At 46.4% G+C, this 72,089-nt stretch overlaps 1 protein-coding gene across 1 annotated transcript; it reads right to left on the reverse strand.

The window, feature by feature from the left end:
- Nucleotides 1-3,914: 3,914 nt before the first annotated feature.
- Nucleotides 3,915-45,723, reverse strand: tufm (Tu translation elongation factor, mitochondrial). Its single transcript, XM_084330625.1, has 10 exons — nt 45,651-45,723; nt 39,882-39,928; nt 27,951-28,089; nt 26,739-26,905; nt 25,617-25,886; nt 18,987-19,119; nt 16,769-16,873; nt 11,003-11,154; nt 6,557-6,676; nt 3,915-4,088 (listed from the first exon to the last, which is right to left on the reverse strand). Exons 1-10 carry the CDS (start codon nt 45,685-45,687, stop codon nt 3,918-3,920), a joined length of 1,341 nt encoding a protein of 446 aa, XP_084186751.1. The 5' UTR covers nt 45,688-45,723; the 3' UTR covers nt 3,915-3,917.
- Between the last annotated feature and the right edge of the window lie 26,366 nt (nt 45,724-72,089).

Below are 72,089 nucleotides of genomic sequence, written 5' to 3' on the forward strand. Positions count from 1 at the left end.
CCTAACCCAACCCCCTCCAATGTACAGTCATTTACCTAGTATGGTTTTGTCAATAGTCCAATGTACAATTTTGTTTGTTTGTACAGAGTCTCCCCCCCCTCAATGTACAGTTTTGCTTGTCTATACAGTGTGCCCCCCCCCCCCCCCCAACCACCTCCAATGTAAATTACCCAGTATGGTTGTCAATATCCCAGTGTACCCAACCCCCCCCACCCAACCTCCTCCAATGTACAGTTTCTACGTCAAATGTATATACTCCCTTTTCTTGACTCCTTCTGTATCACAAACAGTACTGTATTTGCAAATCTGGTATGTCATAAATGTATAGATGTAGCAGTACTGACTATCTGTATGTCATGTATGTCATATATGTCCTGATGAATTGAAAATGGGGGACCCTGGTGGAAACAAGACGAAAGTCTTTCTCTGGTCTGCATCCCCTTAACAATTGTGTGTATTGAGCTGTACTGTATTGTACCCATTCTGCAATCTGTTAATAAAGTTTTCAATCAATCAATCAATCAATGACCCCTGGTGGACAGAAACAGAGTTACAGATTCACATTCAGCATCATTTTCAAGACCTGAAGGAATCATTTCCCCCATTTACCGTATTCAATGTGTATGGGCCACACAGCGCCCCTATCTGGCCACACCCTAGAATGCACTCCGCCCAAAAGTATACTACTCACAACATGGTGCCTTGAATTCATAAAGATTTGTTTCCTTCTTCTCGCACATCTCCCAAGAATAATAATAATAGAACACTGCTGTGTTGTTTTTTTACTACCTGTACCCCCCCCCCCTTCCCCGATGCTCAGTGTATTTTTACTGCATTTATTTCTGTATATTTTATTTCATTTTTATTCTATTTTACTCTACTCTAAAAGTATTTCTATTCTATTCTATTCTAATAAAAAATAAAACTGTAGAAATACTTTTAATTTAACCGAGATTTGGTTTAACAGCAGCAAAACGACATCGAAACATCTCCAAACTCTGTCACAACGTGTGCAGTATAATCCAAGTCTCATTTACAGTAGGTGAAGGCAGCCCTTAACCGGAAATGTTGTCATTAGCAAGGACTTTAGCAAAAATGTACATGTTTGTGAAATACTAAGCATACGACTGGATAAATATTAAACAAGTCATATTAAATACAACTGGAGACTTAAAACCCTAATGGACAACTTTAAAATTCCATTTTCTAGAGGCTGGGTTCAGTACTAGTCAACATCATGCTAGATTATGTTTAAATAGAGTCTGGGTTCAGTTCTAGTCAACATGTTTAAATAGAGTCTGGGTTCAGTTCTAGTCAACATCATGTTTAAATAGAGTCTGGGTTCAGTATGGGTTCAGTACTAGTCAACATCATGTTTAAATAGAGTCTGGGTTCAGTACTAGTCAACATCATGTTTAAATAGAGTCTGGGTTCAGTTCTAGTCAACATCATGCTAGATCATGTTTAAATAGGGCCTGGGTTCAGCAATAATAATAATAATTCATTTATTTTGTATAGCGCTTTTCAAAGACCCAAAGTCACTGACAATAGGCAAAAAAGAAACAAAGAAACATAGAACCACAGGGGAACGGAGAAAAATAAGAATACACAGGAACATAAAACCACGAGTAACGGATAACAAATACGGGAGTGAGTAGGGGAGACAGTCGGGAAGAGAGTAAGGGAAACCCAAGGGGGGTGGGGGGGCAGGAGAGGAGAGAACGTGGGGCAGGGGAAAAGGGGGTGGGTTGGAGGAGGGTGGTTATGGGTAAGGAAGGTTGAATGCTAGGGAGAACAGGTAGGTTTTGAGTCTTTGAAGGTGGAGAGTGAGGGAGAGTCTCTGGTGGTCTGAGGGAGGGAGTTCCAGAGTCGGGGTGCAGCTAGTGAGAATGCCCGGTCACCAAAACTTTTGAGTTTGGATGACGGGACAGTGAGGGAAAGAGTGGAAGAGGACCGGAGGGAACGGGTGGGGCGGTAGGGGAGAAGGAGGTCAGTCAGGTAGGGGAGGGCCAGGCTATGGAGGGCTTTGAAGGTGAGGAGTAGTGTTTTGAAGTTGATGCGTTCCTTGATCGTGAGCCAGTGAACGGAGTGGAGGACAGGAGTGATGTGTTCGCAGGACCGGGTGTTAGTGAGGAGGCGGGCGGCTGAGTTCTGGACCATCTGCAGTTTATGAAGGGAGCGGGAGGTGATGCCAGTGAGGAGGGAGTTACAGTAGTCCAGGCGGGAGGAGATGAAGGCGTGTATGAGGGATTCAGTACTAGTCAACATCATGCTAGATAATGTTTAAATAGAGCCTGGGTTCAGTACTAGTCAACATGTTTAAATAGAGCCTGGGTTCAGTACTAGTCAACATAATGTTTAAATAGAGCTTGGGTTCAGTACTAGTCAACACCCAGGGGTTCTCAAACTTTTTCATACCGCGACCCCATTTTATTTTGGATTTTTTTTGGGGACCCCACACTTAATGTATCGCGTAATTTCAACATGGAATTAAGGAATATCAAAATAAAAGCACACGTTGTTGAAATTTAATTACAGCAGTTATCAATAAATTAAAAAAAATATTAATTTTTTATTTGCCGATGCGCCTACCCATGACCCCAATTTGGGTCGCGACCCGTAGTTTGAGAACCACTGTGCTAGATGTTTAAATATAGTCTGGGTTCAGTACTAGCCAACATCACAATGTGACTCTACATTGTGTTTCATGTGACTCGACACAGTGCAGTTTCCTGTAACGCTACATTGTGTTGTTTCATGCATCTCTACATTGTGCTACTGTATGTAATCAAGAGTAGAAATGGCATAGAACACATGGACACATTTAAACTGATTATACTGTGAGCTTGGTGTTTTGGTGAAACACTTTACTGATTGGATTAGATAGGAGGCTGGTGAGAGGAAGTCTCAACACTAAAGCGATCAGTTTTAGTTTCCTTGTTCATAGAAAGAGACAGCAAGGACAGTGGGTTTTATTATTAAATACATTTTTATTACACAGGCGCGACAAATATATGAGTCAGACTTCTTATGCAGATAGACAATGTTGAACATCTCCTTTAAAAGGTAGCCTGACAGGTCAGGCCCATGAGAACGCTACGCAAGCTAGCTCCCCACTGGGTCCGAACGCTACGCAAGCTAGCTCTCCACTGGAGCTGAACGCTACGCAAGCTAGCTCCCCACTGGGTCTGAACGCTACGCAAGCTAGCTCCCCACTGGGTCCGAACGCTACGCAAGCTAGCTCCCCACTGGGTCTGAACGCTACGCAAGCTAGCTCCCCACTGGGTCCGAACGCTACGCAAGCTAGCTCTCCACTGGAGCTGAACGCTACGCAAGCTAGCTCTCCACTGGGTCTGGACGCTACGCAAGCTAGCTCCCCACTGGTCCGAACGCTACGCAATCTAGCTCCCCACTGGGTCTGGACGCTACGCAAGCTAGCTCTCCACTGGGTCCGAACGCTACGCAAGCTAGCTCCCCACTGGGTCTGGACGCTACGCAAGCTAGCTCCCCACTGGGTCCGAACGCTACGCAATCTAGCTCTCCACTGGAGCTGAACGCTACGCAAGCTAGCTCTCCACTGGGTCTGGACGCTACGCAAGCTAGTTCTCCACTGGTAAACCATGTTGCCTTGGTAACACAAAGAGAAATGGAGAAACGGTCTCAACGAAGAGCTAGGTTGCTTAGCGCTCCGTGGGTCTGGCGCATCTGGCTACTTTAAAAAAAAAAGTATTTTGGTTGGAATTGCACGGTGCAGCAGCCATGCAGTCTCGTGAAGTCCTTCCTGTAGACAGTGTGTTTACAGTATGTATGTACTGTATGTATTTGTGTGTTTTCAGTGTATGTGTATGTATTTAACGTATTGACAAGAAAACGGACGCCCCCCCCCCCCCCCCCCCCCCCCCTGCAGTGTCTCCCCCTCAGCCCCACTTGTGTTGGTCTTCTTCTGTGAGGGTCATGATCTCCGTCACCAGGCCGGTGCCGATGGTCTTGTTGCCGTCCCGGAGGGTGAAGCGCTGCCCCTTCTCCAGCACCATGGGCTGCCGCAGCGTGAGGAACAGGGAGGTGTCTTCTCCCGGCATCGCCATCTCCTGGGGAAAACATCGAGACTTTAAACTCAGAGACTTTATTTCCTCTTGAGCCTTTCACTGCCACACTACAGAAGGTTAACCCTTTACTATCACACTACCGACGGTTACCAGTGAAAGGGTTAACCTTCTGTGTATTGTCGCAGTGAAAGGGTTAAGCAGATTCATTATAGAATCCAAGGTCTATGTCAGCGGTTCTCAAACTACGGGTCGTGGGTAGGTGACAGTGGGGTAATTTTTTTTTAATAAAATAACATAAAAAAAATCTAATAATTTTTTTGTTTGTTTGTTCTGGCAACATATTTTGGCTAAATATGCCTCGTTTTATAAATGTGTATCGATATAGTGCTGTAATACAATTTTCTAATAAATATGTGATTAAGTTCAACATGTGCTTTTATTTTGATATTCCTTAATTCCACGTTGAAATTATGCGATACATTAAATGTGGGGTCATCAAAAAAAATCCTAAATAAAATGGGGTCGTGGTATAAAAAAGTTTGAGAACCCCTGATCTATGTCATAACATAGGGTGAACAAACATCCCCATTTGTGCAACACATTATAATATATAAACAACCGTTAAAGTGAAATAGCAACAAAAAGGCAGATCTTTCTAGCCATGACCCCATTAATGTTAATGTTACTTAGTTATACAATGATATTATCCAACTATCCTGTTATGTAGGCCTAGTGTACCTTGTCTGCAGGTATAGTGACTAGGGCTGTCCCCAAAGCCTGTTTTTGGGATTCGAACTTCGTCATCAAACGGACGTTCAAACCTGTTTTTAATAATAATAAAAAATTCTATTTTTTTCTCCCAAAAAAGGTATTGAGGACTAAATCCTCAATTTGAATAAAGTGATTAAATTAGTCTTTTTTATTATTAAATCAACTTTCTTTAATGAATCAGTAAAACGAATCAGTTTTAATACTAGAATATTAGTGTAGCCTAATATTTATCTGCAACTGTAAAGAAAAGACACATAAAAAAAGATATATAAATTATATATATTTTTTATTAAAAATAAAAATTCTAATGTTGATTTAGAATTTGAATGCCAACGTAACAAACGAAGGTCTGAACGTTCGAACATTTGGGCTCAGCCCTACTAGTGACTTGTATGATAGCCTAGCGCACCTTGTCTGCAGGTATAGTGACTTGTATGATATCCTAGTGCACCTTGTCTGCAGGTATAGTGACTTGTATGATAGCCTAGTGCACCTTGTCTGCAGGTATAGTGACTTGTATGATAGCCTAGTGCACCTTGTCTGCAGGTATAGTGACTTGTATGATAGCCTAGTGCACCTTGTCTGCAGGTAGTGACTTGTATGATAGCCTAGTGCACCTTGTCTGCAGGTATAGTGACTTGTATGATAGCCTAGTGCACCTTGTCTGCAGGTATAGTGACTTGTATGATAGCCTAGCGCACCTTGTCTGCAGGTATAGTAACTTGTATGATAGCCTAGTGCAGGGGTTCCCAAACTTTTCAGGCCGCGACCCAAAAATAACGGTGTCAGAGAGCCGCGACCCCCACTATTATAGGAGGTAAAAAAAAATTAAAATAACAATTTTTATTTATTTTATTTATTTTTTAATAAATGGAAATGTATGGTTGAAACATGCACACGTTCAAACGCACACACACTAATAAGCATTGGAGGCTTAACCAGGGCCGGACTGGGGAAATCATAGTGCAAAATATAGCCCCAGTCAGGCCACTTTTTAAGCAGGGGGTCTGGGGGTCCCCCACCAGGGCATTTATTGTTACAAAGACTTCATTTCCTGCATTCTGGTGCAGGCATTTTTTTTTTGTACCCTTTAAATGCCAGTGTTTGTGATGGCATCACAAATTATTGTTAAAAAACAGGCTAGCATATGTATGATTAGCAACAACACTGATTTTGATGGATTTTCAGTTTTTTTGTAATGTCAGATTGAAAATAATACAATCTTTTATTAAACTTCAGCCCTGATCATAACACCACATATTAATTGTATAATTCTAACCCTTTAAATGCCAGTGTGTGTGATGGCATATATTTGCAATATATCAAATGCAAAGTAGATTTTTCTGGGGGGATTATTACAGGCTAGCATGTGTCAATGATTAGCAACAACAGTTTTTTGTAAGGGTCCCGCCTCCACCAATCACATGCGGCTCCTTTTGTGTGTGTGTGTGAGAGCAAGAGAGAGAGAGAGAGAGAGAGAGATAGTTCTCCAACTTGTGTGAGTTGCAGTGATCTCCTGGTTGTTTCGAAGCTTCGAATTAAAATCGAATCTCGGCCCTGAAGCTTCGAATTCCAAAACAAAATTCGAAGGTCAGCCCTACATCTTAGTGCACCTTGTCTGCAAGTATAGTGGCTTGTATGATATCTTAGTGTACCTTGTCTGCAGGCATAGTGACTTGTATGATATCTTAGTGTACCTTGTCTGCAAGTATAGTGGCTTGTATGATATCTTAGTGTACCTTGTCTGCAGGCATAGTGACTCGACAGGCCATGTCCCAAGTCAGAGAGAACATGACGGGCATGAAGTTGGTGCAGAACGGTTTGTTCCTGCCTCCCTCTTCTTTACTCAGGACGTACAGCTAGGACCAAGAGAGACACAAGAGAGAGACATAAGACATCACATACACTGCCTCCTTCTTTACTCAAGACGTACAGCTAGGACCAAGAGAGACACAAGAGAGAGACATAAGACATCACATACACTGCATCCCTCCTCTTTAGCCCTTCTGGCCGCCGTTATGACGTTCCACCAAGTAGGACCAACCGTTACGCCAAATCTTTTGTACCCTCGGCTATCAGACTTTTAAACACAGACAGTAGTCATTTTAAGTAGCATTTTACACTTAGTTGTCCGTTTTTACTTTTACTTTTACTGGATTGTGTATTGCATGGAATGTTGTTGTTGCCGTGCTGTCATTGAGATGTTTTTGTTGTTTGTTGTTTTTCGTGAAGCTACAAATATGAATTGCCCCACGCGGGATCAATGAAGTTGTCTGAATCTGAATCTTTACTCAAGACGTACAGCTAGGACCAAGAGAGAGACGAGATGTCACACAGCAACAAACACCCCCATTATCTCCTTACACCATAGTTTCTATATTTACTCCTAAAAGATCTGCGCAACCTCTTCTACCTAATATTTGCATTTTTATTTTATTTTTGCATCTTGTACATTTTAGTTTGTATATTTTGTATAGTGTTTGGTCTTTATTCTTTTAGTTTTTACTGTATGAAGCACAATCTCAGGAGGCTCATACAGAACGAAGCATTTCACTGTAATGTACCTGTACCTTATATGTGACAAATAAAACAAAAACTTGAAACTTTTTATGCTAATCTACTTTTAGATGTCCCAAGGTCTAGGCTAAAAACAAAAGGTGACCAAGCTTTTGCGGTGGCTGCCCCTAAATTGTGGAACAGTCTTCCACTGCAAATAGAGATTTTTAACTAAAGACTCACCTGTTCTCATTGGTGTTTTGAGGCTTGGTAAAGCCATACATCCCTGGTTGTGTCGCGATTGTTTTAATGTATTGTAGCTTTTGATTTAGTGTATTACTGTATTTTTTATTTTTAGTATTTCTCTATTTTTATATTGTAAAGCACTTTCGGTTGGTTTTAAATATAAATAAAGTTGACCTTGACCTTAATCCTTAAGATATTTAGCAGTAAGATATTAAAATGAGATCCTTCTCCAACTAGAATAAGTGTAATTTAGAGCCTACAGCCGTAACTGAAGAGTCTACAACATGTAAAAGAAATAAAAAAAATCTTTTAGACGGAGGCCAATATGAACACCAGCCAGCCTAAACTGTACACATGAACAAGAGCACCACCCGTTTTGAGAAGCCCATGTTTTGTTAAAACTGGGAGGAATCGCGGTAAGGTGGCGTAACGGAGATTGCGTTCGTCACCAACCCCGGAGCGGCTGGATTTGCCTGTTCGAATCCAGCTCACAGCTCCGGGGTTGTCACCAGCTTGGCTGGCCATTCACACTAATACAATTGGCAGTATTAGAGGGTGGGAGAAGCTGGCGCGGTGGGTCCGGGTCGTTGTAAACAGCGACTCCTACAGTTCGGTCGGGGCGCCTGCTAAGCGCGGATAGGATCTAAGTGGGGTAGTGTGATCCTTCCACACGCTACGCCCTCTCAGTGAGAATGGCTGGACGTGTGTCGGAGGAAGCACGTGGTAGCCTCCACTCTCCCAGACCGACTGTGGGGGGTAAGTGCGCAGCGACCAGGAAGGGGATTGGGAATTGGCATAACGACTAACATTGGGATGGGAGAAAATCGGAGGGGGAAAAAGATTTAAAAAAAAAAAAAAAAAAAAAAAAACTGGGAGGAATCTCAGTCCATCCAAAAACCACTTCCACCAGGGATTCCGTGGTACCGGTCCCAAAATGGCATCTGGTCATAAATCAATATTTTTCAGAGTGTTGCATAAAATTTGCGATTTTAATATCAAACGTTTTCAAGTATTAACATCACTAACACTTCACAAAAGCATGTAGAATGTATATTATCATCAATACGTTAGTTTAGCAATAGGTTAAAAGTTAGATAGATTTAACTTTTCGATTTGGTGAAGTCTAGTCGCGAGGGTGACCATTTTGGACATTTTGAACTGTGGGAATTGTAGCCTTTTTGCGGCCATTTTGTAGAGAGATTGCATAATTTTTCCGAACTACACTTCCTGGAAGATTATATGGGGTTTAAGGTTCAGAGCTCTGTATGAATTATTTCAATAACTGTTATTATTCGGGATAATAAGCCACAAAGGGTAACGTTTTTGACAAATTTTTAAACGCAGTTAGTTTCTCTTCCCTATTGTTAACATGCAGGAACAATTAGATCTGAAATTAGTTTCAAAACGGTTGCACTGTGGGGAAAATTAAAAAGCACAGTAGATTTCATTATCTGTTCTTATGCATGCCTGGTGATACTAAATCCAAATTGAACTCGGGCATTTGAAAGATAATATATGTATATATATATATATAAATGTGTGAATTGGCTATAATAAGGTAATTTATAAGCATCATATTCTATAATAATATTTCAAATTGCATTGGTCCGGATGGGAGAATTCAGTACTGTATCTACAGAACCTTCGGTTTAATAATCTTCCATTTATTAATTTCCTTAGATTTCTTTTTACACATGATCTCAAGAGGGTACTGAATGAGATCAGTGGCAGTTTTTAACACTTTAATCGCCATGGGTTAAATTCATAATTTACCATCCCTCGCCAGCTCTATTTGTCTATGGAGAAGTTCCACTTATTTGCAGGGCTATAACTTTTTAAATTCTATTGCTAAACTGCCATTATTATGGCCCATTCAATGTCCTATATGTATTGTTCAGGGTGTAGCAACGTTAAACTTTTTCATTCACATATTCATACTAAAATATGGTCTAAAGTATAAGTATGTTTTTATCGTTTTCTGCAGCTTTCTTCAGAACGTGATTTATAGCCCCAAATGCATTATATTGATGATCAAATACAGTTTGGTAGGAATCTGTGCGAGATAAAAAATGTCAACTGCACGTACTTCTAGAAGTTTCTACGCATCATCTGATGTTGACCGGATGGGCGGGGGATCGTTTATAATTCCATGGGCAACGTTAGATGATTCATCCAGAGTGGGTCATATGTTCATCAGATCAGTTAGTATAGAAAACGTTAGAAAATAACGCTGAATCTTACCGTGGCTTCCTCGCGCCGCTGGCAGATGAGCGTGTAACAGATTTTTTTCTATTATGGGATGTAGAAATGCCCGATCCATTTCCAGGTTGTATAATAGTATATACGTCCAAATAACGTTGTTTATTGAGTTAGGGCGAGCGATCTATTATCCAGTGTTTCAAGATGTAGTCGCGGGAGCTATAGCGAGTGGCCGGACCACATATGGATGATCACTACCGGTTCAAAGGTTAATATCCGGTTGGCGATCTGCCGATCGGCCACCAGATGGCGCTCTTGAACCGCTAGAGAGTTGAGAGGAGATCACACTTGTGTCTCAGGGTTCCGGAAAGGAAATATGATTTCGATGACAGATTTTTGAAATATTGACATCAAAGACGAGTTACGGCGTCTTCGGCAGAATGAGCATGGCTCGGAATGACGTCTTAACTCGTCCGCGGCGATCATAGTGTTAATGTTTGGTAATTTTTAGCATGGTGTTATTCACTGTCAAAGATGCAAAGAAAAATCATAATTCATATTCTCCTTTGTTTCATCAAAATTTAAGCAAGCCTAGTAATAGACACAATATTTCTGACACTGTGAATACATTGCCTGAGGTCCATAGATGTCCCTAGATACCAAGAATATGCAAATGGACTTGTAAAAGTGGAGCAATATTCCATTTACCTAGGTATATATTTTAGGCGAAAATATTCCATGGGTGAAACAGGTTAAGGCCTGCCTCTTATATAAGCCTCTCTCTAATAAAGGCCTGGTGCTCTTTGCAGCTGAGGTAAATACAAGACCCATCCAATATTAGAGGATTTACGATATTATAATACTGTAAATACATCAGATTAACATATTTACTCAGTAGCTTTGTTAATATATATTTAATTTAATCACTTGTTACACTGTATATTACACACCTGTCCTGTATATTGTTATGCACTTTACCGTTACATTTGCACTCTGGCTGGATGCCAACTTCCTTTCGTTGTACTGTACTTGTGCTGCATGACGACAACACATTTTAATCTAATCTCTGACCCGTTTTCAAATGTACATAAATTACCTTATGACCATGACTTTTCCCCAAATATGGGCATTTCGTAATTTTCCAAAACATGCTGCAGCCCAGAAAACATCAATTTAAAATCCCATAACTTATATTCATACATGTTCATGCCTGCTTGTGATCATATCAACACATGGTGTCCGACCTGCGCCTTGACCTTCTGGTGCGGCAGGATGGACCCAGGTTTGCTCATCACCATCCCCCTCCTGATGTCCTCCCTCTTCAGGCCTCGGACCAGAGCCCCCAGGTTGTCCCCCGCCTCCGCCCGGTCCAGGGACTGGTGGAACATCTCAACGCCTGAGCAGGAGGACAAGGACAACATGGTTAAGAGTAGGGCCGTCACTAACCATTATTTTGTTATTGATTCATCTGTTGATTAGTCGATTCATCTAAACCATTCGATTCATCTAAACCATTAATTTAACAGAAAAATCAACAATTGATTATATTTGCAATTGAATATTTAAAAATGTTTCTTTAGATAAAAGAAAATATATATATTTTTAAACTACCAGCCAGAGAGATTTTTACCGGCCATAAATGGCTTTTTAGTATATTTCCATGAATTATTATATGTATTGTGTGTTATCTCTCCACTCCACAGTATAGTAGTGCTTGTGCCAGCACAGGAGATACGATTGTATCTGTATGTACAGTATAATGTATTTTATATATATATATTAGGGCTGTCCCCGACTAAGGATTTGGATGGTCGACTATGATTGGCCAAAATCTGCCGTTAGTCGACTATTGGTCGACAAAAAAAAGAAAAAACGTATACCATTTGTAATATTATTATATATATTTTTTATCATTCCATTTGGGCTGTGGGGGGTGTTTAATGTCTGAAGGAGTCGACGGAAGGCTTCTTGTCCTCTGCAAAAGCATGAAATTGGTCCACTGATGGATACATCTTGATATTTGTCTAGTCTAGTGTGTTCATTAGATGGGTGAAATCCTCTTTCAGTGCCTCTGTGCTTGTTTTCGTAGGCAGTTAGCCTCTGGTATTCGTGCCATTAGCGTTAGCCACGCTTCTAGGCTTCTGGGCCTCTTTTCTTTTGGAAAGAATGATAAAAATTATAAATATTATATATATATTTTTTGTATTCGACTACAGCTCCTTTCGACCGATTAGTCGACTAATAGGGGTCAGCCCTAATATATATATATATATATTTAAATAAATACCTTCCTTTTGAATAAAATAGGCTCAGGAATCCGGATTTTTAAAGCCAATTAGCCTAATCCATGTCAAAAAGAGTAGCCTATAGTAAATGTATGCACACACACAAGAGAGAGAATAGCTTATAGCAGACTTCATGCTTTTTCAATCTTTTTGCTAATTAAGTGAAATATTTATCACCACCAACTATCAAGTTTGTTTTCATAATGTAACTTTTGGCTACTTCATTGATCATAATCATTGAAAGTACAGATAGAATAGGCGGTTAGGTGGTCGAGCGGAGATTGCGTTCGTCACCAGCCCCGGAGCTGTGAGCTTGGTTCGCCTGTTCGAATCCAGCTCACAGCTCCGGGGTTGTCACCAGCTTGGCTGGCCGTCTGCACTGATACAATTGGCTGTATCAGAGGGTGGGAGAAGCTGGCGGGGTGGGTCCGGGTCGTTGTAAACAGCGACTCCTACAGTTCGGTCGGGGCGCCTGCTAAGCGCGGATTGGACGTGAGGGGGATAGTGTGGTCCTCCCACACGCTACGCCCTCTCAATGAGAATCCGCGCTGCCAGGTGAAAAGAAGCGGTGATTGGCTGGACGTGTGTCGGAGGAAGCACGTGGTAGCCTCCACTCTCCCAAATGATCTGACTGTGGGGGGTAAAGCGCAGCGACCAGGAAGGGACTGGGAATTGGCATACAACTAACATTGGGATGGGAGAAAATCGGAGGAAAATGGAGGGGGAAAAAGACCCAAAAAAAAAAAAAAAAAAAAAAAAAAAAAAAAGATAGCAGTGTAATGCTTGATGAGAGCAGAGCGCTCTCTGTGTTCGCAGCACCTCTCAAGTGCCTGTAACACGCAGCGGGCCCCGCCTCCCTCCTCCTTGGAACAAACATTCCACCCAAAAACTGAATTTCAGTCCAGTTTCAATCTGAACTATTAACAGCGGAGCTGTTTTGTAATCTTCACAATCACTCGTCTGTCTCGCACACTGCAAGTAAATGATTTTTCCGGTTTGCACACACACATTATTAGGGGCAATACGAGGGAAATGCTCGCACTGTAGAGCATATATATAATTATATATATAATTAGTAAACTGTCTGGGGCTTTTTTTGCCCCCCTTAACTGATTTTCGAGGGCATTTGGTCAATTTTCAAGGGCATTTTGCCCCAAGCCCCCGTTAATTTCGAACCCTGCTCCCAAGACTCTCCCATATTCAAAAACTAGACTGATATGTCATAAAGTCTGAAGCTGCTCCATAGACGACTAGAAAGGAGCGCTCAGTAGAGTGCAAATCTCAAACAGGGAGCAGCCTCACCTTTCTCTCGCTCAGATCAAACAAACACACCTACAATATTTAACAAATGCAGACAACCATCTATACACACTATTACACTATGACACTATTAAACATCACACACTATTACTAGGGATGCGTATCAAGAACCAGTACTAATTGGTACCGGTTCCTGATTGGTCAGTAGATATTTCCGTCCCCGAATGATGACGAAGCTGCTAGTGTTCTGTGCTCTCTAGTCATGGCTGACGGGGCAAAACGTTAAAAAGGGTAAAGACTCAATTCACTAAATTGTATGAAAATGTAGCTGAAATATCGTGCAATATCTACAGAAGATTGCAGACCTTGAAATTAAAATATTTTGTTTGGAAAGCCAACACTAAACCGATGAACACTGCTAAGTAGGGGTGGACGGTATGGTCTAAAATTTATATCACGGTATAATTTGAAGCATAGACGGTAACGGTATATATCACGGTATCAGTATTTCCGTTAGAATATTTTTTTTTGCCTGATAGGCAGGCTATATAAAGAATGACATACTCAAGGCATGTAGATTTATAATATTTTAACTTAAAACTAGGCTACTTTTGCGTATAAAGTCATTATATTCCAAATAAAATAAGTCCCGAGTCCGTGCTGCTCCCATTGCAAACAGCCGGGCTGGATGCTGGATTTTGCTAGAAGCATATGTAGCTGCAGAGCCGCAGAGCCAGCGGCGCTTTCAGGTCTGGTCACAGCTTTCAGCCATTGGGTGGGGGGGGCGCTGTTGAGCGGACCTGACCTGAAAGCGCCGCTGGCTCTGCGGCTCTGCAGCTGCATGCTATTCGCAAATCCACTGCTGCAGCCGTCCTCCCGGCTCCCGCTGCAGCCGTCGTTATCATAACACTACAGGCATATCATAATGTTTACAGCAAACTGTAGTTGATCACCAGGTATGTTTTATTAACGTAGAATAATTCATATAAGAAAAACGATAGGGACATCTCTTACCTTTCTCCACTGGTTAAAAATGCCAGGAACTGAAATTGAAACTTGCTGTGCGCCGCGGTGATATGTGTTTATTATGAAATGACAATTGCGTGTTGACACGCCCACTGCGCGAAGCCTCCTAAATAACTTTTTCCAGTTTGCACATATCTATTATCTATGACTAATTCTATCTATTTTTAGGGGCAAATGCGATTGAAATAGTCGCGCTGTGGTTACATGACGTCATTGCTATTTTAGAGCTGCTCTACCGGTTACACGGTATAGTCAAAATCCATACCGTAGAGCAAATTAATACCGTTTATACCGTATACCGTTTATACCGTCCACCCCTACTGCTAAGCTAACACTAGTTCTGGATACTGCTACTGAAGGGCCAGTATCCAAGGCTGCCGCGGCTAACAAATAACAGCCATCATTGGTCACGACAGGGAAACGTAAGAGAGACGGAGTATTGGAATCTTTCTTTTGATGTTTTCTTTAGATTCTTCAGATGCTTCAAATAAACCTAATTTAATTCATGTTTTTTTTTGGAATGTGCGTCTTGAAGACACTAACCTGTTTTACCAACAAGAAGCCATTACATTAAAGTTTAAAGAAAAATCGACCATGGACGGAATTCAACACAATGGAGTTGAACTTGGAACAATACAGACAACAATGGAAACAGTGAGTGACCCAAGTTAATGAAGAACCAAATATGCTCATCTACTGTCTACCATTCATCTGTTGTTGGAAGCAGATGTTTGAAGCTCAGTGGAAATCATGATGTCACAACTGTGAATGAATTCAAGTAAAGCCTCACTGGAAATGCTGCATTGAATAATTGGATGTTTGGAACAAAGAGCTGTGACTGGAAATCAAAATGGCCGATGCGGCTGAAGCTAGTTATGAGGGAAAGTTATGGAAGTTGATTGGCACTTGTCGATGTAGGCTGGGCATGTTGACAAAGAAAAGACATTCAAGACGTTGCAACTCAAAAAGGCAGGTAGAAAGTCTAAGTATACAGACTCAATGCAAAAAGCTAAACCGTCCAGCAGAGGGAGCAGTTTTGCAACAAAGATAACTGCTATACCAGAAAAAGTTGGAGTCAAGCCAGACTACAAACAAAGAACAGAACAACATATTGGATGCTTCTAAAAAAAGAAACGCTGGACTTTGTGATAATGATCATGCATTGGAATTCTGTCAGAAGTTGAAACACAGACCAAACGAGGAGAAAGTTGCAACGGACTGTGTTTCGGATGTCTCACAAGGGGACAAATGAGCAAAAGAGAGAGAGAGAGGCAAGAGAGAGGGAGAGAAAGGAGAGAAAGGAGAGAGAGAGAGAGAGAGAGAGAGAGAGAGAGAGAGAGAGAGAGAGAGAGAGAGAGAGAGAGAGAGAGAGAGAGAGAGGCAAGAGAGCTGGGAGAGTGTGTGTGTGAGAGAGAGAGGGGGGGCGGGGTGTGAGTCCTCAGCCCTTGTGTGGGTGAATGTAACAAGTTCCTAACATTTTCTTTCCGCTATTATTTCATGCACACTTTATTCATTGTTTTAAATAGTTATTTTCTTTTAAGTTATTTTGTGCATCACTCTGTTTTGAATTGAATGCAAATTTGCAATGCATGAGGGTCATCCTTTTGTGTTAAATGGCTGCATAAAGCAAGCATTTGTTGACTCATGTTGATAAGAGTATTAAAATTTGAAAAAGATCTGTTTATGGTAGATTTAGAACAGATAAAAAATATGCTATTAATCGCGAGTTAACTATGATTAATCAGATTAAATATTTTAATCGATTGACAGCCTTAATATATATAAACCGTAGTTTTCATGGTAATTTCTGCTTATATTATAATAGTCTCTATTTCCATTTTGATAATTGCCTTGCTTGGCAATTAGGGGCCGGTCTAGTTGTAACACAACGACTAATTATAAGACAAAGACTAGTTATAAGTCAAATACTAATTATAAGACAAAGACTAGTTATAAGTAGGGATGGGTACCTTTCACATTTGAACCGATACCGGTACCTGTGAATCGATACCGGTACCCAACGGTACCTTTTTTCGGTACTTTAGTCTCAAGAAATTTAATTTACCTACCTCAGTCGTAAAAAAAAAATCCAAACTTCAAATAACTACAATTTCGACAGTTTTCGGCTTGCCATTGCTCCGACTGCTTTGTTGTTGAATCAAGTCAAATCCTAGGTAAGCATATATTGTGCGTGTGAACGTTGACATGAAAAGAAAAAAGTAAAAAAAATTAAAAATAAAAGTAAAATTTTTTTTTTTTTTTTTTTCACTTGATTCGATACTCGGTAGTACCGACGTGTTTCGGTTCGGTACCTCAAAAGTACCGAATTCGGTACCCATCCCTAGTTATAAGACAAAGATTAGTTATGAGACAAAGACTAGTTAAGGTGTGGTGGTATTTCTAACTTGTACACATTCCTGTTCCGAGTCGTCCACCTACCTGTAACGACAGACTTGAAGGAGCGATTATGTCCCACAAACTCGCACTCTTCGCCCTTCTTGATGACACCTCGTTCCAATGTGCCCGTCACCACCGTACCTCGGCCTGGAGGGAGGAGGTGCAGTGTTAGCAGTGTTACACTAGCCTCACCTGAGATAGAGGACACTAGCCTCACCTGAGATAGAGGACACTAGCCTCACCTGAGATAGAGGACACTAGCCTCACCTGAGATAGAGGACACTAGCCTCACCTGAGATAGAGGACACTAGCCTTACCTGGGATAGAGGACACTAGCCTCACCTGAGATAGAGGACACTAGCCTCACCTGAGATAGAGGACACTAGCCTCACCTGAGATAGAGGACACTAGCCTTACCTGAGATAGAGGACACTAGCCTCACCTGAGATAGAGGACACTAGCCTCACCTGAGATAGAGGACACTACCTGAGATAGAGTACACTACCTGAGATAGAGGACACTAGCCTCACCTGAGATAGAGGACACTAGCCTCACCTGAGATAGAGGACACTAGCCTCACCTGGGATAGAGGACACTAGCCTCACCTGAGATAGAGGACACTAGCCTTACCTGGGATAGAGGACACTAGCCTTACCTGAGATAGAGGACACTAGCCTCACCTGGGATAGAGGACACTAGCCTCACCTGAGATAGAGGACACTAGCCTCACCTGGGATAGAGGACACTAGCCTCACCTGAGATAGAGGACACTAGCCTCACCTGGGATAGAGGACACTAGCCTCACCTGAGATAGAGGACACTACCTGAGATAGAGTACACTACCTGAGATAGAGGACACTAGCCTCACCTGAGATAGAGGACACTAGCCTCACCTGAGATAGAGGACACTAGCCTCACCTGGGATAGAGGACACTAGCCTCACCTGAGATAGAGGACACTAGCCTTACCTGGGATAGAGGACACTAGCCTTACCTGAGATAGAGGACACTACCTGGGATAGAGGACACTAGCCTTACCTGGGATAGAGGACACTAGCCTCACCTGAGATAGAGGACACTAGCCTTACCTAGGATAGAGGACACTAGCCTTACCTGGGATAGAGGACACTAGCCTCACCTGAGATAGAGGACACTAGCCTCACCTGAGATAGAGGACACTAGCCTTACCTGAGATAGAGGACACTACCTGAGATAGAGGACACTAGCCTTACCCGAGATAGAGGACACTAGCCTCACCTGAGATAGAGGACACTACCTGAGATAGAGGACACTAGCCTTACCTGAGATAGAGGACACTAGCCTCACCTGAGATAGAGGACACTAGCCTCACCTGGGATAGAGGACACTAGCCTCACCTGAGATAGAGGACACTAGCCTCACCTGAGATAGAGGACACTACCTGGGATAGAGGACACTAGCCTTACCTGAGATAGAGGACACTACCTGGGATAGAGGACACTACCTGAGATAGAGGACACTACCTGAGATAGAGGACACTACCTGAGATAGAGGACACTAGCCTCACCTGGGATAGAGGACACTACCTGAGATAGAGGACACTACCTGAGATAGAGGACACTACCTGAGATAGAGGACACTAGCCTCACCTGGGATAGAGGACACTACCTGAGATAGAGGACACTACCTGAGATAGAGGACACTACCTGAGATAGAGGACACTACCTGAGATAGAGGACACTACCTGAGATAGAGGACACTACCTGAGATAGAGGACACTACCTGAGATAGAGGACACTACCTGAGATAGAGGACACTAGCCTCACCTGGGATAGAGGACACTAGCCTCACCTGAGAGAGGACACTAGCCTCACCTGAGATAGAGGACACTAGCCTCACCTGAGATAGAGGACACTACCTGAGATAGAGGACACTAGCCTCACCTGGGATAGAGGACACTACCTGAGATAGAGGACACTACCTGGGATAGAGGACACTACCTGAGATAGAGTACACTAGCCTCACCTGGGATAGAGTACACTAGCCTCACCTGGGATAGAGTACACTACCTGAGATAGAGGACACTAGCCTTACCTGAGATAGAGGACACTAGCCTCACCTGAGATAGAGGACACTAGCCTCACCTGAGATAGAGGACACTACCTGAGATAGAGGACACTAGCCTCACCTGGGATAGAGTACACTAGCCTCACCTGGGATAGAGTACACTACCTGGGATAGAGGACACTAGCCTCACCTGGGATAGAGTACACTAGCCTCACCTGGGATAGAGTACACTCCGTCAATAGGCAGTAGGAATGGCTTGTCCAGCTCTCTCTTGGGCAGAGGGACGTATTGATCAATGATGTCCACCAGTTGGAGTATAGCGTTCACTCCCAGCTCAGGCTGTTTATCCTAAAAGGCGGAAGAGAAAATACATCGGTCACATACATTAGTAGGGATGTCCGGTGACCGATATCGGGTCCGATATAGTGCTCATGGACTCGTAAAACACACTCTGATCGATGTAATGTTAAAATTGTTGTTATACAAGAGGTAGTTCTGACCACGCATTGTGATTGGTCGAGAGCGTTCTGAACACGGAGTATATTCATGATACAATCAGGGTTAAATCACCATGAATATACCACTGCGCTGGCTTTAGAATGTTGTAGAAAGTTTCAACTACCATTCATCAAAAGGAAACTGCTATAATTTGTTGTGGTTGTTTCTAAATTGTATTGTATTTTTCCCTATTACTTGGTTATCTAACAAACATAATTATGATTTCTTTTCTAATTAAGAGTATCCTATACATGTATGCATCAAGGTTTCCCCCTCTCCTAAAATGTCTATGCAAACCCGGGGGGCTGGGAGTGGGGTTAAGAAGCGACCTGGGCTGTCTCGCAGCCACAGGACCGCCAGAACGGAGGAAAGGACTGTCACAACTGCAACAGGCAGGCTACACAGTATATGAATATACTGACGGACAATATATACTGAAAAGACACTTTGTATGCCACTGTGTGAATTAATATGAAATGCTGATGTGAATGTCCTTCCTCTGAACTTGTTTTAAAAAAAGACAAAATAAAAAGTTGGTCACAAAAAAAAAAAAAAAAGGAAACTGCCAACAAGACCTACTCCGCGGACAACATTACGTTTGATTTAACGTACCCGTTAACCATAAACGAGTGAGGGGCGGCTAGGTGGTGTAGTGGGCAAGGCGCTCGCCATCAACGCTGGAGACGCTGGGTTCGAGTCCAGCTCTCGGCGTTGCTATCAGCTTGGCTGGTCGTTCATACCAACACAATTGGCAGTGTTAGGGGTGGGAAAGCTGATGGGTGGGTCCTGGGCGTTGTGGACAGCAACCCCTACAGATCGGACCTTGCACACGTTACACTTTCCCGGTGAGAATCTGCGCTGCCAGGCTGGCTGCCGGCTGGCTGCACATGCGTCGGAGGAAAGCATGCGACAGTCTCCGGCCTCCCGGACCAACAGTAGGGGGGCGTGCGCAACAACCAGGAAGGGGGTTGGGAATTGGCATAACGACTAACAGTGGGATGGGAGAAAAATCGGAAAAAGGAGGGGGGAAAAAGATAACAAAAAAAAACATAAACGAGTGGATAGATAAAGAGGGCCTACATCTACCGGTATTCAGAAAAACAGCATTATTAGACATCGACATGCCAATCCAACAAAAGACGAGCTGGAGAAAAGCCGCAATGAAATCAACACTCCCGGAACTGTCCAAGGTGCTGATGACTTTCTCAGACTTTCGCTTGCATTAGACTAAAGGTGCTCCCATAGTCGAGCGGACTGTACACGGACTGGACTCCTTGAGCTTTCATAGTCGAGCGGATCTCCGCGGACCAATTTCCTACATGTCTCGCGCCAGTTTACACCAGTTTACACCTCGCGCCAGTTTGTGTGACGCCAAGTGGGCGCCGCGGACGTCCGCGCGTCAGAAAATAGGAGCTTCGCACTTGGACTCTGCTGTGGGTCTGCTTTGAGTACCCTTTGGGTCCGCTTTGAGCACGCGGGAGTCTGCTCCGTGTATGGTCCGCTCGACTATGGGAGGGCCTTAATACATCATTAGTTTGCGTTGCCAAGCTTGTTGATAGCCTACTCCATTTTTTATTCCATAGCAACGAGACATCTTTAGGAAAAAAAAATACACCAAGTTCACTGAAATCGATATAAAAGACCCTAGAATTATCTGTACGGTGCAACCTGCTGTATAAATAATAATAATAATAATAATAATAATACATACATTTTGTATAGCGCTTTTCTGAATGCTCAAAGACACTTTACAGAGCAAAATAAACAATACACTCAAAGCCTGTGGTATGTCATGAATATTGCCACGGCTGTGGTGCCTGCGGGTAGGTCAATATTCATAACATACCACGGCTTCTCGTGTATTATTGCTTAAATTATATTTATATTATTGTAACCTAAAAAGTCAGAACTGTAATGGTATTATTAAGTACTCATATCGGTACTCAATATCATCATGTGCCCAAGTGTAAGTACTTTTACTTGGTCTGGAAGAAAAGTGGTATCGGGACATCCCTACACATTAACTTTACTCCCCAATTTACTTTAAAAAGGTATAGTTCCGAAATTTGGAACGCTAACCCCATTTGCTGCTTACCAATGATGTTGTTGATCAGTAGAGTCCTCTCAGCACATTCCATGCTGTTCCTCATGCTAGCTCTGGCTAGTTAGCCACAAACCAATACAATCCATGCTGTTCCTCATGCTAGCTCTGGCTAGTTAGCCACAAACCAATACAATCCATGCTGTTCCTCATGCTAGCTCTGGCTAGTTAGCCACAAACCAATACAATCCATGCTGTTCCTCATGCTAGCTCTGGCTAGTTAGCCACAAACCAATACAATCCATGCTGTTCCTCATGCTAGCTCTGGCTAGTTAGCCACAAACCAATACAATCCATGCTGTTCCTCATGCTAGCTCTGGCTAGTTAGCCACAAACCAATACATTCCATGCTGTTCCTCATGCTAGCTCTGGCTAGTTAGCCACAAACCAATACAATCCATGCTGTTCCTCATGCTAGCTCTGGCTAGTTAGCCACAAACCAATACATTCCATGCTGTTCCTCATGCTAGCTCTGGCTAGTTAGCCACAAACCAATACAACGCCAATGGGTCAAGCTGTACAAGCTGACAACTGAGATCTACTTTGTGTTGCAGTGGTCTTCAGTCCGCTTGTATCCACTTTGTGTGACTGGAGCAAAGTTTAATGGTCTTCGGTCCGCTTGTACAGACAGGAGTTTAACTTTGCATCGGTTTGTGGCCAACTATCTGGAGCTAGTATGAGGAACCGCATGGATTGTGCTGAGAAAGGACTCTACGGATCAATATCAATTACAAATAGGGTTCCAATAATCAGAACTATCCTTAAGAATTGGTACATACGTTACCCTTAAAACATTACCCAAAATGCATCAACAATTCTCATTGGCCGTTTTGTCAACTTACGGCAAACAAATAAATGTACTCGGGTTGTGTCCCGAATACTGGCTTCTCAGTATTCAGACAAGAAGATATAATACCAATTTCCTCTCTGTGTGTTCCTAGCCTGACTTAGCACAAAGGAATGGAAGCAGATACGGACCACGAGCCCAGGAGAGGTGTTTTTGGCCAACAGCTAGGCTAGTGGCTTGCATTCATTTGTGCTAAGCTAGATTTCAGGCGGATAGCCTTCTACTCAGGGGTTCCCAAACTTTTCAGGCCGGGGCCCAGAAAATAAGGCGTCAGAGAGCCGCGGCCCAATGCACATCGTCTGGCTTTTTTTTTTTTTTTTTTGGCAGGCGACCGATTTTTTAAGCCAAATATCACTTCAATCCTATTAAGTTAGTTCAAGTTAGTTATTCATTTATATGTGCTATTTATGAGAGGGCTAACTTGTTGCAAAATAATAATGATAATAATAATAGCCTCATTAAAATACTATTGTTGCTTCGGTTGTTTTCAGCGTTTTATGTGCATAATCTGTTATTTAGTTTGAAATGTTCGTTGAAATAAGTCGATTTTTCGTTTTTGTTTATTTATTAAGTTAATATAAAACCATATAGTCACATTTTAGAATACAATAGAATACAATTTTAGAATACAACTAGAAACACTGTCCTGGCCTGCTTCTAAGTTCAGTGGCCTGACAAAAAAAATTAAAATAAAAAAATAAAAAATAAAAAAATAAAAAATAAAAAAAATATTAATTTTTATTTTTTTTAAATCATCTCGCGGCCCACCCGTGGCTGCTCGCGGCCCAACTTTGGGAACCACTTGAATCTACTGAACCCACAGATAACCTCGTTCCCAGCTTTATCTCGAGAGATAAAGCCTGGTAAAGCACTACGGCCGAAAGTGGGAATCGGGTAGGGAGTCCCGCCCCTGAAATCACGACAGGTGCTCGTGAAAATGCACTCCCCCTGATCCTGTCGGCAAACAAGCGAGAGCGTCCCGGTCATGTAGCAAATTCTTCAGGCAAAGCCGTTGCAGTGGCTTAAACGAGGAAATATTGTGCACTTCACACGTTTCTATAATCGTTTTGTTGAAAATGTCCGCTGATAACTCCATTGTCTTGTTTTCGAGATGTACGAGCGTCTGCTTGTTGTTTGTTTCCCTGGGGACTATAAACAGATCAGGGGGGTGCCCGGAAACCGGAAACCGGAAAGCCTGTAGCCGGTATTTCTGTATTTCCGATTAACACTTTAGGAGGCATAGCTTTACCAGCCTAACCCACAGAGGAAATTGGTATCCATCTTCACGTCAGACTCTGGAGAAGACAGTAAGGGCATTTGACATGATCTTGGCATGTTACTTTAAAATAACTAATTCAATTGAATATTTCTGGAACCGATCCATCTTCGGTTGCCTTCCTCTCACTTCCAGGGCACAGAGGGCGGAGCCAATAACCACAGGCCTGTTCTACCTCTCACCTCAAGCTAGGGCTGGGCGATAAAACGATAACGATAACTATTGCGATAAATTATTTCCTCGAAATAAACATGAAACGTGGTCGCAAAGTTTCGATATATCGATTTTCCAAGCTTGGCTCCGTTCCAATAGTATCTCCTCCGTTCAGCCTCGGCTCAACACACTCACTAACAACAACCAGCGTTACGTGATGACGTACTTACGCACAACAGCTAACAACCAATCAGTGAAGGAGATGGCCGAGACCCGGAAGGAGGTAGGACTCACTCAACAAGGCTTGCTAGGCTAATTAGCTTCCACGGCATTGTTTTATATATTTACGTGCCGAGTATGTGTGTGTTTTGAATTCTGAGGCCACGTTTATGGTAGTGTGGGATATACAGTGGACGCCGTTTCAATATATTGTGGCGGAAGAGAGTATTTTAGTGTCATATTTAGCACATTGTCATGGAATACTCCGCTTAGAACCAACAGGCTGGCTAGGTTAACTAGCTTGCACGTCGCTGTTTTTATATATTTACGTGCCGAGTATGTGTGTGTTTTGAATTCTGAGGCCACGTTTATGGTAGTGTGGGATATACAGTGGACCTCGTTTCAATATATTGTGGCGGAAGAGAGTATTTTAGTGTCATATTTATTGTCATGAGATACTCCGCTTGTCGGCTAACGTGCGCAGACTGATGACGACATCAACTCGACTTGAGACATTCGCAGCAGCATAAGAAGTTAATTAAACTTGACGGACATTATATCGACGATAATTATCGATATCGAATTATATGAAAATAATTTTATAATTTTATCGCGATAACGTTTTTGGTCATATCGCCCAGCCCTACCTCAAGCACAGAGCCAATAACCACAGGTGTGTTCTACCTCTCACCTCTAGAGCGCAGAGCCAATAACCACGGGCCTGTTCTACCTCTCACCTCTAGAGGGCGGAGCCAATAACCACAGGCCTGTTCTACCTCTCACCTCTAGAGCGCAGAGCCAATAACCACAGGCCTGTTCTACCTCTCACCTCTAGAGCGCAGAGCCAATAACCACAGGCCTGTTCTACCTCTCACCTCTAGAGCGCAGAGCCAATAACCACGGGCCTGTTCTACCTCTCACCTCTAGAGCGCAGAGCCAATAACCACAGGTGTGTTCTACCTCTCACCTCTAGAGCACAGAGCCAATAACCACAGGCCTGTTCTACCTCTCACCTCTAGAGCACAGAGCCAATAACCACAGGTGTGTTCTACCTCTCACCTCTAGAGCGCAGAGCCAATAACCACAGGTGTGTTCTACCTCTCACCTCTAGAGCACAGAGCCAATAACCACAGGCCTGTTCTACCTCTCACCTCTAGAGCCAATAACCACAGGCCTGTTCTACCTCTCACCTCTAGAGCGCAGAGCCAATAACCACAGGCCTGTTCTACCTCTCACCTCTAGAGCCAATAACCACAGGCCTGTTCTATCTCTCACCTCTAGAGCCAATAACCACAGGCCTGTTCTACCTCTCACCTCTAGAGCCAATAACCACAGGCCTGTTCTACCTCTCACCTCTAGAGCGCAGAGCCAATAACCACAGGTGTGTTCTACCTCTCACCTCTAGAGCCAATAACCACAGGCCTGTTCTACCTCTCACCTCTAGAGCCAATAACCACAGGCCTGTTCTACCTCTCACCTCTAGAGCGCAGAGCCAATAACCACAGGCCTGTTCTACCTCTCACCTCTAGAGCGCAGAGCCAATAACCACAGGCCTGTTCTACCTCTCACCTCTAGAGCGCAGAGCCAATAACCACAGGCCTGTTCTACCTCACCTCTAGAGCGCAGAGCCAATAACCACAGGTGTGTTCTACCTCTCACCTCTAGAGCGCAGAGCCAATAACCACAGGTCTGTTCTACCTCTCACCTCTAGAGCGCAGAGCCAATAACCACAGGTGTGTTCTACCTCTCACCTCTAGAGCGCAGAGGGCGGAGCCAATGACCACAGGCGTGTTCTCGCCATCGTAGCCGTACTCCGTGAGCAGCTCTCGGATCTCCAGCTCCACCAGCTCCAGCATCTCCTTGTCGTCCACGGCGTCGGCCTTGTTGATGAACACCACCACGTGCTCCACGCCGATCTGCCGCGCCAGCAGCAGGTGCTCCCGCGTCTGGGGCATCTGGCCGTCGGTAGCCGCCACCACCAGGATGGCGCCGTCCATCTGGGCCGTGCCTGTGATCATGTTCTGACACAGAGAGACGGGGATTGTTAAGAGTTAAGCTACAATTAACCCTTTCACTGCCACTCTACAGTGTCAAACCGTCGGTAGTGTGATAGTAAAGGGTTAACCTTCTGTAGTGTGGCAGTGAAAGGGTTAACCTGCTGTTGTGTGGCAGTGAAAGGGTTAACCTTATGTGTATTTATTGTCTCAGTGAAAGGGTTAACCATTTGGTAGTGCGGCAGTGAAAGGGTTAAGAGTTAAGCTACAATTAAGGCAAGACAGTACCCCCTAATAGGCAAAACAAATATTGTAATAGATATCACTATGAAACTTTCCCAGTTTGTTATGTACATAAAAACAAAGAAAAAAAATGTATTGCAAGTTTTCTGAATTGTATGTTTATATATGCAAATGAGGCATGTCCTCATTAAATATGCACATTTGCATGTATCGCCAAGTCTCCCATCACCAACATGGATAATGCCAGATTCAAAAACTTGGGTTTAATTTTGTTGATACATTCAAAAAGAAACTTTTCACAGAAGGGATTGTGTCCTCTTATCAGCCCATACATCAGGAAATACTGTCTACTGTCATAAAGAAATATATAAATATAAATATAAAATGTACTATAAACCCGGTTATGAATGATATATCAACAAATCCTTTTGTAATTAGAAGCAGGATATGGATAGGAAGAAATGTGGAACGTTTGGTGTGTGTAGGTACTAGGAGTTCCAAGACTTTGTGTGTAAGTAAAATGCATAAAAACTCGTTTTTGAGGAAACTGTTTTTATTTGTTTATTTGGTTACCACCAAGTACGTCTACAAAAAGTGGTAGTCTGTTGGCAGTAGAGTAGTGTCATGGTGGTTTACCTTGACGTAGTCAGCGTGACCAGGGCAGTCTGTGTGGGCGTAGTGTCGGTTGGCAGTAGAGTACTCTACATGGGAGGCGTTGATGGTGATGCCTCTGGCCTTCTCCTCGGGGGCGTTGTCGATGTCCTCATACTTCTTGTAGCGAGCGCCGCCGGCATCCGCCAACACTGAGGACCGTGAAGGACACACAGAGAGACACAGACACACAGAGACACACACAGAGACACACAGGGAGACAGACACACAGGGACACACAGGGAGACAGAGACACACAGACACACACAGAGAGACAGAGACACACAGACACACACAGGGACACACAGAGACACACAGGGAGACACACACAGGGAGACAGAGACACACAGACACACAGGGAGACACAGACACACAGGGAGACACACAGGGAGACACACAGGGAGACAGAGACACACAGAGACACACAGAGACACATAGGGTTAACAGTCTGTAGTGTGGTAGTGAAAGGGTTAACCTTCCGTAGTGTGGCAGTGAAAGGGTTATCCTTCTGTAGTGTCGCAGTGAAAGGGTTAACCCTTTGGTAGAGTGATAGTGAAAGGGTTATCCTTCTGTATCATCGCAGTGAAAGGGTTAACTCTTTGTCATGTGGCAGTGAAAGGGTTAACCTTCTGTAGTGTTGCAGTGAAAGGGTTAACCCTTTGGTAGAGTGATAGTGAAAGGGTTATCCTTCTGTATTGTCGCAGTGAAAGAGTTAACCCTTTGGTGGTGTGATAGTGAAAGAGTTAACCCTTTGGTGGTGTGATCGTGAAAAGGTTAACCCTTTGGTGGTGTGATCGTGAAAAGGTTAACCCTTTGGTGGTGTGATAGTGAAAGGGTTAACCCTTTGGTGTAGTTCAGTTAATTCCCCAAAGAATTTTGAATACACAAATGTGGCTGGGGGAACTGATTCACTCAGCATGAATGGACTATAGGTCAATAAAAACAATACACAAAAAAAACATAACATTTTTATTTTTTTATTTTTCGATTAATTTAGATTATAATCGATTCTATTCAAATCGATGCATCGAATCGAACACATTAGAATCGATGCATTTCAATTAATCAATGCATCATTACACCCCTACTTTGGTGTTGTGATAGTGAAAAGGTTAACCCTTTGGTGGTGTGATAGTGAAAGGGTTAAGATCCAACGGAGGACCAGGAGGAAGGGGCGGGGCCGTGCGGCTCCTCTACCTTTAGTGATGGCCGCTGTGAGGGTGGTCTTGCCGTGGTCCACGTGACCAATGGTGCCGATGTTGACGTGGGGCTTGTCTCTGGCGTAGGTCTTCTTGGCCTCGACAGCGAACGTCCGACGGCTGAGGGGGACGGCACACTGAGGAGGAGCCAAATCAACACTTAATTCCCTCACTGACACAGGAGGAGCCAAATCAACACTTAAATTCCCTCACTGACACAAGAGGAGCCAAATCAGCGCTTAATCCCCTCACTGACACAGGAGGAGCCAAATCAGCACTTAATTCCCTCACTGACACAGGAGGAGCCAAATCAGCACTTAATTCCCTCACTGACACAAGAGGAGCCAGATCAGCACTTAATTCCCTCACTGACACAGGACTAGCCACATCAGCACTTAATTCCCTCACTGACACAAGAGGAGCCAAATCAACACTTAATTCCCTCACTGACACAGGACTAGCCACATCAGCACTTAATTCCCTCACTGACACAAGAGGAGCCAAATCAACACTTAATTCCCTCACTGACACAAGAGGAGCCAAATCAGCGCTTAATTCCCTCACTGACACAGGAGGAGCCAAATCAACACTTAATTCCCTCCCATTCCAACCAAAGAAATCCCCGAATTCATCAACAAAAACACACAAAGAGAAACATGCCAACGGCAACAATAAACAACAAGGTACAAATACAGAGCTATAGAAATGACAACAGGTTTAAAGATGAGCCTTTAGTCTAGATTTAAAAACAAGAGATAGAAGTAGGACCTAATATCTAACAACTGGTTCCACGGTCGTGGAGCAGCAACTGCAAAAGGTTCAGTCACCTTTTAGCTTTAGTGGTGACTGTGGGACATACAAGACCTAGGAGCTGCCAGATCTAAGAGACCTAGGAGCGGCCAGATCTAAGAGACCTAGGAGCTGCCAGATCTAAGAGACCTAGGAGCGGCCAGATCTAAGAGACCTAGGAGCGGCCAGATCTAAGAGACCTAGGAGCTGCCAGATCTAAGAGACCTAGGAGCGGCCAGATCTAAGAGACACAGGAGCTGCCAGATCTAAGAGACCTAGGAGCGGCCAGATCTAAGAGACCTAGGAGCTGCCAGATCTAAGGTCGCTTTCACACAGGGGCTGTTTGGTCCGGACTTTCGGACCAGAATTCGATAGTCCGGTTTTTCGGGTCTGTGTGAATGCGCGTCGAACTCGGTCCGCGGACCAAACAGGCGAACTCTAGTCCGCCTGAAAACGTAGGTCTCGGTTCGGCTTCAGCGGACCAAACGCGAACCAAATATAGGAAGTGATTATTATTACCACTGCTCGCAGCACTCACTGCAAAACAAGCACACTGCATCTAATCTCTCTATCTGTATCTATCTATCTATCTATCTATCTATCTATCTATCTATCTAACTGTGCATCTTGGGAAGAAGGAAGAAACACGCGGCTTATTATTATTACCGAGGCGCACGGCATTAATAATGGATCAATGCCACGTCAATACTATTATTATTATTATATTATTATTATTGGTCTACAAGTTGTTTAGCGAGAGGATGGTGGTAATGTGCTTCAATAGAACAATGGATCAATGCCATGTCAAAACTCGCTCCGCTGATCTGGAGGACTCGCAGACAGCACACACAGACACACACGCGCGCGCGCACACACAGGCTTGCAGCCACACACACATTTCCACTGTCCAATAGACAAGCGCCCTTTTCGACCGCGTGACATTGTTCAGAAGGTCTCGGTCCGCTGACAGATTTCTCTATGTGAACGCAGACGAACCAAATGAAGAATGCAACAATGTTGCAACTTCACCCCCAGAACCGCACCGAGTCCTCCAAAACTATATGTGAAAGCGACCTAAGAGACCCAGGAGCTGCCAGATCTAAGAGACCTAGGAGCGGCCAGATCTAAGAGACCTAGGAGCTGCCAGATCTAAGAGACCTAGGAGCTGCCAGATCTAAGAGACCTAGGAGCGGCCAGATCTAAGAGACCTAGGAGCTGCCAGATCTAAGAGACCCAGGAGCTGCCAGATCTAAGAGACCTAGGAGCTGCCAGATCTAAGAGACCTAGGAGCTGCCAGATCTAAGAGACCTAGGAGCTGCCAGATCTAAGAGACCTATGAGCTAGGAGCTGCCAGATCTAAGAGACCTAGGAGCTGCCAGATCTAAGAGACCTAGGAGCTGCCAGATCTAAGAGACACAGGAGCTGCCAGATCTAAGAGACCCAGGAGCTGCCAGATCTAAGAGACCTAGGAGCTGCCAGATCTAAGAGACCCAGGAGCTGCCAGATCTAAGAGACCCAGGAGCTGCCAGATCTAAGAGACCTAGGAGCTGCCAGATCTAAGAGACCCAGGAGCTAGGAGCTGCCAGATCTAAGAGACCTAGGAGCTGCCAGATCTAAGAGACCCAGGAGCTAGGAGCTGCCAGATCTAAGAGACCTAGGAGCTGCCAGATCTAAGACACCCAGGAGCTAGGAGCTGCCAGATCTAAGAGACCTAGGAGCTGCCAGATCTAAGAGACCCAGGAGCTAGGAGCTGCCAGATCTAAGAGACCTAGGAGCTGCCAGATCTAAGAGACCTAGGAGCTGCCAGATCTAAGAGACCCAGGAGCTGCCAGATCTAAGAGACCTAGGAGCTGCCAGATCTAAGAGACCTAGGAGCTGCCAGATCTAAGAGACCTAGGAGCTGCCAGATCAGAGAGACAGAGGAGCGGAGTGCCAGTGAATAAGGTCTGTGATGTAGTCGTGGATCCGCCATCAGCTCTATTTTTCAATCTTTCAAAATGTTCTTATAATACCCTAGTTGCTATTGCATGCACTTATTTGTGTTTAATTACATATATATATGTGCATGCTTACCAACTGTTTCGCCTGTTTTATAGCAACACTACTATCACCGACATCTAAGAAGGGAGATCCCCCCTTGAACGGCCCTTCTAAGGTTTCTCTCCTCCACATTGCCTGTGGTGCTTTTTTCCTATTGCTAGGTTTTTAGTGAGTTTTTCCTTACCTTCGCGTGGGGTATGTCTGGGAGTGTTTATTTATTCGTTTTACATTTTACTTTGGATTTCCATGGTGTTTTGTTTTATTCTTGATTTATTGTGATGTTTCTTCTTGACTCGTTTAAAGAAGACAGTGTCCGGCCCATGGGGACATTAACGTGTGTTGTCGGGCCTTACAAATAAACTTGATTCGATTATTTAGCGTTTTATTTTAAACAATATTTAATTGTACGATTTAAAATATTTTTTGAGAATAAATAAATCCAATGAAGTTGTCAATTTCACAGACCACTCTGCGGAGTTGCCCACTCCCGTGGCGTGGACACCCCGGAGGAGGGAGCGGCCAGGCGTGGACACCCCGGAGGAGGGAGCGGCCAGGCGTGGACACCCCGGAGGAGGGAGCGGCCAGACTGGACACCCCGGAGGAGGGAGCGGCCAGGCGTGGACACCCCGGAGGAGGGAGCGGCCAGGCGTGGACACCCCGGAGGAGGGAGCGGCCAGGCGTGGACACCCCGGAGGGCCAACGATGTGCTCTATAATTGCGCTCCCGTTGGGTCATTGGGTTGGTCCAGGGGTCGGCAACCTGCGGCCTTGAGGCTGCATGCGGCTCTTTAGCCAATCAGCTGCGGCTCCCTGGCCAAATTTTGTCGATGTCATACTGTGACACTGAAATGAAAAAATATTTCATCAACTAAGACTTTTAGTCAACAAAAGGCTTACCTGTATGCCTGATATGTGGTGCGAAATTTGCGAACAATGAAAAATTTACTTTTTATTTTATAGATTTTCCACAAATAAGGGAAGGACTCTAATGGAGCTGCATAGTTCAGGGTTTTATTTCAAAGTAGGTCTACAGATGCCAGTGTTTTTTCTCCTTTTCTGTGTTTTATTTCAAAGTAGGTCTACACATGGTATTCTTTTTTCAAAGTGGACTACTTTCTATTTTATAAATGTTCCACAAATAAGGGAAGGACTCAAATATACCTGAATAGTTCAGGGTTTTATTTCAAAGTCGGTGTACAGACACCAGTGTTTTGTCTCCTTCTGTGTTTTATTAAAGAAATAGGTCTACACAGCCAGTATTTATTCTCCTCTTCATAAGAGTTTGAGGTTTTCCTTTGGTAAAAACAGGTAAAAACAGCAATTAAAAAGTCAAAAATTTTCTTTTTGTTGCTTTATAATCCCATTAATGCAACAAACTGTGTGCTATAAGTATAAAGTATAATACATCGCAAATTACTTTGGGTATGAAATTGTCAGGTGTTTTATGCTAAATGTGGGGTATGCTTGGGGATACTGTATATAAAACGTTATACATTGTGTTATCTTCATTTTAAGGGTAAATAGGTTGTGCGGCTCCCTGAGCATTTTATTTTGTGGGACGGGGGAAAAGTGGCTCTTTTGATAGTAAAGGTTGCTGACCCCTGGGTTGGTCAGTCATTAACTATGGCTTCAGCGGATAACCCCGATCACCTGCATTTAAGTGATATTTTAATTACAGATACCTCGGTAATAACATTACAATTGAATAAAATAAGATTAGGCCTGAATGGGTAACTCTCACCAATAAGCCATCAGTCTTCAACAGCGTCTCCAGGGAGACAAAGGACCACAGAACTGTTCTGCACAATGAACGAGTCCCGGCCACCGGCAACGAAACGTACGCATTGCAGATTTATCTATACATTGACCGAGTAGAATCCTTTTCTATTCACATAACTGAATTAGTTGATTGATGGAGCTTTGACAGCTACATGGGTACAGTCTATTGCTCCGATGATGTTGGGAAACTCTTATTTTTTTTTCATCCCAATGTTAGTCGTTATGCCAATTCCCAATCCCCTTCTTGGTCGCTGCGCACTCTACCCCCTACCGTCGGTCTGGGAGGGCGGAGACTAGGCCTGCCACGATAACACATTTTGCTGGGCGATTAATTGCCCCCGAAAATATCGCGATAAGCGATATTATTGCGACCGGTTAGAGAATTCTTTTGAGACATTTATTTCCCAAAACTTTTATTTTGAAGCCCACCGCTCCGTCTTTTCCGGTGTTTAAGACTTTTATTTTGAAGCCCACCGACCGGACCGGAAGTATTGTTGTGATTATCCTAGCCGACAACTTGTCTCGTCCGGTTGTGTTTTTTTGTTTTAACGTTAGCTACTAACGTTAGATGCAGCTACTACAGGCAATCAACGATGAGGAGGAAGCGTCAAAGCAGTATTATAATAGAATAGCTGTGGTGCGTAGGCACTGCAGCACGACTCGAAAACGACCTGTTATAATAAATTAATTCATGTTTAACTTGTCCCCGTCTCCAGTCCTTTGACTAGCCCCACCCGTTCATTGTAAACAATGATGCATGTAATTGTATTAACGTTATTCTGTGTTATTCTAACGTTACACTACAAATAACGCTACTTGGTTAAAAGGAGCAACACTATTGAGAAATGTAGTTAAGCTATGTGGTGTTGCCCCACGGAGCTCCTGTGCTGTGCTGTAGTAAAGCCAGCGGCCCGCCTCCCAACACGGACAGTGACTGACAAGGGGCACTGGTTCCGCCTCATTAAAACAAACGCGCAAATAGCAATTAATCGCGCCCGTCAAAATCATTGCATTCATTTAAATTATCGCGGCAATTAATCGATTTATTGCTTATCGCGACAGGCCTAGCGGAGACTATCACATGCTTCCTCCCGACACATGTGTAGCCAGCCCACAGCTTCTTTTCACCTGGCAGCATGGACTCTCACTGGGGAAGTGTAACGTGTGGAAGGATCGCACTACCTCCCCCAGATCCTTCCCTCGCTGTGCAGGCACCCCGACCGAACTGTAGGAGTCGCTGTTTACAACGACCAGGACCCACCCCACCGGCTTTCCCACTGTCTCTGCGGTGGTAGACAGACGCTTAGTCCGCTGCACTACCCAGCCGCCCTGGTAAACTCTCTTGACCCGGGCCTGCTGTTATTATTGATATGGGTATTGTATGTAGTTGGGGGTTGGGGAAATGACACCCAGCACTGTGGGCATAATCCTGCTCATGGAGGGTTGGGAAATGCCCTGAGCGATCTCCAATCTCAGAGAAAAATAATAATAATAACTTTTCATACAGAGGTTGCAGTTCAAAGTGCTTCACAACAGTAAAAAATACAGGCATAAGAGAGCATAACCAATTTAAAATGTAAATACAAAGAGATAGAGAGGTAGCAAGGTAAGGCGGTTTGATTCAGTTTAAAATAGGCTAAAAATTATCAAATAGAACGGACAGTAAAAAAGTGTGATAAGATTGTTCAATAAAAAATATATAACAGAGCAGTGTATCGCTCTTAGTACTTTGAGTTTCTTTACAAAGTTCTAACATACAACAGAGCAGTCCGTCGCTCTAACATACAACAGAGCAGTCCATCGCTCTTAACACTTTGAGTTTCTTTACAAAGTACAGTTCTAAATTACCTTATACAGAACAACAGAGCAGTGCGTCGCTCACAACAACAGAGCATCGCTCTAACATCATAGAACCAACATATGAATTTGATTGGAAGTGTATGAAAGTAGGTAGGGTAATAATAGTGCAGGTAAGGTACAATTTGTCAGGATATCCCTGATGTTTCATTGAAATGCCTGAGCAAAAAGATCGTTTTTAAGCTGTCTTTTGAAGATGTCTAGCGAGTGTGGCTTCCCTGATGTTTTGGGGTAGTTTGTTCCACAGTTTTGGGGCATAGTTGGTAAAGGCTGCATTACCGATCCTCTTTTTGACTGTTTCTGGGAGCCTCTAGTCCAGTAGCTGATGATCGCAGTGTTCTTGCTGGCCTGTAATATATTAGAGTGTTGGCGATGTAGCTAGGTCCCTGTCCATTTAGAGCTTTGTATGTAAGGAGAAGGACCTTACAATTCTAAATGTTACAGGAAGTGTAAAGCAGCTAAGACTGGACTAATGTGCTCTCTCCTTTTGGTTCTAGTTAGCAGTCGGGCTGCAGAGTTTTGGATTAGCTGAAGCCTCTCTGTGGTTATCTTAGGGAGACCCGTGAAAAGTGCACTACAGTAGTCTAACCGGCTAGATACTGTATGAATGCATGAATTAGCTTCTCAGCATCGTTTTGATTAATAAATGGTTGTACTTTTGCTATATTTCTGAGATGGAAGAACGATGTGTCACTTTGTTAATGAGAATTAAAGTTCAGTTCTGAATCTATGATAACCCCGAGACTAGTGACCTCAGATTTGATCCAAGGGGTTAGTCCTCCCAGGTTCTTTATTAACTTTTATTTTTTTTGTTTTGGGGCCGATAATTAGAATTTCAGTTTTGTTCTCGTTTAGTTTCAGGAAGTTCTTACTCATCCATTTATTTATTGCCAGTAAGCAGTCTGTAATGGAGTTAATCGCTGTATCATTTGGTTCAGCAGATATGTACAGTTGTGTATCATCAGCATAGCTATGGAAACCTACATTATGTTCTCTGATGATATCACAGAGCGCTTTTTTGGCCCTTTTTTGGTGGACAAGCCACCGCAGACCGCACATGTGCACCGTGACTCGTGACTGGAGACTAGCTCTGCTAGCACACATAGCCTGCTGTGTACAGATGGTTTCAAACTGTATTTTAAATTAGAAAGCAAACAAAATAAGGGCGGTCAGGTGGCGTAACGGAGATTGCGTTAGTCACCAAACCCCGGAGCGGCTAGATTCGCCTGTTCGAATCCAGCTCACAGCTCCGGGGTTGTCACCAGCTTGGCTGGCCGTTCACACTAATACAATTGGCAGTATTAGAGGGTGGGAGAAGCTGGCGGGGTGGGTCCGGGTCGTTGTAAACAGCGACTCCTAAAGTTCGGTCGGGGGGCCTGCTAAGCGCGGATAGGACTTGAGTGGGATAGTGTGATCCTTCCACACGCTACGCCCTCTCAATGAGAATCTGCGCTGCCAGGTTAAAGGAAGCGGTTGATTGGCTGGACGTGTGTCGGAGGAAGCACGTGATACCCCCCACAGTCGGTCTGGGAGAGTGGAGGCTAAGTGCGCAGCGACCAGGAAGGGGATTGGGAATTGGCATAACGACTAACATTGGGATGGGAGAAAATCGGAGGAAAATGGAGGGGGGAAAAAGAATAAAAAAAAATAAAAAAAATAAAGCAAACAAAATAAATGGACAAGAGAAAAATAAATCTCAATTTGATCAGTATTGTCATTTGGACAAGCAAAGCCATTACTTTAAGTTGCAGGCAAGAAAGACAAGTCTGTCCACTGTCTCTGGTTTTAAAACTGCCCTGTTGCAGGTCACAAAAAGAAATATTATTTTTTATCGATTATTAAAATATATCGCGATAATTATCGTTATCGTTATATCGCCCAGCCCTAATTCTGCGCCATCGCTTAATGTGCTAGAGGGCGCTATTACGCCAGCGCTGTAAGTTTGTTCACTTGAGAGTGCTTAAAATATATCTTATATATTATAGCTATGGGTCTAATACACCCGTCGATTGTCAGTGAGTTGCTTCCAGTCAACATCCACGAAACAGATTGAACATCGGTACATTTCCGTTTTATACCGTTTTGAATATGAATATAGTTTGGGTGCTTCTGAGTAATTCCAGGAAAAGACGCGATAATAGCCCTTTAGTGGAATACACTAAACACGGTCATTTTTCGCCTGATTATCGAATCTTCCTGAAATCAACACTAGATCATCATTATTATCCTTCCTCATGCAAGAATGAAAAGAGCCCTGGACTGCAGGGCTCCCCCGCCACCTCCTCCCACCGAACTGCACACAGCCACACACACACAGAGACAGCTTCGATCGGGGTAGAAAGACATATCAGATCAACGCAAGATTTTATATATAGTGGTCTTACCTGGTATCTGATGTAATGCAAAAGAAATAATCCAATTATCTGATCGCCATTCCAAATAATGCTCGTGGAGATCCGTCCCACATTACCGAGCGTTACACATGGACTACCTCGCCTGAGCACCTAAACCCCGCCCGCACGGCTCGGATCGTCCCAGAAAAGAAACTACACCATTTCCAATGGGGTGCAATACCAGCTGGAAGGCGAGGCGGCGGTATTTGCCCTTTTGCAAGCTCAGACCCATTCCCAATGATATCAGGCTGGATGGATGAAAATGAATGGATATAGCTAATAAAAGAAATAACGATTAAAACCCGAGTTTTCTCATGATTGGCGCTGAACGGTTGGCGAGTTAACCCGACTTTTCTCGTGGCTGGCGTAGAATGAGTTAAAAGCAAAGTATACGGGGAGCTCCAGTAGCTCACCGCGTACCTCGGACGCTATTTCGGCGTCGGGGACAACCGTGCGCGTCACGGATCTGGGGTACACGAGTTCGACTCCCGGACTCGCCGTATTTTCTCAGAGTGTCTTTCCCCCGATCTATACCCCATTCAACCTGTTTCTGTCGGTCATGCTTGACCAGAAAAAGCGATAAACGCTAAAAGAACCAGCTGACTGGTCAGTTATATATATAAAAAAAAAAAAAAAAAAGCAAAGTATACAAAATAAGAATAGAGAGTAAGCCAAATACTTAGTACAGTAAGGCAGACATGAAGCAGGCAAGGCAATTAATACACAACAAGGGATATGCCTAAGAATTAGCAGGCAGGACACAGTTATGCTCAACAAGATAAGATATAAATATTAGCAACGAAGAACCATAGAAGTCCATTTTAGGTTTACAGACTAACAACATTTTCAAAGTAACTTACCTGATAATTATCTGAAGATGGTATTTCAGTGTTGTGTTCATTCATAGTTAAATATAATAGCGGTTGAGTACTTTATAATTTAGACTTTTTTATAGATTAGACTGGCATATTGCCCAGCCCTAATACAGGGCTGTGTGTTAACTTTTTTTGCACATAGCACTGGTGCTACAGAGGTTGATAGTTTTGTAGCACAGGCCAAAATCTTGTAGCACAAGTATAAAACGTGTTATATTTGTAACAGTCACAAATGTGCCTATTGTATTTGTGTTATTTAGTTGCAGTGCCATGTTTGGCTGTCATTTTCATGCTGACAAGTTGACGTCACACAGCCAGACACGTTACATGTAAGGAATTATGGGATTTGGTGTTGGATGTATGGACTCTACTAGGGGTGGGAATCACCAGTTTCATCACGATACGATATTGATTATTTGGACAACAATACGATATTTGCCGATATCTGCCACGATACGATATGCAGGTGCCTGCAATCGATACGAGACGATATCATAAGCCCATTTAACACAATCAGTAACATTTAGATCAACTCAAAAAGGTAACGAAAATATCATTTGAAAAAAAAATTAGCTCTTCCAGACATTTAAATGAAAAAACAATCTATTGTTTTTAATACAAATAGACCTCCTGTTCACTGTAAAGTGCCACGTTTTGATATATTGAGCTTTAAACTTCAAGTAATTTTTTTTGGAACTCACAAGTCACAACACGCAACCTAAAACCCCTTCCTCTCCCAAACCATTCCTGCAATTGTTTTATGTTGCATCATGGTGATCATGAATTCATTTTTTCCTTTTTCTTCTCTTTTTTTTTTTTTTTATATATATTTGAATATCAACATTATCTGTCCATCCTCAGTAATCCTCAGCTGAGTTTACTATAATATACTCCTGGCTTTGTCGTCTTTCCGGGCGCGCACACACACACACACACAGAGAACGGGGGTGTGTGTGTGCGTTTGGAGAGACGATGATGTCAGTCCCCACTTTCTGCTGTTCTCTCTATGGCTCTGCCTCTGATCAGGATTAGCTTGTTAGCTTACGCTAACGTAACGTTAATTTCGGGCGATGTGGGCATAAAGGAATGGCGACGATGCAAAGCATGTTAGATGCATTTGACCCGTTGTGAAAAAAAAAACACCACAGACTTATTTCGGGTTGCAAAATAGGCGCACTGCTGTGTAGCCCTGCTCTGCTTTAATGCCAGCAGACAGCACGGACTGGGCGGATATGACTCGCCGAGTTGCCACGGGATTTTCAAAATAAGAGTATCGATATGAACCGAACGTTGCTAGCTGCCGGAGCCATAGATATTATAGCTGGAGCTGCGCTTGGGGGCGGAAATGAGACCCGCCACAGGATTTTCAAAATAAGAGTATCGATATGAACCGAATGCCTATCGCACCAGTACTACTGAAGTAAATCCATTCATCGCACAGACCGATGTTTCTGTAGCACGTGCGACATATATCTCGCACTGTACAGCCCTGCCTAATATCACATTCACACTCCTACTGATTTGGATATATTCTACAAATGCAAACACACAGGCTGATCAAACCACATCAAAACAGAGTTATATGGTTCTTCGGTGCAAGGGTTCAACTATGTTAGCAAAAAAAACAACAATGGGAATCCAATAATCCATGCAGTACAACCATGACAGTGGAAATATAGAGACAAGACTACATCCAAACACAGTTAGACAAACCAGGCAGAAGTGGACAGACAGATCAAGCTTGTAGAGGCTAGTAGGTACAGTATGAGTACATATCTGGTTGCTTTTGTCTAGTTGTTCGTTAAAGAGGCACGCCAACTTTATGGGAAATGCGCTTCCCGTCTTCTCCAGAGTCTGACAAGATAGATAAAATGTTCTTCTCTCCGTGTTCAGTAGAAAGCTATCCGGCTGCAAGCTAGCCTAGTTTAGCACAAATTAATGGAATTTTTAGTGGTCTGGATATGCTTCCATTAATTTGTGCTAAGTTAGGCTAGCTGCTTGGCAGTGCTTGCAACATGATAGCTTTCTACTGAATGCACATATAGGAAATTGGTATCCATCTTCTTGTCTGAATCTTCATATAATGTTTGTGTGTGCCTTTAATCGGGCAGCTCTAGTCATTTCACAATCAGGTTAGCTTCATGTCGAGAATATACAGGCTTCACTGATGTTAACTGAAATACGTGCAGAAACTCACCAGTTTGAAGGAGCTGTGCAGGAGACTGGGCGGAGAGAGCTGAAGAGCTGAGCAGAAGGAACCAAGAGGTGAGACATTTGAGTAAAAGGACAGATGATGATGTCACAACAACCTCTCATTTTCACATCAACTGTATTCCTACATTCTAGAAAAGTCCAATCAATAGTCCAAAACCTACTCTAGCGAGGCCTTCAACCTTGAACTGGAGAGTCTGGACTGGTCAGATGAACTCAATGGTACACTGGTTGACGAAACATGGCTTGGTTTCAAAACCAAATTCTCAGCAATACTAAACGACATGGCCCCCCTAAGAACCACCAGGGTAAAAAATCGCGCTGAGCCGTGGATGCACTCCGAAATACTGGCCGCTATGAAAACCAGAGACAAAAAATGCTCTGAGTTTCGTAAAAGTCAGTCAAAGCTTACTAAAAGCACGAGCAGTGAACTCCAAGCCCACGTGACTGAACTCAAACTAGAAAGAAACAGACTAAGAAACGATGTAAACTCCATGATCAAAACTGCAAAAAAGAATTTCATCAATGACAAAACTGAGGAAAACAAAAACAAACCACGTGAACTTTGGAAATTACTCAATAATCAACTAGGATGCAGTAAAAAACTTAAAACCAGATTCTCAAACATAAACATAAAAACGGACAACACGCTCATCACAGACAAGCTGGATGTAGCCAATTACTTAAACATTTTCTTCACAAACATAGCCACAACACTGGTAAACAAACTACCCTCCCACTCAGGGCTTTATGGGGTAGAACACATAGTAGCTTACTACAAAAACCTAGGGGTCCGCAAGGACGACTTCAAGCTGGAAATGGTAACAACAGATGAGGTACTCAATAAACTGAGCGCCCTCCAACCTAACAAGGCCACTGGCCATGACAACATCCCCTCCAAATTCCTCAGAGACTCAGCAGCCGCCATCACACCAATCATCACACACATAATAAACCTCTCCATAAAACAGGGACACGTCCCCAAGGACTTCAAAATTGCGAGGGTGACCCCTCTGCACAAAAAGGGCAACAAATTAGACCCAGGCAACTACCGCCCTGTTTCTATTCTCACCTCCATCTCGAAAGTCATGGAAAAAATAGTCTACGAACAGGTCGAAAAGTACCTAGCGGAAAAAAATCTAATCTACGAATTCCAATCTGGCTTCAGAACATCCCACTCCACTGACACATGCCTTCTCTATTTGAATGACCACATCAAACAAGAGGTGGACGCAGGCAAATACTGCTGCATGGTCATGCTGGACCTACAAAAGGCCTTTGACACGGTCAATCACTCCATTCTGATTGACAAGCTAAAAGCAATTGGTTTTGATAGTCTATCAGTGAGCTGGATGCAATCCTACCTTGAGGCAGGGAACAAACTTAACTTTTTGACTTACCAGCCATTTGGCTGGTAGATTTTAAAAACTACCAGCCATCCAGATATTTTACAAGCCAAAAATTATAAATAGCTTTTTAGTATATCGCCATGTGTTATTATTACTATATAATACTCTCGTATGCTATTTTCAATTAATATCATAAACAACATAAGGAATATTAGCCTAATTTTGAGTGGACTGAAGGAATGAGTCGGCGTTAATAGTTTTAAATGCAAATAATTTATTGCTAATTTATTTACAATATGGAAGCAAAAGAATTAAAGAACATATTAAAACAACTTCAAACAAGATAAACAAATCCATACTTGCCACCTACAAGGCAACAAGGGATGTTAGCGGAGTCTGTAATGCATCCAGCCTTGTATGGAATAATAATATAATAATATATAATATCATGCATTGTTATGTAAACAATTCCACTGGGTAGGCTTTACAACCATAATTAGCTGAAAGTGAAAGCCGACACACCTATATGAACATGCTGGACTAACGTTATAAAAAAAACACAATAAACGTACTCGCACATCCAAGTCCCTGTATGGTCTTGATTTTTTCGCTATAGCGTGGGCGTTACGGAATAGTATCCGCATTTTAGCCAGAGTCGACTCTGACAGCTTGGTCAACAGTCGGAGCAGCCAGGAGCGGAGTAGACTGTGCTTTGTATACAACAGAGCAGTCCCTGTGACAGCGTGACGTCTCGTGGCTTTTGATGGCTTCCAGTTTCATCACCGACGTCCCGATGACAAATGAATTTCGTTTTCTTTTATCCGTTGCTTTGGCACGACATGGTATACAAAACTTTACCCCCCCCCCCCCCCCCTCAAATTTAAGCCATTCTCGCGGTTTCCCGGAATCAGATGTGTACCATTTCTGGTTAAATTTCCTAACTACACCGACGCTAGTAGCAGGTGCAGTGTTATCGGTGGTGCTGGTGGTAGCAACTGACTCGTCAACGTTAATGTTGTCGCCTGTTTTTCTTAATTTTGAGGGGGGACCCGGGGGAGCTACTCCGGGAATATGCCTCCACGTATTTGGTCAAATCAAATGCAAAATTAAATATCAGAGCACAATCAAAAACGCGATTGCAGGGGTTTTTTGTAGTAGGCTAAAGAACGGATGAAGACAGATCTCATGTGCGTCTCATGTTACAAACTTGATCTCGTGAGCAGAGCGCATCTCACACACACACACAGTTTCACTTTCGTTTCAACTCACCACGCCCGCATCCAATAGGGTCCAGCTGCAGCCCCGGAGATTGTTCCAGATTGGGCAACTTCCACCCGCTCCCACGACATTTCTCTCGCTCAGCTGGAGGCTACACCCTGCATCATATTAATGCCGACTCATGCAGTGGATTTAGTTGGCCGCCAGATGGCGCCCAGGCCTTAATTTATGACGGCCAAACATTATATCTACAAGCCTGTGGCGGTGGGCGTGTGACTATTTTGTACCCTGCCTTGAGGGGAGGGAACAGATGGTGGAGGTAAACGGTACCCTATCCCCCCCCCCTCACAGTGAGCTGTGGTGTTCCACAAGGAAGCATACTAGGACCGCTACTGTTCCTAATTTATGCAAATGACATGTCGTCAGCTTGTGACTGCAACTTGTTCCTGTTTGCGGACGACTCAGCCCTGCTGGTCTCTGACAAGAACAAGTTACAGGTTGAAAAAACCCTCAGCTCGGAACTAGGCAGAATCTGCATATGGCTCGCTGATAACAAACTATCATTACACATGGGCAAAACAGAGTCCATTCTCTTCGGTTCAAATAACAAACTCAGCAAGACCGACGGCTTCTCAGTTACAGTGGGTGACAATATTGTCACAAGGAAAGATGAAATTACCTACCTGGGTTCCATCCTAGAGGCTAATCTCTCCTGTGACAAAATGGCATCCAATGTAATAAAAAAAGTCAACCAACGAACTCGATTCTTGTACCGGATCTCCTCTCTGGTAAACAAGACCACCCTGAAGACTCTGGCAGGAGCACTCATTCAGGGGTACTACGACTATGCTTGCACCTCATGGTACCAAAGCACCTCAAAGGCGCTAAAAACAAAATTACAAACATCTCAAAACAAACTGGTCAGACTACTGCTTGACCTTACTCCTAGAACCCACCTCACCCCTGCCCACTTTGACAACCTAGGATGGCTTAGAGTAGACGACAGAGTACAACAACTTGCAATGGGCCTGGTCTACAAGATACACTACACGACCAAGGTACCCATGTACATGTCAAAATACTTCCCAAAGGTCAGTGAATACCACGATCACAACACCAGAGGGAGCTCCACAAATCATGTTAAACCCAGATTCGGCTCAAATAAGGGACTAAACACGTTTCGCAATTATGCCACATCAATGTGGAACGCCCTACCCAAAGCTGTAAAGGAATGTGGATCACTACCCACTTTCAAAACCTCTCTCAAGGGACACCTACGGGAGACTGCAATTCAACACTGGCCCCTGTAAATATCCTAACCCAACCCCCTCCAATGTACAGTCATTTACCTAGTATGGTTTTGTCAATAGTTCAATGTACAATTGTTTGTTTGTACAGTGTCTCCTCCCCCCCCCCCTCAATGTACAGTGTTACTTGTTTATACAGTGTGCCCCCCGCCCCCTCCCCCCCCCCCAACCACCTCCAATGTAAATTACCCAGTATGGTTGTCAATATCCCAATGTACCCAACCCCCCCCCCACCCAACCTCCTCCAATGTACAGTTTCTACGTCAAATGTATATACTCCCTTTTCTTGACTCCTTCTGTATCACAAACAGTACTGTATTTGCAAATCTGGTATGTCATAAATGTATAGATGTAGCAGTACTGACTATCTGTATGTCATGTATGTCATATATGTCTATATGAATTGAAAATGGGGGACCCTGATGGAAACAAGACAAACGTCTTTCTCAGGTCTGCATCCCCTTAACAATTGTATGTATTGAGCCGTACTGTATTGTACCCATTCTGCAATCTGTTAAATAAAGTTTTCATTCATTCATTCGTGAACAAGAAACCAGACAAACTACGACTTGGACCAATATGAACAATATTGTAGCTTATATCAACATTCAAAAACTAGGCCCTGAAATAACAACTGAGCAATTGTCAATTCTTGTATTCTTAACACCATGTTGGGAGGCAGTCAGGTAACGGTTGCTGGAAAGCTATTCAGTACCATGTCAGAGATCAGAATAAGATGCTCATCGCCTTTAAGCTGTGCGACAATCAAGCCGCTCTTCTCGTAACCACTGAAAGGGGTTAGCATCAGGGTGTAGCTCTCTTGATTATTTAGCCCTTCTCACACTATAGGGGCCAGGACCCCACATTGTGAAGTTCCCTGATATGAAAACGGGGCCTCTCAACATTCTTAATCAAACTAGATAGATCGGTATATATAATTAAAATAAATAAAATAAATAAAAATGAAATGCTCATCTGATTTATCATTCACCAGTTTACAAGAGCAGGTTGACTTTTGTCCCCCTACAAATAAGTAAAAGTTGTTCACCCTGCAGGCCTGCACTGTGCTGCTTGGCCCTAAAACACAAGGGACAACATGAATGGTCAGTTTGTGTACAGTGTAGTACACATCTTTTCATTTCATTATCGTTTATTTAACCAGGTTAGACCATTGAGAGATTAAAATATATTTTCCAAGAGCGACCTGGCCAAGAATGGCAGCAGTTTCATACAGTACATACACACACACACACACACACACACACGCACACATGTGTTCTGGTCTGCAAGACAGATCAATAACAGGAGAGTCAGACCCTGATGTAAACAAGACGAAAGTCTTTCTCTGGTCTGCATCCTCTTAACAATTGTATGTATTGAGCCGTACTGTACATGTACTGTACCATTCTGCAATCTGTTAATAAACTTTTCAATCAATCAATCAATCAATCAATCAATCAAACCCAATCAATTCAATCAATCAATCCCAGAATGGCTTTATAGATACATACAAATGACTAAGCAGCAGACATCTTGACAGGGAACACAAGACACATGTCTGGGTCACGTTAATGTTCTGACCTCGCCACGGAGTCATCAATCAAAAGAAGGTTAGGTTAGGAAGCAGCAATCTAATCCTAATAAAAGTGACATTGGACGGTTCACGGTTCTCCATCACAGTGTTGGTTAACGTCGCCCGGTAAACGTGACCTTGCGCCGGCAGCAGCAGCAGCTCTCCCGTGATGAAGCACCGTTTAGTCACATCATGTCTACAGCTGCACAGATAATACCACGTGTGTGCGACACAAACTAAGGTGCTACGTATTCATATAAAGAGAAAACGGCTATAATAATAATGTCTGCAGGTTGGATAATATTTACCGGTGAAACACGCACGGATCCCCATGATCGCGGCCATCTTGGACTGAGTGACAACTGAGAGCAGGCGCGTGGCTGTGGCGTCATCACAAAGCGACATTGATTGATTGATTGATTGATTGATTGAAAACTTTATTAACAGATTGCAGAATGGGTACAATACAGTACAGCTCAATACACACAATTGTTAAGGGGATGCAGACCAGAGAAAGACTTTCGTCTTGTTTACATCAGGGTCCCCCATTTTCAATTCATCAGGACATATATGACATACATGACATACAGATAGTCAGTACTGCTACATCTATACATTTATGACATATCAGATTTGCAAATACAGTACTGTTTGTGATACAGAAGGAGTCAAGAAAAGGGAGTATATACATTTGACGTAGAAACTGTACATTGGAGGAGGTTGGGTGGGGTTGTGTGGGGGGGGGGTTGGGTACATTGGGATATTGACAAACATACTGGGTAATTTACATTGGAGGTGGTGGGGGGGGGGGAACACTGTATAAACAAGCAAAACTGTACATTGAGGGGGGGGGGAGACACTGTACAAACAAGCAAAATTGTACATTGGACTATTTGTCAGCTAAATGACTAAATGTAAATGTAAATGTATTGACAAAACCATACTAGGTAAATTACTGTACATTGGAGGGGGTTGGGTTAGGATATTTACAGGGGCCAGTTTACCGTAACGACGCAAATATTGGAGCTTATTATTAAATTGTTTTGATTGATTGATTGATTGATTGATTGATTGATTGATTGAAAACTTTATTAACAGATTGCGGAATGGGTACAATACAGTACAGCTCAATAAGTGTTGGGCAAGGTACTTTTAAAAAGTAACTAGTTACAGTTACTAGTTACTTCTTCCAAAAAATAACTAAATTACTTACTCAGTTACAAATTATAAAAGTAACTAGTGACTTCAGAAAGTAACTATTGCGTTACTTTCAAGTAAAAAAAATTACATAAATACACAAATCTAAACTTTTAATGTTGCTGTGGGACAAAGTGAGACTATAGCCGCCAATCAAATGCCATGTATGTAGATATTATAATTAATGTTTATATAGTGGATCATACAAATACAAACACAATAGATGTTTTGGAACTTTTGATATGTATTGCCCCGCAACAGGCCACAATTGGGCAACATTAAATTATGCTAGCACTATACCAAAAATAAATAACAAATATATACTGATTGATTGAACATTTTAATGAACAGATTGCAGAATGGGTACAGTACAGTACAGCTCAATACACACAATTGTTAAGGGAATGCAGATCAGAGAAATACTTTCGTCTTGTTTACATCAGGGTCCCCCATTTTCAATTCATGACATACACAACATACAGATATAAGAATCTAATCTAATCATCTAAACAAATCTAATCATGACATTTAAGACATGCATGACATACAGATATCTATATCTATGAGCACCTGAAGACTGTGCTATTAAACCAGGAAGTGCAGCACTATGTCAGTGTAGCCGGTGTGATCTTGTCTGCGTTGTGTTTAAAGTCGATTCGACCCCTGTTAAGGGATCGCCCTGAGTGGGAGTTGAACCCCGGACGCCGGCGTCGCGGGCGGCATCACAGACCACTAAGCAAGAAGTGAATTCACTGCTTGCTTCCGGGTCTGGATGCCTCTGGGGAGTGAGTTTACTTGCAGTACCGCTTACCATCCACAGCCACGTCACTACTTGTACCCGTGACTGTGGATATACTGCGGTACCTCCGTTACACTCACCCCACTAAACTCACACCACCCAGGGCATCCGGGTCTAACGGCACCACATGTAGCCGGTGTGATATTACTCTGCATTGTGTTTTTCGATTCGACCCCTGTTAAGGGATCGCCATGAGTGGGAGTTGAACCCCGGTCTCCCGCGTCGCGGGCGGCATCACAGACCACTATACCAAGAGGTGAATTCACTTCTTGCTATTGGGTCTGGATGCCTCTGGGGAGTGAGTTTACTTGCAGTACCGCTTAACGTCCACAGCCACTTCACTTACTGTCCCTCGTGACTGTGGATAGACTGCGGTACCTCCGTTACATCAGCAGAGTAGAGCCTCCACTACTGTAGTGCCCTGCACTGCAAGACAAGTTACACAACTAACACAAGAGTGAACAAAAAACAGGGCGGCTAGGTGGTGCAGTGGGCAAGGCGCTCACCACCAATGCAGGAGACGCTGGGTTCGAGCCCAGCTCTCCGCATTGCTATCAGCTTGGCTGGTCGTTCATACTAATACAATTGGCAGTATTAGGGGGTGGGAAGCTGATGGGTGGGGATCGGACATTGTGGACAGCGACTCCTACAGGTCGGTTGGTGCGCCTGCGCAGCAGAATCAGGAAGCGACGGGGGCGGCGTGCCCTCCCACGCAGACCCCCGACGCTAAGAGATTGCGCTGTGCAGGTGAAAAGATGCGACTGCTGCTTCCTCGAGTACCGGAGGGGACACGTGATGTAAGGCTTAGTTCACATTGCAGCCGGCTTGTGGGAGGCATGGCCTAACAGCGTTCGAGTCCAATAGTATGCAGCTGCAGAACGTCAGACCGCAGCGCTTACAAGCCCCGCGCTTACAAGCCCTGCACATAGCAACCCCTCGCTTCCATTGGCTGATTTTGGTCACGTGATTTGGGTCCCACCCAATGGCTGAGGTCCCCCGCGCTTAGATACCCCTCGCTTCCATTGGCTGATTTGGGTCACGTTGCACTGCGGGATTGATTGATTGATTGATTGAAAACTTTATTAACAGATTGCCGTATGATTTGGGTCACGTTGCACTGCGCGATTGATTGATTGATTGATTGATTGATTGATTGATTGATTGATTGATTGATTGATTGATTGATTGAAAACTTTATTAACAGATTGCCGAATGGGTACACGTGACCACCACAGGCCCTGATTGATTGATTGAAAACTTTATTAACAGATTGTAGAATGGGTACACACAGGGGTGTAGCTCCAGATTCTGGGCCCCATGAAAGAATGTATTTGTAGGCCCCCAGTGAATGCGAGCGCGCGTAAGCTTTTTTTTTGCCATTTTTTTATTGATTAAAACGCATAATATGGTTTTCACCTATACATTTGGATCAGCAGTTCAGCACCTGCACTGTTGGTGGGTGAGCCTAGTAAAGGATGTCGCATTGCGCTCATCTTCAATGAATGGACCAATGCAATAGTCTACCAAAGCCCCCCCTCTCTCTATATATCTCACACACACACACACACACACACACACACACACACACACACACACACACACACACACACACACACACGCACACACACACACTTCAGAAAGAAACATAGTATCAATGAGAGCATCAATAATACACCTGAGTGATGTCTAGTTAAAAAAAAAAAAAAAATGTTTATTTATTCTCCAGCTGACCTACGAGTGTACCTTATATAATTCTTATGCTACAGGTGGTATTAATTATCCCCTTCGTAATATGCTCATGGACTTACGCTCTTGACCTATTCATGCACATTCTTCGCCTTACAAGCGCGACTCTAATTCTCAATAATGTAAGATAATATTGATGCTCTTCTAATAAATATTCCAAACAGGACTTTCTTTGTTAAGCCGTGTTATTGTGTGGGTGTTCATCACATATACATGTGTACTGTATGGCCAGTAGTAATGTACATAACTCAGTAGTGGTTTAATGATACCATACTTATTCAATACAGTCAGGGAATTGTACCCCTCAGTTACAATTGGTCCTTCGAGCCGGATGGTAATTAGCGTAATATTAATATAATATTAATATTGACATGGCCAGCGATGAACACTCCACAAACGGTTCTCCTAAGCTAGAACGCCCGCAGCGCAGACGGCAGCCACCTCCTTACCTAGAGGACTACGCTGCCAGTCTACTACCTAGCTTTATACAGACGTTAAACGCGGAAAAAGCGGATAGTAAAAGTATGTCAAACCCTACCGACCAGGCGACCCTGCCAGTAGAGACCCTAGTGGGTTCTAACATAACTGACCAAGCTCACGGGGGGGACCAGGAGGGACATGACATGACTTTACCCCCCGACAACGTCAACGGGACAGCCCCCGGAGAGCTCCAGGATAAAGAAAGCACTCCCGGGACGGAACCCGACCCACTACCAGAAGAGACGCGCACCCAGGAGATGGACCTCCTCGGAGCGCGACAGGAGAACGGATCTCCAACGAGCACTGCCAGAAGCCGATCACCTCCATCAGTGTCTTCCCCCAGCGAGGCGGACAAGATGCTGGCGCAGGCATTTATCGCCACCCTGGCAGCCTCCACTGAACGCGATCGACTCCAAGCACAGACGCTTAGCGAGCGCGAACATTCTTCCATGGAACAAGAGCGCCTCCGAGCGCAACACCAAAGTGAGCGCGAACACTCTACCATGGAAAGAGATCGCCTGCAGGCTCAACAACTCAGTGAGCGCGAACAATCTGCAGACCAAAGAGAACGCTTCCACGCGCAACTCCAAGCGCAAGCCCTTAGTGAACGCGAACACTCTGCGACCCAGCGAGAGCGCTTCCAGGCGCAGCAAAGGAGCGAAGACGACCGCATACGCCTGGAGACCAGACGCCTCCAGACGGAAGAGAATATTGAAAGAGACCGCGCCGATGCCCAGCGCGCCGCCGCCGATGCACAGCGCGAAGCCGCCAATGCACAGCGCGACGCAGCCCAAGCCCAGCGCGAAGCAGAGCGCGACCTCGCTCACATCAAGCGCGAAGCCGAGCGCGACCGATTACAAGCGCAGATAATGGAGCAACTGATTGCCAGGGCAACTCCCCCTCCCTCCGCACGGAGCTCCAGGGCCTCGTTAAGACAAGGGTCTAGGGCACCCTCCCCTACCCGATCAAGCGACCCGGAGCCCGGCCAACAGAAAGAGCCTATACACGTCGCCGAACCCCCTCCCCGACCGGTCCATGCGAGACCCAGCAACAGGGAAGAACCGGCCTACGCCGCCAAGAGACTGAATAGACGATTGCAAGATCTAGAAGACCTAGCAGAGGAAGAAGAAGAGGAAGAGGAGGAAAGTCAAGCCCACCAGCAGCATCGTACTCCACAGGACCAGGAGGTCCAGTACAGCCCAGACTTTACCCCCGAGGCCCTGCGTTACAGACCCCCGACTCAACTCAAGGGTGAGTTTGACGCACGACCAGCCCCGAGGAACAGCACCTGGGTACCCGGGCCTTGGTACCCACCAGGTACCAGCCCACAACGACACGTAAGGGGAGACTCGCCTAGGAGGCCTCTCCCCCAACGCTCACCGATGTGCCAGCCATCCATGGCATCGTACCTTGGCACACCGACGTTCCCGGATTTCACACACGAGGACAGAGCACAGTATACAGAACTACGAATGTGCTTAGAGACTATGATGTCCGATGTCCCCGATGAAACGTACAAGTATGCTATCCTCCTCAAGCACCTGAAGGTGCCCAGAGCGCATAATATAGCGCTGGCATATTCCAACTCAAGTACCCCATACACCGCGGCTCTAGTAGCCCTCGACCAACATTATGGACGCATATGGGACTACGTAATACAAGAGATAAGGAATATTGACCGTCTACCCCCAGCCACAGACAATCGCTCATTAGATGACCTCTCTATCAAGGTACAATCCCTGGTAGGGATGCTGGGGGCACAAAAGGAAAAGGGTAGGCACGAACTGTACGCAAACTCTAATGTTGAGAGGATATTAGAGAAGCTTCCGCCCGCCCGACAAGAGCGCTTCAGGCGGCAAAGAGACCACCGTGATCCCAACGGTCCCGAGCCATCCCTCCTAGACCTGGCCGACTTCCTGGCGAGAGAAGTCAGCAGCCTACGACTGGATACGTTCGTACGGAGTGGACCAAGCCCCAGAGAGGGACCTAGGAGATCAAACGATAACCGAAGGCTGGTGACCGTCATGCACCAAGCCGAATCAGTACCGCGTAACAAGAACCAAAGCACCCCCTCGACGAAAGAGAAGTGGAAGATTGTATGCCAGTACTGCGAAAAAGAACACTGGCTGTCACACTGTGACACGTTCAAGAAGATGACCGCCGACGAGGTGAGTCAATGGATAAAGTCCAACCGCCGCTGTTACCGCTGTGCGCGCAGTCACATGGCAGCCGAGTGCCGCTTAAAGAGGACCCAGCAGCTGATGAGGAGGTCCGACAAAGTGTAGAAAAGAGTTTCTACGTGGACAACTGTCTGCAAAGCGTCTCGACGCCAGAAGAGGCCGAGGCCCTCCTACTCAAGCTCCGCGCCTCCCTGATCAAAGGCGGCTTTGATCTCCGGCAGTGGGCCAGCAGCGACCCTCAAGTACTGCGCAGCCTCTCCCCAGAGGACAAGGCAGCAAGCAGCGAGACCTGGATGGCGACCATCCCAGGTGAAGCCCAAGAAATGACATTGGGACTGGTCTGGCGCTTCAAAACAGACTTGCTACATTATAGACACACACCCCTGACCAAGGAGCAGGGAAGGTCGATTTCACTACCGACCACCAGACGGAGTGTATACAGAACACTCGCCAGACAATATGACCCGTTGGGATGTATTCTACCTTACACCACCAGGGCAAAGATGATTGTACGAGCGCTATGGGACAAGGACCAGGGCTGGGAAGACCCCATACCCGACCACCTTGCTTCCACATGGAGAGAGTGGGAGACAGAACTCAGCTCGCTCCCAGGTGTCAACATACGCCGCAGCTACTTCCCACCCACAGTGCGGCTGGAGACGTGTCAGATGGACCTGCACGTCTTCAGCGACGCCTCCGAAGTAGCCTACGGTTCGGTGGCCTACTTGCGGGCCCGAGAGGAGGGAGGAGAAATACATACTGCCTTCATCCTGGCTCGTTCAAGAATAGCCCCCCGCAAGCAACAATCGATCCCGCGTCTAGAGCTCTGCGCAGCCCTAGTAGGAGCGCAACTCGCCACGTTAATCCAACGTGAACTCACCATCCCGGTGCAAAGAACAATCCTGTGGTCAGACTCCATGACCGTACTCACATGGATCCAGTCCGATTCGTGTAGATACAAGGTCTTCGTGGGAGTCAGAATCACAGAGATCCAAGATTTAACAGAAGCAGCATGCTGGAGGTACGTGGACACAAAACAGAACCCAGCAGACGTCATCACACAGGGAATGTCCCTGGATGACCTCACACGTCACAATCTCTATAGTGACGGTCCCGAGTTCCTCAAGCTCCCGGAAGAAGAGTGGCCTACACCCACCCCACGGGAGGCTAGTCAAGAGGAGGCAGAGACGAAGAAATCTATGTTCTGTGGGTTGACACACACACCAGTCCCCACAGATCCCAACATAGACGACTGCCCTACCCTTGAGAGTGCACAGTTAAAGACATTCCTGTGGCACCACCCTGAGGTTCCCTCCACTACTGACATTAATGCAGCTAACTACGAAGAAGCAGAACTCCTTCTGCTACAGCGAGCCCAAAGAGACTTGTTCCCCGACGAGCTAGACTGTCTGCAGGGATCAAAGTCAGTCCCGTCAGACAGCAGACTGCTCCACTTGGCCCCTGAGAGCGACGCCCATAATCTCATCAGAGTGGGTGGTCGTCTGAGAAGGGCCCCAGACTTAACGGATGACGTCAAGTTCCCGATAGTCCTAAACAGCCGACACAAGGTCACAGAGCTCATCATAAAGAAATACGACGAGGACGTGCACCACGCCGGGGCAGAGAGAGTCTTCGCTGAGATCAGACGTCGCTATTGGATACTGCAAGGAAGAGAAGCAGTACGACGCTTCCAGCGGACCTGTCTAGACTGTCGCAAGTGGCGAGCACAGCCCAGTATACCCAGGATGGCTGACCTACCCCCCTGTCGCCTCCGACTCGGCGACAAGCCCTTTCACTCCACCGGTATGGACTGTTGCGGCCCGCTGTATGTGAAGAAAGGAAGAGGGACGGAGAAGCGGTGGGGTATTGTATTCAAATGCATGACCACCCGAGCGATACACATAGAACTCCTTCCAACCATGAGTACGGACTCATTCCTTATGGCCTTCTGGAGATTCACATTGCGGAAAGGAAAACCGTCTATATTATTGTCTGATCACGGGACAAACTTCAAAGGCGGAGAAAGAGAGCTGAGAGAGAGCTTCCAAGCTATGGGCCCAGAACTTAAGACCCACCTCGCTCCCTCTCAGATTGATTTCCAGTTTAACCCCCCGAATGCCCCTCACTTCGGGGGAACTTGGGAACGAGAAGTACGTTCAATAAAGACAGCCCTGTACGCCGTGCTTGGGGCCCAGACCGTGGCGGAAGATCGAGGGAGTATTGAACTCAAAGCCCCTCGGTTACGTCTCAAGTGATGTAGCAGATGTCGACCCAGTCACCCCCAACACTCTCTTGATGGGGCGGCTGGACCCCGCGCTCCCACAGACAGTGTACAGACCTGAAGAAGCGAACGGCCGAAGAATGTGGAGGTACAGTCAAGTATTGGCTGACAAGTTTTGGAACAGTTTCCTCCTCCACTATCTACCGTCTCTGCAGACCCGCCAGAAATGGGTAAAAGAAAGAGACAATTTGACGGAGGGCACAGTCGTCATGATTATCGACCAGTCACTACCCCGAGCTATGTGGCCGGCCGGCCGCGTAAGCAAAGTGATCACTGGTGCCGACGGAAAGGTCAGAGCGGCAGAAGTGCTCGTCCAGGGGCGGACATACACCCGACCCGTGGCGAGGCTGATAGAGTTGCCAAGGCTCCCCGACTCTCTTAATGACGACCATGACCCCCTGACTTTGTGAATTGCCCTACTCCTCACAACGGACATTGAGTAGTGGACAAGGCGGTTAATCTGTCTCTGCTTATCTAATTAGGTGCGGACTAATTAGGAGGCGGCTGTTACAAAGGGTCAGATTAAACCGAATATATATATTTATTACTTGAGATATATTGTATAGTATTTGTATATCGTCTGATATCCCTTGTATATTCTTTGTACATATACACGGAATATCCCTTTACCTAGTACAGGCCAGACCATAATATTCGTTCTCCTATTGGACAGCGACCCCCTAGGCGCCACGGCCATACCCCCAATGTCTAGTTCAAAGTCACCGCTAAGACATGTCTCAACATGCCCAGGTTTGCGCAGTAATACGAGACAGAAATAAGGCTGGTACTAGATTATTCACCTTACGTATAAATACGGCGCAGGTGAATACAGCAGTAATCTTAGTAACAAGTTGAAGCCTTCACCACGATACAACGTGCTGTGAAGTGGGCCCGTTTTTGCCCCGAAATAGAGCCTTGAGACCGCGTGCGAATTGATAGCTGAAGTGTCAGAGTTTAACGCTGTATCGTCGAGTTCGACCTATTCTATTATTAAGTAATAGTCTATTATGTATAGTGTATCGTGCGGCTACCGTTCTACAGTGACCAGCATTACCAACGTTTCATTGTACCGAGCTAGTGTGCTTATCCAGGCTGGGCGGCCTAACCTTGTGCCGCCATCCGAGGAGCCCTAGACGAGAACCGTGTGGATATGTACACTGGATAACCTACACCGACGTATGCAGAGCCCTTTTCGGCTGGATTATATTGCTTTGGTCCTGTGGCTGCTGGAGCAGAGAATCGTCTACCCCCACTACCGTGTGGGATTTACCCTGTGAGGAGCCCCGTCGAGCCCGCCTCTAGGACTCTGAGGCTGGCTAGCTTTCATCCATGCTGCAGTGCATACCGGAGAATAGCTGTTGCTTTGTCTACGGACCAAGGGATTATTGCACCGTCTCCTGTACCTGGAGTCTCTTTATTCCTCGTTGATCCAGACTTTTGCTACCGACAAATCCTCTCCCCTGCTGGCTTACAACCGGAGGGAACCCCCCTAGTATCTCCAGCTGACCTACGAGTGTACCTTATATAATTCTTATGCTACAGGTGGTATTAATTATCCCCTTCGTAATATGCTCATGGACTTACGCTCTTGACCTATTCATGCACATTCTTCGCCTTACAAGCGCGACTCTAATTCTCAATAATGTAAGATAATATTGATGCTCTTCTAATAAATATTCCAAACAGGACTTTCTTTGTTAAGCCGTGTTATTGTGTGGGTGTTCATCACATATACATGTGTACTGTATGGCCAGTAGTAATGTACATAACTCAGTAGTGGTTTAATGATACCATACTTATTCAATACAGTCAGGGAATTGTACCCCTCAGTTACAAGTTTGTTATTTGAACCGAAGAGAATGGACTCTGTTTTACCCAGGTGTAATGATAGTTTGTTATCAGCAAGCCAGGTGCAGATTTTGCCTAGTTCCGAGCTGAGGGTTTTTTCAACCTGTAACTTGTTTCTGTCAGAGACCAGCAGGGCTGAGTCGTCCGCGAACAGGAACAAGTTGCAGTCACAAGCTGACGACATGTCATTTGCATAAATTAGGAACAGTAGGGGTCCTAGTATGCTTCCTTGTGGAACACCACAGCTCACTGGGTGGGGGGGGGATAGGGTACCCTTTACCTCCACCATCTGTTCACTCCCCTCCAGGTAGGATTGCATCCAGCTCACTGATAAACTATCAAAACCAATTGCTTTTAGCTTGTCAATCAGAATAGAGTGATTGACGGGCGGTCAGGTGGCGTAGCGGAGATTGTGCTCGTCACCAATGCAAGAGGCTGCGGTCTTGACTCCCGGAGAGTCAGCATTGCCTTGGCTTGGGCTGATCGCTATGCAAACTCGTTTGGCTGAGTTAGGGGGAGGGAAGCCGTGGGTGGGTCCTGGGCGTTGTGGACAGCGACCCCTAAAGTTCGGTCGGGGCGCCTGCACAGCGAGGGTAGGATCTGGAGAAAGGTAGTGTGACCTTCCACACGTTACACTCTCCCGGTGAGAATCTGCGCTGCCAGGCTGGCTGCCGGCTGGCTGCCGGCTGGCTGCACATGTGTCGGAGGAAAGCATGTGACAGTCTCCGGCCTCCCGGACCGGATGGGAGTGGCTGGCTCTGCGCTGACATGGCTGTCATCATACCTCAATGACCGCTCCTACCAAGTGTCATGGAGAGGGACCCTGTCGGCCACCCGCCCCCTGTGGACGGGTGTCCCCCAGGGCTCGGTTTTAGGACCCCTTCTCTTCTCCCTCTACACTAAATCACTGGGTAACTTTATCACGTCTCATGGCTTCTCCTACCATTGTTATGCCGACGATACTCAACTCTTCCTCTCCTTCCCTCCCTCAGATATCCACGTCTCTGAGCGGATCTCGGCCTGTCTGTCCGACATCTCCGCCTGGATGACGACCAACCACCTCAAACTGAACCTAAGCAAAACAGAATTGCTCCACCTGCCGGCCAAATCCTCCCCCCTAACCGACCTTTCAATCACAGTCGAGAATGCAGCTGTGACCGCGTCCCCGACCGCCAAGAACCTTGGTGTAACTGAGGGGTACAATTCCCTGACTGTATTAATCAAGTACTGATATCATTGAATCACTACCGACTTGTACATTGCTGGCTAACACCGTACAAAGGTATTCTAGATGACGACACTTCACAATAACACGGTTTTCCACACAGAATACTAGTTTACAATATTTATTACACAAAGGGGATATTAGGTTACATCACTTGGTCACTTTAGATGCGCTTATAAGGCAAATAGAATGTGCAGGTAAATCAATAATGGATATTAAGGATTATCTAGGGATCTTCTGGGAAAGGGTGTACTACCGGTTGTAAGCCAGCAGAGGGGGCCAAAGCTCTATGCAAGTCAATGGTTCAAGGGGGCGATGTCACCCCTGTGGCAGCGGGGATAGGCAACCTGGTCCCAGGATGCGCGCCGTGTAGGTGAGAGCCGTGGAGTCTCTGCTCCGACAGAGACAGGCTTGAGTGATGGTCTCACGGGCAGGTGTAAATCCCACAGTAGCAGTGGGGTAGGCGGTTCTCTGTTCCAGCAGCTTGGTCAAAGCAATGAAGAAGAATAATCCTTGCCCGGAGAGTGGCACTGCCGGTGGGGTGTAAGTCCTCCGTGGTGCTGCTGCTCCGGTGTAGATATCCTCTCCGGTGCGGTAGTGCACGGCTGAACTTGACGTTACTGTACTATTAGCATGCGGCAATAAGTGCTCTATTATAGACACACAATTACCCACTTCACGTGGTCTTTGACTCGTAATGAAGGTTTACTAATATATAGAGAACGATACGACAAACAGACGTATTTAGGATAACACGATTCTATCTTGGGCGATACGAGCCCTGCTATACCTCACGTTACGTAGTGGGTAAGGCTTTACTTGGTAACTGAACCAGACTGAACTGAAGGCGAACTGAAGAGGAACTGCAAGGGGGGTTCTGTATTCTTGCGCCATATTTATATCCACGGTGGACAAATAGTGCCTATCTCATTTCTGTCGCCTCTAGGTCTCGTAGCCGTGGGCGAAAAGCGGGCATGTTTGGGCGAGTCCCGGCGGCAGCTTTCAAGTCAGCTCGAGTGTGCAAGGCTTTACTCGGTGCCTGGCGCCAGGGGGGTCGCTTCCAATAGAGGAATGAATACTATGGTCTCACGGGCCTCTCGCTTAATGTCAGTAGCCTCTGCTGTATGGGGGAGAGGCCGGTGTCTTCTTCTGTCTCTCTGGAGTGGAGGCAACTAGTGGCTGCTGTTCGGTTGAGAGATTTAGCGAGGGGGCCTTGCAATGTCCATCCTAGGCGGGTCTCGACTGCTGCAGGACAACCTCTGGGTCCTGTATGGACCCGGTCTATCGGGACTATGAGTTCTGCATGGTCGGAGCCTATCAACAGGGTCGGGGTAGCGCCGTCCATGAGCGGGATAGGTAATTGGCGCAGGTGCACATATTTATCCATCAACTTGGTGACAGGGTAGGTGTACTGCGAGAGTCCTATTTCTTGGCTGGTGAAAGCATTTGTGATCTTGTACCGTCGCTCTGGCTGCCCGCTTGCTGCGATAGTGAAGGAGACATTCTCGCCCTTTATCGTCTTTAAATCTCTCCTTATTGTCCGAATCGTCATTTGGTTCTCGCTCCCCCGCAGTCCCAGCTGGGCCGCAGCGGACGCGAGCAGAAGGGTCTTCTCTGACCCGTCATCAAGGACGGCGTAAGTGTCCATGACTTTGTCCCCGTGGCTCAGGAGCACTCTGACCACTTTGAGGAGCACACGGGGGGTCCCGCTGTGCTGGTCAATGTGGAGCACTCCTGCTAGTTGGTTGTCTTGGACCTTCTGGTGGGCTCCGCACCGTGCTGCGCGGTAAACGGCGCCCGCCTGGGCCGCCTGGCGCCACTGGTTCACTTGGACGGGGTTCAGTGTCTTATATTCGGCGCACTGTGCCAGCCAGTGTCCGCCGTCGCAGTAGGTACAGTAGGGAGCGGTCTGGTGGGACTTTGGTTCTGGTGCCACCGCCTCGGCGTGGTACATGACCGCGACGGGCCCACTCTGTTGTCCTGGGTGACGCTTGTTGATGTCGTGCAGGACCTCCAGGTGGGTGCCACCGCACCTGCTGCACCTTTTCTTCAGGTGGCACTCAGCTGCTAGGTGGCTGCGCGCGCAGCGGAAGCAGCGGCGGTGGTCCTTGACCCACTGGCTCACATCATCCGTGGTCAGCTTCTTGAAATCCTCGCACTGGTGGAGCCGATGTTCTCCCCCACAGTACTGGCACTCAATCTTCCACTGGTCCTCTTTCGTCGAGGGGGTGTTGTGGTTGGAGTGCTGCGGTACTGACTCTGATTGGTGCATGACAGTCACCGATCTTCTTCCATCATTTAGTCTCCTGGTTCCTTCTCTGGAGCCAGGGGTGCTCCGTCCGAATGTATCTAGCCGTAAGCTGCTGACTTCTCTCGCTAGGAAGTCGGCTAGATCGAGGAGGTTCGGTTCGGGGCCATTAGGGTCTCGGTGGTCTCTCTGCCGCCTAAAGCGCTCCTGTCGGGCGGGCGGTAGCTTCTCCAAGATCCTCTCTACATTTGAGTTGGCGTATAGTTCATGCCTACCCTTTTCCCTCTGCGCTCCCAGCATCCCTACCAGGGACTGCACTCTGATGGACAGGTCGTCCAGTGCTCGATTGTCTGTGGCTGGGGGTAGGCGGTCAATATGCCTTATCTCTTCTATCACGTAATCCCATATACGTCCATATCTCTGGTCCAGCGCTGCAAGGGCCGCTGTGTATGGTGTCGAAGAGGAGGCGTAGGCCAGCGCTATATTGTGCGCTCGCGGTACTTTCAGGTGCTTCAGTAATATTGCATACTTGTGGCGTTCATCAGCGACATCTACCATCATTGTCTCTAGGCACATCCGGAGCTCCGTGTACTGTGCTCGATTCTCATAGACGAAGTCTGGGATTGACGGCGTGGCGATGTATGACGCTGTGGGTGACTGATACATCGGTGAGCGTTGGGGGAGAGGCCTCCTAGGCGAGTCTCCTCTTGCGTGTCGTCTTGGGCTGGTACTTGGTGGGTACCGAAGGTCGGGTACCCAGGTGCTGTTCCTCGGGGCTGGCGGTGCGTCAAACTCACCCGTGAGTTGAGTCGGGGGTTTGTAGCGCAGGGCCTCGGGGCTGACTTCTGGGCTGTACTGGACCTCCTGGTCCTGAGTACGTGGCTGCGGGTCGGGGCTGTACTGGGCCTCCGGGGCCAGAGCACGTTGCTGCTGGTCGGCTTGACACTCCTCTTCCTCCTCATCTCCCTCTGCTAGGACCTGGAGTCGTCTGTTCAGTCTCTCGGCGTGGTCCGGTTCCGTTACCCGGTTGCTGGTGGTCGTATGGACCGGCTGGGGAGGGGGTTCGGAGACGTGGACAGGCTCCTCCTGTAGGCGGGGTTCGGAGACGTGGACAGGATCCTCCTGTAGGCGGGGTCCCGGGTCGCTTCGTCGGGTAGGGGAATGTGTCCTAGACCCATGTCTTGACGACCTCTGAGAGCTCCGTGCGGAGTGAGGGGGTGTCGCCATGGCAACCAGTTTGTCCATCAGCTCCGCCTGCAGCCGGTCGCGCTCTTCCTCGCGCCGGGCATGGGCTGCGTCGCGCGCTGCTTCGCGCTGGGCATTGGCGGCGTCGCGCTGCGCATTGGCGCTGGCCTGGGCAGCGTCGCGCTGTGCGTTGGCGACGTCGCGCTGGGCATTTGCGCTGACATGGGCGGCGTAGAGCTGTGCATTTGCGGCGTCGGCGCGGCTTCTCTCGACGTCGCGCTGGGCATTGGCGCTGGCATGGGCGGCGTCGGCGCGGCTTCTCTCGATGTTCTCCTCTGTCTGGAGGCGTCTGGTCTCCAGTCTTATTCGGTCGTCTTCGCTCCTTTGTTGCGCCTGGAAGCGCTCTCGCTCGCCTGCATAATGTTCGCGCTCGCACGTCTGTTGCGCTTGAAGTCGATCGCGTTCGGTGGAGGCTGCCAGGGTGGCGATGAGTGCTTGCGCCAGCATCTTGTCCGCCTCGCTGGGGGAAGACGCCGTTCGGGGCGATCGGCTCCCGGCAGTACTGGTTGGAGATCCGTTCTCCGGTTGCGTACCGCGGAGATCCGTCTCCTGGGTGCGCGTCTCTTTAGGGTTGTCTTCCTCCCGGGGCTGGTCAGGGACTACTTCTTGGGTAGTGTCTGGGGGTAAAGTCGTGTCAGTTCCCTCCTGGTCCCCACCGTGAGCTTGGTCAGTTACATTAGCACCCACTAGGGCCTCTGTGGTCGGGGTAACCTGGTTGTTAGGGTCAGACATAATTTTACTTTCTACTTTTTCCGCGTTTAACTTCCCTTTAAAGCTAGGTATTGGACTGACAGAGTATGCCTCTAGGTAGGGAGGTGGCTGTCGTCTGCGCTGCGGGCGATCTAGCTTAGGAGAACCGTTTGTGGAGTGTTCGTCATCGGCCAATTCCATATTAATATTATATTAATATTACGCTAATTATTATCTCGGCTATCGAAGGACCAATTGTAACTGAGGGGTACAATTCCCTGACTGTATTAATCAAGTACTGATATCATTGAATCACTACCGACTTGTACATTGCTGGCTAACACCGTACAAAGGTATTCTAGATGACGACACTTCACAATAACACGGTTTTCCACACAGAATACTAGTTTACAATATTTATTACACAAAGGGGATATTAGGTTACATCACTTGGTCACTTTAGATGCGCTTATAAGGCAAATAGAATGTGCAGGTAAATCAATAATGGATATTAAGGATTATCTAGGGATCTTCTGGGAAAGGGTGTACTACCGGTTGTAAGCCAGCAGAGGGGGCCAAAGCTCTATGCAAGTCAATGGTTCAAGGGGGCGATGTCACCCCTGTGGCAGCGGGGATAGGCAACCTGGTCCCAGGATGCGCGCCGTGTAGGTGAGAGCCGTGGAGTCTCTGCTCCGACAGAGACAGGCTTGAGTGATGGTCTCACGGGCAGGTGTAAATCCCACAGTAGCAGTGGGGTAGGCGGTTCTCTGTTCCAGCAGCTTGGTCAAAGCAATGAAGAAGAATAATCCTTGCCCGGAGAGTGGCACTGCCGGTGGGGTGTAAGTCCTCCGTGGTGCTGCTGCTCCGGTGTAGATATCCTCTCCGGTGCGGTAGTGCACGGCTGAACTTGACGTTACTGTACTATTAGCACGCGGCAATAAGTGCTCTATTATAGACACACAATTACCCACTTCACGTGGTCTTTGACTCGTAATGAAGGTTTACTAATATATAGAGAACGATACGACAAACAGACGTATTTAGGATAACACGATTATATCTTGGGCGATACGAGCCCTGCTATACCTCACGTTACGTAGTGGGTAAGGCTTTACTTGGTAACTGAACCAGACTGAACTGAAGGCGAACTGAAGAGGAACTGCAAGGGGGGTTCTGTATTCTTGCGCCATATTTATATCCACGGTGGACAAATAGTGCCTATCTCATTTCTGTCGCCTCTAGGTCTCGTAGCCGTGGGCGAAAAGCGGGCATGTTTGGGCGAGTCCCGGCGGCAGCTTTCAAGTCAGCTCGAGTGTGCAAGGCTTTACTCGGTGCCTGGCGCCAGGGGGGTCGCTTCCAATAGAGGAATGAATACTATGGTCTGTCCTGCTAGACTAAAGGGATATTCAGTGCATATTGTACAAAGAATATACAAGGGATATCAAACGACATACAAATAGTATACATGGGATCTCAGGCAATAAATATATATATTCGGTTTAATCTGACCCTTTGTAACAGCCGCCCCCTAATTAGTCCCACCTAATTAGCTAAGGCAGGGGCAGATTAACCGCACTGTCCACTACTCAATGTCCGTTGTGAGGGGTCGGTCAGTTCACAAAGTCAGGGGTCATGGTCGTCATTAGGCGAGTCGGGGAGCCTTGGCGACTCTATCAGCCTCGCCACGGGTCGGTTGTAGATCCGCCCTTGGCCGAGCACTTCTGCCACTCTGACCTTTCCGTCGGCACCAGTGGTCACTTTGCTTACGCAGCCGGCCGGCCACGCAGCTCGGGGTAGTGACTGGTCTATGGTCATGACGACTGGATGGGATGAAGGGGGGCTTAGGAGGAAGCGGGCCTGAGACTGCTTTGATCTTGGCTTGGCTGTGCTTTCTCCTCCTCCGTCTGTTTCTCTTGTTTGCTCTGTACCCCGTGTGAGGAGGGGCCGGTCCCGGCCGCCCCGTGAAGGAGTCACTTGGGGTGCTGGGTTCGAGGTCAGCTACGTCTGAAGCGCAGCTGAGGGGGGTGGAGTTCCGAACTCCCTCTGGTACCCACGGTTCTCTCACGGGCCTCTCGCTTAATGTCAGTAGCCTCTGCTGTATGGGGGAGAGGCCGGTGTCTTCTTCTGTCTCTCTGGAGTGGAGGCAACTAGTGGCTGCTGTTCGGTTGAGAGATTTAGCGAGGGGGCCTTGCAATGTCCATCCTAGGCGGGTCTCGACTGCTGCAGGACAACCTCTGGGTCCTGTATGGACCCGGTCTATCGGGACTATGAGTTCTGCATGGTCGGAGCCTATCAACAGGGTCGGGGTAGCGCCGTCCATGAGCGGGATAGGTAATTGGCGCAGGTGCACATATTTATCCATCAACTTGGTGACAGGGTAGGTGTACTGCGAGAGTCCTATTTCTTGGCTGGTGAAAGCATTTGTGATCTTGTACCGTCGCTCTGGCTGCCCGCTTGCTGCGATAGTGAAGGAGACATTCTCGCCCTTTATCGTCTTTAAATCTCTCCTTATTGTCCGAATCGTCATTTGGTTCTCGCTCCCCCGCAGTCCCAGCTGGGCCGCAGCGGACGCGAGCAGAAGGGTCTTCTCTGACCCGTCATCAAGGACGGCGTAAGTGTCCATGACTTTGTCCCCGTGGCTCAGGAGCACTCTGACCACTTTGAGGAGCACACGGGGGGTCCCGCTGTGCTGGTCAATGTGGAGCACTCCTGCTAGTTGGTTGTCTTGGACCTTCTGGTGGGCTCCGCACCGTGCTGCGCGGTAAACGGCGCCCGCCTGGGCCGCCTGGCGCCACTGGTTCACTTGGACGGGGTTCAGTGTCTTATATTCGGCGCACTGTGCCAGCCAGTGTCCGCCGTCGCAGTAGGTACAGTAGGGAGCGGTCTGGTGGGACTTTGGTTCTGGTGCCACCGCCTCGGCGTGGTACATGACCGCGACGGGCCCACTCTGTTGTCCTGGGTGACGCTTGTTGATGTCGTGCAGGACCTCCAGGTGGGTGCCACCGCACCTGCTGCACCTTTTCTTCAGGTGGCACTCAGCTGCTAGGTGGCTGCGCGCGCAGCGGAAGCAGCGGCGGTGGTCCTTGACCCACTGGCTCACATCATCCGTGGTCAGCTTCTTGAAATCCTCGCACTGGTGGAGCCGATGTTCTCCCCCACAGTACTGGCACTCAATCTTCCACTGGTCCTCTTTCGTCGAGGGGGTGTTGTGGTTGGAGTGCTGCGGTACTGACTCTGATTGGTGCATGACAGTCACCAATCTTCTTCCATCATTTAGTCTCCTGGTTCCTTCTCTGGAGCCAGGGGTGCTCCGTCCGAATGTATCTAGCCGTAAGCTGCTGACTTCTCTCGCTAGGAAGTCGGCTAGATCGAGGAGGTTCGGTTCGGGGCCATTAGGGTCTCGGTGGTCTCTCTGCCGCCTAAAGCGCTCCTGTCGGGCGGGCGGTAGCTTCTCCAAGATCCTCTCTACATTTGAGTTGGCGTATAGTTCATGCCTACCCTTTTCCCTCTGCGCTCCCAGCATCCCTACCAGGGACTGCACTCTGATGGACAGGTCGTCCAGTGCTCGATTGTCTGTGGCTGGGGGTAGGCGGTCAATATGCCTTATCTCTTCTATCACGTAATCCCATATACGTCCATATCTCTGGTCCAGCGCTGCAAGGGCCGCTGTGTATGGTGTCGAAGAGGAGGCGTAGGCCAGCGCTATATTGTGCGCTCGCGGTACTTTCAGGTGCTTCAGTAATATTGCATACTTGTGGCGTTCATCAGCGACATCTACCATCATTGTCTCTAGGCACATCCGGAGCTCCGTGTACTGTGCTCGATTCTCATAGACGAAGTCTGGGATTGACGGCGTGGCGATGTATGACGCTGTGGGTGACTGATACATCGGTGAGCGTTGGGGGAGAGGCCTCCTAGGCGAGTCTCCTCTTGCGTGTCGTCTTGGGCTGGTACTTGGTGGGTACCGAAGGTCGGGTACCCAGGTGCTGTTCCTCGGGGCTGGCGGTGCGTCAAACTCACCCGTGAGTTGAGTCGGGGGTTTGTAGCGCAGGGCCTCGGGGCTGACTTCTGGGCTGTACTGGACCTCCTGGTCCTGAGTACGTGGCTGCGGGTCGGGGCTGTACTGGGCCTCCGGGGCCAGAGCACGTTGCTGCTGGTCGGCTTGACACTCCTCTTCCTCCTCATCTCCCTCTGCTAGGACCTGGAGTCGTCTGTTCAGTCTCTCGGCGTGGTCCGGTTCCGTTACCCGGTTGCTGGTGGTCGTATGGACCGGCTGGGGAGGGGGTTCGGAGACGTGGACAGGCTCCTCCTGTAGGCGGGGTTCGGAGACGTGGACAGGATCCTCCTGTAGGCGGGGTCCCGGGTCGCTTCGTCGGGTAGGGGAATGTGTCCTAGACCCATGTCTTGACGACCTCTGAGAGCTCCGTGCGGAGTGAGGGGGTGTCGCCATGGCAACCAGTTTGTCCATCAGCTCCGCCTGCAGCCGGTCGCGCTCTTCCTCGCGCCGGGCATGGGCTGCGTCGCGCGCTGCTTCGCGCTGGGCATTGGCGGCGTCGCGCTGCGCATTGGCGCTGGCCTGGGCAGCGTCGCGCTGTGCGTTGGCGACGTCGCGCTGGGCATTTGCGCTGACATGGGCGGCGTGGAGCTGTGCATTTGCGGCGTCGGCGCGGCTTCTCTCGACGTCGCGCTGGGCATTGGCGCTGGCATGGGCGGCGTCGGCGCGGCTTCTCTCGATGTTCTCCTCTGTCTGGAGGCGTCTGGTCTCCAGTCTTATTCGGTCGTCTTCGCTCCTTTGTTGCGCCTGGAAGCGCTCTCGCTCGCCTGCATAATGTTCGCGCTCGCACGTCTGTTGCGCTTGAAGTCGATCGCGTTCGGTGGAGGCTGCCAGGGTGGCGATGAGTGCTTGCGCCAGCATCTTGTCCGCCTCGCTGGGGGAAGACGCCGTTCGGGGCGATCGGCTCCCGGCAGTACTGGTTGGAGATCCGTTCTCCGGTTGCGTACCGCGGAGATCCGTCTCCTGGGTGCGCGTCTCTTTAGGGTTGTCTTCCTCCCGGGGCTGGTCAGGGACTACTTCTTGGGTAGTGTCTGGGGGTAAAGTCGTGTCAGTTCCCTCCTGGTCCCCACCGTGAGCTTGGTCAGTTACATTAGCACCCACTAGGGCCTCTGTGGTCGGGGTAACCTGGTTGTTAGGGTCAGACATAATTTTACTTTCTACTTTTTCCGCGTTTAACTTCCCTTTAAAGCTAGGTATTGGACTGACAGAGTATGCCTCTAGGTAGGGAGGTGGCTGTCGTCTGCGCTGCGGGCGATCTAGCTTAGGAGAACCGTTTGTGGAGTGTTCGTCATTGGCCAATTCCATATTAATATTATATTAATATTACGCTAATTATTATCTCGGCTATCGAAGGACCAATTGTAACTGAGGGGTACAATTCCCTGACTGTATTAATCAAGTACTGATATCATTGAATCACTACCGACTTGTACATTGCTGGCTAACACCGTACAAAGGTATTCTAGATGACGACACTTCACAATAACACGGTTTTCCACACAGAATACTAGTTTACAATATTTATTACACAAAGGGGATATTAGGTTACATCACTTGGTCACTTTAGATGCGCTTATAAGGCAAATAGAATGTGCAGGTAAATCAATAATGGATATTAAGGATTATCTAGGGATCTTCTGGGAAAGGGTGTACTACCGGTTGTAAGCCAGCAGAGGGGGCCAAAGCTCTATGCAAGTCAATGGTTCAAGGGGGCGATGTCACCCCTGTGGCAGCGGGGATAGGCAACCTGGTCCCAGGATGCGCGCCGTGTAGGTGAGAGCCGTGGAGTCTCTGCTCCGACAGAGACAGGCTTGAGTGATGGTCTCACGGGCAGGTGTAAATCCCACAGTAGCAGTGGGGTAGGCGGTTCTCTGTTCCAGCAGCTTGGTCAAAGCAATGAAGAAGAATAATCCTTGCCCGGAGAGTGGCACTGCCGGTGGGGTGTAAGTCCTCCGTGGTGCTGCTGCTCCGGTGTAGATATCCTCTCCGGTGCGGTAGTGCACGGCTGAACTTGACGTTACTGTACTATTAGCACGCGGCAATAAGTGCTCTATTATAGACACACAATTACCCACTTCACGTGGTCTTTGACTCGTAATGAAGGTTTACTAATATATAGAGAACGATACGACAAACAGACGTATTTAGGATAACACGATTCTATCTTGGGCGATACGAGCCCTGCTATACCTCACGTTACGTAGTGGGTAAGGCTTTACTTGGTAACTGAACCAGACTGAACTGAAGGCGAACTGAAGAGGAACTGTAAGGGGGGTTCTGTATTCTTGCGCCATATTTATATCCACGGTGGACAAATAGTGCCTATCTCATTTCTGTCGCCTCTAGGTCTCGTAGCCGTGGGCGAAAAGCGGGCATGTTTGGGCGAGTCCCGGCGGCAGCTTTCAAGTCAGCTCGAGTGTGCAAGGCTTTACTCGGTGCCTGGCGCCAGGGGGGTCGCTTCCAATAGAGGAATGAATACTATGGTCTGTCCTGCTAGACTAAAGGGATATTCAGTGCATATTGTACAAAGAATATACAAGGGATATCAAACGACATACAAATAGTATACATGGGATCTCAGGCAATAAATATATATATTCGGTTTAATCTGACCCTTTGTAACACTTGGTGTTGTCCTCGACGACCAGTTGAACTTCTCTGCTCACATCGCAGCGACGACCAGAACCTGCCGATTCCTCCTGAGCAACGTCAGAAGGATCCGCCCCTTCCTGACAAAAGAAGCCACCCAACTCCTCGTCCAATCAACAGTCATCTCCCGCCTCGACTACTGCAATGCACTGCTCGCTGGCCTCCCGGCCACTGCCACTAAGCCTCTTCAACTCATTCAGAACGCAGCGGCCCGCCTGATCTCAAACCTACCGAAGTCGGCCCATGTCACCCCACTTCTTAGGGACCTGCACTGGCTCCCCATTGCTGCACGAATCCGCTTCAAGGCCCTCGACCTAGCATACCGTGCGGCAAAGGGAACCGCTCCCGCCTACCTCCGGTCAATGGTCTCTAACTACACACCCTCAAGACCCCTACGCTCTGCATCTTCTGGCCGGCTCAGACCTACTCCTATCCAAGCTCCGGGAGGGTCATCAAAGAGAAGTCGCCTATTCTCAGTCCTTGCCCCACAATGGTGGAATGAACTACCCACCCCAGTTAGGACAGCCGAATCACGTCCAATCTTTCGCCGTCGACTAAAGACGCACTTCTTCAACCATTATCTGAATAAAAAAAAAAAAAAATCTAACCCTAACTAACCGTACTGTCATGCACTTGTCCTAATAAACTAACCTACACTGTAGCACTCAACACTTTGATGAACATTGTTGCTCAGCTGATAGAGTTGTGCCCTTCCTGATGGCTTGTCGTACAGAACTTGTAAGTCGCTTTGGATAAAAGCGTCAGCTAAATGACTAAATGTAAATGTAAATGGACCAACAGTAGGGGGGGGTGCGCAACAACCAGGAAGGGGGTTGGGAATTGGCATAACGACTAACAGTGGGATGGGAGAAAAAAAAGAGGAGGGGGGAAAAGATAATATAAATTTTTTTTTAGTGATTGACAGTGTCGAAGGCCTTTTGTAGGTCCAGCATGACCATGCCGCAGTATTTGCCCGCGTCCGTTCTTGATGGAGCCACGTTTATTTCCTGTTGCAATGTTTTGCTAATGCAATAGTCGACGGGAGATACATTTGTGTGTCCAAACTGTTCCCTGGCAAAACAATTCCTGGAAAACCGTCTATAAACTGTATGTATTGTGAACGCGGTAAGAGTAGCTATTTTACATATTTTCCGAAAAGAAACCCCATATATATACTGCATTAACCCTTTCACTGCCACACTACAGGAGGTTAACCCTTTCACTGCCACATGGCAGCAGGTTAAGAAAACAAATAAACAGAGCGTTGCCCATCCAATGATGTGTGTGTGTGTGTGTACTGTATGTGTGTGTTTATTATTATAATTCTTTTTTTATTTTAACCCTTTCACTGCCGCACTACAAATGGTTTTAATAGTTTTTTTTCCTTTTAATTCAGATGTTCATTCATATGCTACACGTCAGTCCAGGGACCTGCATATACCTTATTGTGGTACTTCACTTAGGCAGTTCTCAGTGAGGTATAGAGGGTCCAATCTTTGGAATGCAGCTGATCCTATGCTAAGGAAATCTCCATCTCTGCTTATTTTTAAAGCAAACTACAAAAAAATTCTCATCCAAAAGTAGTAGATAGATAACAGGTCATACATGTAGGTATGCATTTGGTTATGTGGGTGGGTAGGTTTGTAGGCAGGTGGGTGGGTTGTTATATATTATTATGTACACAGTATATGCATGTATGTACTGTGTGTATGTATGTTTGTATTAACACAAATCTTTTAATGTATTCTGGTATTTTATAATATGCATATTTTTGTATTTTTGTATGTTTGATTTTATAAAACAGGGGACGTTCTTGATAAGCCTCTAGGCTTCTAACTTCTCCTTCACAATCGTTATAACTTATTATGTATTGTTTTTACTTCTGTTTAACTGTGTTAATAAACAAACAAACAAACAAACAAGGGCGGCTAGGTGGTGTAGTGGGCAAGGCACTCGCCACCAATGTGGAGACGCTGGGTTCGCATGTTCGAATCCAGCTCTCCACATTGTTTTCAGTTTAGCTGGTCGTCCGCAGTAATACACATTGGCCCTATTACGGGGAGGGAAACTGAAGGGTGGGGATCGGGCGTTGTGGACAGCGACTCCTACAGGTCGGTTGGTGCGCCTGCGCAGTAGAATTAGGAAGTGTCGGGGGCAGCGTGAGCCTCCCACGCGTTACTCCTCGCCACTGAGAGATCGAGCTGCGCAGGTGAAAAGATGCGACTGCTGTTACCTCAAGTACCGGAGGGGACTTGTGTATGACTTAGTCCACATTGCAGCCGGCTTGTGGGAGGCAAGAAACAGCGTTCGTGACAGGGGAGGGTTGAATTGGATGATACGAAATTGGGATGGGAGAAAAATATAGAAAAATGGGAGAAAAAGTGGATAAAAAAAAAAACGAGTGGACAGCAATAACACTAAAGTGGGTGGACATTTTATTCTGCTAAAGTGAAGTTGCTGCTGCCCTCCTACTTGAGGTGTTACGGTACAGCATGGCTGCTGTGCTGCCCTCCTACTCGAGGTGTTAAGGTACAGTATGGCTGCTGCCCTCCTACTCAAGGTGTTACGGTACAGTATGGCTGCTGCCCTCCTACTCAAGGTGTTACGGTACAGCATGGCTGCTGCCCTCCTACTCGAGGTGTTACGGTACAGTATGGCTGCTGCCCTCCTACTCGAGGTGTTACGGTACAGCATGGCCCAATAGGGTCCAGCTGCAGACTCGGAGCCTCGGTCCAGATTGGTACTTCCGCCCTGCCACAGGACTATTAGTCCTGTGACAGGGCTATGCGCTGATTGGCGGAAAGTACGGAAGTATCTCGAAGTACGTCTGACGTATCTCGAATTACGTCTGACGTTTCTCTACGTTAGCGAACATTAAACGTTGTATTCATAAAATAATATAAAATCAGCAGCATGGGGAGGGCCGGGGGGAGGGGAGGTACAGGTAGTAGAAGACATAGAGGTACAGGTCACATAATTATAGTACAGTGGAGAAGTAAAAATAGAATAAAAAGGCAGTGTAAACAATATACAATATTATTAACTCTAATAATAACACGCCTCGCGGGCTCATTATAATACGAGAGCCGTGGGTCTGCATTGTATAGAGCGGATCCCCCGGCCGTATTCAAGCGCTGGAGCGCTTTGCGATGGATCAAACTGTATTAATATAGTAGTAATAATAGTAGTTGGCTAGTTGCGCGCGTCTGGCCACCTCGCGCAGTGCGCGCATACACACATACTGTCTGTAGCTATACAGTACGTGCAAAATTAATTGTCAAGAGCCAATCGCACAGGTTGCCTCATCTCATCTGGCTCTGCAAATAGATCTAGAGTCTGAATATCATATATATAGCCTGCTGATGATCTCTCTCGAGTCAAATCCATTCTGAGAACGGAATGCAGTGCCCGCGACGAGGGTCTTGATTGATTGATTGATTGATTGATTGATTGATTGAAAATTGTATTAACAGATCATGCTGGACCTACAAAAGGCCTTTGACACTGTCAATCACTCCATTCTTGATTGAACATTTTATTAACAGATTGCAGAATGGGTACAGTACAGTACAGCTCAATACACACAATTGTTAAGGGGATGCAGACCAGAGAAAGACTTTCGCCTTGGGGGGGGGGGTCGGGTAGGAGGGGTGGGGGACACTGTACAACTGTACAAGCAAAACTGTACATTGGAATATTGACAAAACCATACTTGGTCATTTACTGTACATTGGAGGGGGTTGGGTTACAACACAGGAGCAGAGTATAAACAACAGTACAGGAATGAGAAACAGTACTGTACTGTTGTTTATACTCTGCTCCTGTGTTGTAACCCAACCCCCTCCAATGTACAGTAAATGACCAAGTATGGTTGTCAATATTCCAATGTACAGTTTTGCTTGTACAGTTGTACAGTGTCCCCCCCCCCACCTACCCAACCTCCTCCAATGTACAGTTTCTACGTCAAATGTATATACTCTCTTTTCTGGACTCTTTTTGTATCACAAACAATACTGTATTTGCAAATCTGGTATGTCATAAATGTATAGATGTAGCAGTACTGTCTATCTGTATGTCGTGTATGTCATATGTTATGATGAATTGA

The sequence above is a fragment of the Notolepis coatsorum genome, assembly GCF_963971535.1.
Source record: "Notolepis coatsorum genome assembly, chromosome: 15".
Taxonomy (NCBI): Eukaryota; Metazoa; Chordata; class Actinopteri; order Aulopiformes; family Paralepididae; genus Notolepis; species Notolepis coatsorum.

Bases quoted from the DNA above. Each gene is read 5' to 3' on its own strand.
- tufm (XM_084330625.1), bottom strand. From the start codon at position 45,687: ATGGCCGCGATCATGGGGATCCGTGCGTGTTTCACCG. The intron at 11,155-16,768 runs GTAGGTGGACGA...CCTCCTGCTCAG, and splicing joins CTTCAAGTCTGTCGTTACAG to GCGTTGAGATGTTCCACCAG. The intron at 4,089-6,556 runs GTACACTAAGAT...TGTTTTCCCCAG, and splicing joins TCACTATGCCTGCAGACAAG to GAGATGGCGATGCCGGGAGA.